The sequence below is a fragment of the Chelonoidis abingdonii genome, chromosome 7, assembly GCF_003597395.2.
Source record: "Chelonoidis abingdonii isolate Lonesome George chromosome 7, CheloAbing_2.0, whole genome shotgun sequence".
NCBI lineage: Eukaryota > Metazoa > Chordata > Testudines > Testudinidae > Chelonoidis > Chelonoidis abingdonii.
The window spans coordinates 38,801,960-38,864,183 of NC_133775.1; the positions used below are offsets into that span (position 1 = coordinate 38,801,960).

General features: G+C 40.5%; 1 protein-coding gene across 1 annotated transcript; it reads left to right on the forward strand.

Moving 5' to 3' along the window:
- Positions 1 to 30,546: 30,546 nt before the first annotated feature.
- On the forward strand, positions 30,547 to 57,991 carry LOC116839220 (uncharacterized). The gene is made up of 14 exons (XM_075068270.1): positions 30,547 to 30,621; positions 31,829 to 31,900; positions 36,890 to 36,919; positions 48,293 to 48,334; positions 49,038 to 49,070; positions 51,436 to 51,474; positions 51,673 to 51,717; positions 53,505 to 53,546; positions 54,029 to 54,070; positions 54,678 to 54,719; positions 55,314 to 55,355; positions 55,561 to 55,596; positions 56,979 to 57,008; positions 57,755 to 57,991. Exons 1-14 carry the CDS (start codon positions 30,547 to 30,549, stop codon positions 57,851 to 57,853), a joined length of 669 nt encoding a protein of 222 aa, XP_074924371.1. The 3' UTR covers positions 57,854 to 57,991.
- The last annotated feature ends 4,233 nt before the right edge of the window (positions 57,992 to 62,224 follow it).

Genomic DNA, 62,224 nt, shown 5'->3' on the forward strand with positions numbered 1-62,224 from the left:
TTGCAATAGCTTGCAGCAGGGCTGTTCTCAGGACATCGCTATGTTCCATGTGGCAGAACCTACTTCGGCTCTGGAAATACTGCAGGAGAAGGCGCGAGGTGTTTGAGCTGCTCACAGCAAGAGTGCACAACTGAGCAGGCTCCATGCTTCTGGGGTTATGAAGTTCACGTGGCTGTTTTAAGGCACAAAAACCACTGGGTTGTTTGCCACTGATATGAGGGAGGGAGGACAGTGCATCATGGGATGCTGACACAATGTTCCCATTCTCCCCTGCAACGATGTTTTGTCCATGAGGCATTGCACAAAGTTCCCAAAACACACTGCAGCAAGTTGCACTTTGGGCTAGCGACCCATGATGTACTGCTTTGTGCATCCATGCAGGTGCTGCTAGTGAGGACACACTCCTTCAAAACAATAAGCATGGTGTGGCCCCGCACAATCAACTTAATTAATTCAGAGGCTCAAGGTCGAATTAGATAAAGTCGACTTAATTTTGTAGTGTAGACAAGCCCTTAGTCTAATTGGTACTCACTGCTCCTTTTTTTAGAACGCTGTCAGCAGGTGGCAAATATCTTTATGATTTCTGTCTTTTTTCCCCTGAGTTTGGATACAGAGTCAATTTTACTATGTTACTGGTATTGTGGTAGGGCCTTGGAGGCTCAGTAATGGACTAGGCCTCACTGTGCTGTCCAGTTATAACCAGTTCACATATATTTGAATCTTAATGAATGTTTGCTTGACTAAGTTGAGAACTTGGCCAGACTTTCTATGGGTATAGTTAGGGCCCTACCAAATTCATGGCCATGAAAAATGCATCACAGATCATGAAATTTGGTCTCCCTCTGTTAAATCTGGTCTTTTGTGTGTTTTTACCCTATACTATACCAATTTCATGGAGGAGACCAGAGTCTTGACCCAAAAGGGAGTTGCAGGGGTCACAAGGTTATTGGGGGGGGTGGGTTGTGGTATTGCCACCCTCACTTCTGCACTGCCTTCAGAACAGAGCAGCAGCTGTTGGCCGGGCACCCAGCTCTGTAGGCAGCACCCCACCAGCAGCAGTGCAGAAGTAAGGGTGGCACTTCTATGCTTCTGCCTTCAGATCTGGGTGGCTGGAGAGTGGTGGTTGCTGACTAAGGGCCCAGCTCTACAGGCAGCAGCATAGAAGTAAGGGTGCCAATACCATACCATGCCACCCTTACTTGTGCACTGCTGCTGGTGGCAGCGCTGCCTTCAGAGCTGGGCTCCTGGCCAGCAGCCGCTGCTCTTCAGATGCCCAGTTCTGAAGGCAGCACCGCTGCAATGCAGAAGTAAGGTAGAAACACCACAATAACCTTGCGATCCCCTCACAATTCCTTTTTGGGTCAGGACTCCTACAATTACAACACTGTGAAATTTCAGATTTAAATAGCTGAAATCATGAAAATTGCTATGTTTAAAATCCTCTGACCGTGAAATTGACCAAAATAGACATGAATTTATTAGGGCCTTAGGTATAGTGTTTCAAGAACACACTTTTGAATTAACATGGTTTCTTAACAGCAGTGTAGACAGAAGAGCGCTGTCTGGAAATATAAGCTAAAATTAAATTCTATTGTATGCAGTTCATTGGCTATAAATAATCCCTAAAAATGTAATAATCAGTTATAAATAAACAAGTTCAATTACAAAAGTTCAATTACATTTTAGTTCATTGAGCACTGAAAGGGACTAAATCAAATTTACCAGCTATTGGCTTGATCCTCAATGACATCAGTTGTTATAGTCTATTTTGTTACTTAATAGTTTCTCATGCATATTTCTCATGCACAAGTCATCACAATAGGGGTGGAATGCCCCATGGCTCTTCCATGAAATATGCCATCTCGGTTCTCCTGTAAAATGACCAAATTACAGAAATGTTCAGGTGGCAGATAAGAGATAAGCAGTCACTGTGTAAAATAATACTTGAAGGTAAGATACATCAGCAATAGCCATGGACTCTTCACCCTGATCTGACATTCCCAAAAGAACTTCAGCCAAAAGAGTGAGCTTTCATAAGACATGAAATGTGATGACCATGCCAGTAAATCAGTATTCCTGGTACTGTAAGGTTATTGGAGAAGACAAAGCCTCCTAATAAGGCAGCTTCCCTGTGGATAAACAAATGTATGAGTACTAAAAGAATTGTCCTTCCAGAAAACTAGTAAATTCTGCCATCTCTGCAGGTAGCTAAATCTCATGTGAGCACCTATGATATAATCTGTGTAAAGTATGTATAACCAGATTTATTTAATCCCATTAGATGCTTCTACATAACAATGATTCCAGGGGTGACCCAATAATAATTATTCTAAACCATTCAGAACTTCTCAAATACGTAAATGATTTGGCAAAGACACCCAACCATCTTTTCTACTGTTGTCCTCACCGGGATGATGGATATTTGGGATAGAGAGGGTTATCATGCAGCTGTATAGCTGATTAGAACACACATTCAGTTCTTTGATACACATAAGTAGCATTTGGTAATTTTTCAATAGAGAATACATGCATTGTATGTTGTCATACGGTGCTACCTTTTGATTAGTTCCACCCTTTTTTCCCAGCACACCTCCATACCCTTTCTCCCCAGGCCTTTTCTCAAAACTATAGTTCCTGCCCTTGTATAACTGCCAAGCTCTTTGAGATGAACTCTCTATTGGAAACAGCAGAATATGACTTGGATGTGAAGTAGAAAACAAAGCCATGTAAAGTGCTCGCACTGTGAGAAGCCCTTAGAAACAATGAGTTGCAATCACATAAGAGATTGCAAAATAGTCTGATAACCTATAGAGATATAATAGGTATTATTAATGCCTGGCACACACAACTTTTCATTTCACAGGCCAGGTAAATAAGATTCTTCTAAGCAAAGCCACTCCTCTACTATTTCATTGGAGTGTAGGAGTGGGCTCCTTTTTAGAAATATTACACCATATTTGGAAGCTGACACCCTCCTAATGATATGATTAGTCACTTAGTAATCCCAACTGTTGTTATTACTAGTTTCTAAGCTCCATTTTTAGGAATCTGGTCTTTGATGGTCCCAGAGACAAGAACAGCTTCAATCCTCAATTCAGTTTGTTTTCTCTCATATTCTGTTTATTTTTTATTTTTACTTTCTTTTAATTTTATCAATTTTTAGAAATAGTCTCATTATGGAATAACATTTCAAGCAAGTTTTTCTGCCTTCTGAACTTCACTTATTCTTAAAAATTTTCTTTCTAGACTTTCTGAACTCATTTCACTGAGGTTTTATCACCAGCTACTTTCTTGTGTCTTTTAATCTCACTATTAAAAAATCCAGGTTAGGCCATTTTAGAGCTTGTATGTTGTGTTTTCCCTCCTGACTCAACTAGGGGGAATTTAATTTTCTAAAATTAATTTGCTTTCTGTATGTTTGGCAGACAACTGCTTCAAAGAGTCCCCTTTGTATGTGTGTGGCTTTGGGGTGCTTTTGGATTAGGGTTCAGAGAAAAAAAAACTGTAAATGGCTGAGGAAGTTACTCAGAGCCCCACAGTAGAGTCAAGTGTGTGTCTCAAGCTTGCTACTTTGCTCAGTGGCTTGGGAATGCTGCAGAACAGCTCTCTTCTGACCTCTGAGAAAACTTGAGGGTAGCTGAAAGAAGCCCAGGACTCCATGGCTAGAAGAATTGTTGATTCAGTGTGGGGTTATTAAGAGCAAAATGGGGGAAGGAGTGAATATCCTTGGGGAGCTGTGAGATCTACTCCTAAAAATAATTATAGGTTAAGCCTGATGAAACAGTTCAAAAACAGGATGTGCTGAAGCACACAGCCTTCCCTCTGCAGTCTCCCACATGTACCTGGTGTTTGGCAAAGCTTTATCTACACCTGCATCAGGATAAACAGCTGCAGGTACTTGGTATGAGAACACCACAAATGCTACACATTCCTTTGTAGAGTCCGGTGGTGGTGGTTGTTTTTCTAAATATTGGCTATCGAGAGTTATCGTGTGAGTGTGGTGTTTCTCTCTCGTATCTCCATTCTCCTCTCCCCTGTAAGCCTGCCAGTTGTGTACCCACAACCCTGGTAGTCGCACTCATGCAGCTGATAGAATAATCAGATAACAGGAGTTTATTGCCCCATGTTGCTTTTCTTTTAACAATTATTTTGTCTCTATTAGTATTTGGGCACGAAATAAGTAACAATCTCTTTGTAGGATTATTGTTACTTTACTAATACTGATTGCTTTCTTTAGGAGCATGAGGATTAATCCTCTTCCCATGTCACAATATTAAATTTACTCAGAGTTGCACCCAGTTCCAAATTTGTCACTACAGTGAAAAATCCAACTCAGCAACTTTCCATATTGCACAGAGCATCTGGATTCCCTGCTGTTGGTCCCATGTTATCCAACATTCCTGCTGTACAGAGGATTGGTGAAAACTGAAAAGGTTCTAATTAAAATGAGAAATAACCCAGAAGTTAGCCCATTCTTTGAACTGAGAGTGAACTTTGTCCCTGCAGTTCCTGTGTTAGTGGTTACAGGGGAAGAAATAATGATTTACTATTGTTAGGAAAGAGACAAGTTCTTTCACTTTCCTCCTTGAATTAAAGCTGTTTACTTTGGGGAAGTTAAGTCCAGGTGGTTATTTCCAGGAGTAGCATGGCCAGTCTGCAGCAATTTAATGGCTCATATTCTGGGCGCAAGCCTGATGAATAAAGCCAGGGTGGCAAGCACTCTTGGTCAGCCTCAACTCTGTTGATAGTGAGTTCCACAGCTGAGAATCTCATTCCTTTTCTAACCACCAAAACAGCAGGACTAGTTGCGGTGTTGCCAAACACAACATTCGAAGTCATGAGATTTTTTTTTTTTTTTTAAGTGTTGAGTTCTTTGTCTTTGCCTTCTGGTTTCTGAGTCTTCAGGGTGTGCTCAGATCACATTTTCCAACTTGTCTCTGCAAGCATGAGGGCTAGAAACATACTGTTTTTAAAAATGAAAGCGGAGACTCTAATATAACTGCTTGACTCTAGGATCTGGGGCTTAAAGAAAAGCACAAGAAATGGTGAGATTCCTGATTAAATCTTGAGAGTTGGCAACAGAGGTTTCCATTAAACAAGAGAACAGAGAAACTTGTGATGTGCACCAGCCAGGGCCATGATAAAATGGGAAACACCCAGATTCCCTACAGGTTCAAGTCATCACCACATAGGTCTATGTCACACCTAGTTCCTCATGCTGCATGCCAGCAACAATCCCCTGCAGTTGCAGGTTTAACCGCACTTCTAGTCTGGGCTTGTCAAACAACATACCATTAAAGAAGCTATTCTCGCTGTCTTTCAAGCAGGCCCATAACAGGACCAGAGAGAACTCTCTCTATATATTTTGCAGAGTGGAAGGACATAGGTTTTTCTGTGTGTGTGTGTTGAGAGAGTGGGGTTGTGCACATTTAGCGCAGCATCCTGACCATTCAGGTGGAGTAGAGTAGCCAGGAATACCATATTTGATAGGGAACTTGAGGCCCCGACAACATAAAACCAACTGCCTCCCCCTAGATCCTCTAAGTGATCTTTAGAATCTGAGTCATGATAACAATGGTTACTGGGCATGGGTACACACCAGGAAAGAATTGGGGGGAAATGAAAGGGTAAGCCACAACCTTATACCTCAGACATACAGAGCACAATTGCTAAAAATTGCCCTGAACATCCCTCTTGCTGGGCACATAGGGTAAAAAGAACTTGAGCCCACCTCATTAAGAATTTCTTCTGGCCATTTATGTGTGACAAGATATTACCACATGTCATGCAAGACAGAGGAGTGGGGAAGACATGTGACACAGGAAAGCTGCCCTGATACCCAGGCCTGTTAAAACCATTCCCTTTCAAGGGATAGGAGTTGCTTTCATGGGACCACTAATCATGCTGCCACAACAGGGCAAAGCTTTTGCCTCTCAATGGTAGATTATTGGATCATGAAGGTGTATCACTGAGTCTCATCAAGTCCAATAAGTTCACAGATACTTTGACTTATTGATTTTCTCAAGGAGAAATCTTCTGCCAACAGAGATTTTAATTTCAGAATGAATAGGGGACTTTGGGAGAAACATGGAGTGAAGCTCTAATATCATCACTCTATCAACTCCAGACCAATTGGCTGATTTTCAAGGGGTTGAAATGATTGATAATATTTGAAATGATTAATATTAATATGGGAAACCACCAAACAGTAACTTAACCATAAATTTCTTTGTTAAGTCCAATGGCCAAATGGTAATTATACAATTGCTCTAAACATGCCTAAAAAGCCTAAATGATAAGCAATTTGCTACATCCAAACAGTAATAAAACATGTATAAGTATTTCATCAAAGAAGTGATGTCATTGCCAGTTACTGACCAGCTAAAAATCAATTTGAGACAGTTTACCCTTATTTCCAGTCTTAATCCAGATAAGATTTACAAACTTCTCTCTTCCCAAGGCCTTTCCTTCCTTCCTCCTTGCTGTCCAACAGTTTTCATTGCACCTGAGGTCATGTAGGCTTTTACACTGGTGTGTGGGTTGGGAAAGGGCCGTGTTCAGGGCTGGTGCAACCCATTAGGCGCCCTAGGTGGTCGCCTAGGGTGCTAGCATTTGGGAGGCAGCATTTTGGGTCCTTTGGTGGCTAGAGCAGAAGCCGGTAATCTTGCAGCCATGATTGAGACGAGCCGCTCAAGCAGTTCTCTCTTCAAGCTCTGTCCTTCTCCCTTAGCCACCATTGCTGTCTAGGAACTCCCTAGCACAGGGTAGGCAGCCTATGGCACTGGTGCCGCCTTTGGCACACGAGCCAATTTTCAGTGGCACTCACACTGCCCAGGTCCTGGCCACCAGTCCGAGGGCCTCTGCATTTTAATTTAATTTTAAACGAAGCTTCTTAAACATTTTTAAATCCTTATTTACTTTACATACAACAAGAGTTTAGTTATATATTATAGACTTCTAGAAAGAGACCTTCTAAAAACATTAAAATGTATGACTGGCACACGAAACCTTAAATTAGAGTGAATAAATGAAGATTTGGCACACCACGTCTGAAAGGTTGCCGAACCCTGTTCTACATTGTAAGCCTTCTGGGACAAGGACTGTTTTTATATTTGTATCTTGTACAGTGCTGAGTACAGGCTGTCACCTGACGAATAATAATAATAGCTGGCATAACTCAGCTAGGATCACTGAGCCATCAAAAAGCCCCTGGCTTCACTTGCCCTAATTCTAAAACCAAATGGATACACCTGTTTTGTAGGGGTTACCATAAAAGGAATAGTCATTGTGGCAGATGCCTTTCCAATACCCAGAATAGATTATTTAAAGGAGAAGCTGGGGCTGGTCTAGAATGTGACCATAATTGACTTAACAAAGATAGGGGGACAGGCTAGAGTCTGCTATTGTAAAATTAAATTAGACCACATGGGTTTCTGTTGTTGTCTGTCAGCATGAAGAATGTGCTAGCTACATTGTGGAGTCTGATTAATGGAGTGCTGACAGGTCTGGGCAAATTTGCAGTGGCCTATAACAACACAGCCATGTACAGTCAGAGACCGGACGCTTTCTTACAACACACGAGGACAGTGCTTATCAGCAGGACTTAATGCTCAAGATAGAAAAACGTGAGCTTGACATGGCTGAGATAGCACATATAGGACACACTGTGGGGAGTAGATAATCTAAACTGGAACCAGGAAGGTAGAGACTCTTAAAAACTGGGCAATATCCACCACTAAATGCCAGATGAAGGTTTGCGCAGGGAGAGCAGCTACCATTGCAGTTTTGTGAGTAATGCTGTCTTTATTACTGCTCCTCAAACATGAGGAAGAAGAAAATGCTCTACAAGTCTGGATGGAAGGACAAATATAGCAGGCATTTAAAATCCTCAAAGAAGAGCTTGCAGATTTCCAGTGTTCATGCTCTCAAGTTTGATCTAGAGAAGTGTTCAGCCAGGTGGATGAAGAAGGGCAGAACATCCTATCTTCTAGCAGTCAACTCGTTCTCAGCCTGACTCCCCAGGTTGATTGCTGTTCTATCAGCCCAATTTGCATCCTTGTGGAATTATAAAGGAGATAGTAGCTACCTGAGTGTGCATCTTGTGACATTCTCAGAATCTACGAGGTCACTGTTTGTCTCAGAATTACTGTGTACTTCCTAAGCCAAACAAGCTATTAAGTCTGGTTAAGAAGGTGGAGACTGTGAAGCACATAACAGCTGAGTTGGGAATGGTAGTAGAGGTGGTAGGGAAAATGTAGAACTCCCAAGTAGCACAGTGCACTGAGGCCCAAGTGCGAGCAAGGAGCTATAGATAGAGTGCAGCTCCTAATCCAGTGTTTCCAAACTAGCAATACCCTTTAGGGACCCCAGATTAGCCTTGGTGGAGTGCGGAACAGAGAAAATCAGCCATTTTTCTTAATGCCTTCTCCTTTGCAGCAGTGGGTAAAGCAGCAAGTGATTACCTGAAAGTCACTTGCCTTCCATCTCTGCTCCCACAGAAGCTCCTAATGCAGCCAGCCACAGAGGCAGCTCACACATACTCGATTGCAGGCTTATATAGCACAGCAGCCCTCAGTTTGAAGCTTCTCCTCTCTGTTCCTGTAGCACTCAGCTAAACCACCAGAGCATATGTGATCTAGCTCAATGCCACCACCAACAGATGCTCCAAATCCCAGTGGTGTGTGTAACTTTCCGCTATGCATGAAATGGAGGGTGAGTCACAAAACAAACCTATGTTATCCAGGTCACAATTCTTTGCTTACCATTGTCCCCCGTCTCCTTCAGGTGCCCCAGCTATTCTAGTCTATTTCATATAACTTCTAATTTATTTTAAGTGAGAAATAAGTGCCTGTATCAATGGTCAATACCTAATTGGGTTGTGTAATGGGCAAATAGTTAATAATTGAACTGTTGGTATTCTTTCATTATAAGTCATATGTGGAAATGACCTTGCAGGGCAGTGTTCATATACTTAGCTGCAAGGGGACTGGAGTTTCATAAGCTGGTAATTTATACTTTGAAATTATATTGTCTTTTTTAATTACCTTGTGTGAATGGAGAAGTAAAGTGTTGTGTCCTGTGAGTCAGTGTTACGATTGTTTGGTGAATGCCTTGTATGCATTTGTATACATCTAGATTTATCTAAATACCAGCAAAGTAGGAATTTGATATTTTGGGACAGATCCTCAGTTGGTGTACATTGGCAGAATCTGAGGGAGCAGAAATAGATCACTGTGCTGTCTCTTGCTGTGTATATCATCCTAGAGGGTTCAGAGAAACAATGTGGGAGAGACCTGGGCACTTTATACAAATGAGGCAGAAGTTATTTTGATAGAAACAGAAAATATTAAGCTCTGTCCTGAAAGTAAAGTACCAACTCCTTTGATGAAGATGCTAGGGATATATATATATACTGAAAGAGGGTTTGCCTACTCATATTTTTGGATTGTTGATGCTGGGTTTTGCATGTGTTATGCTTAAAATTGTTACTCCTTGGTAGTTCTATGGGTAGAAGAAGAATTATTTGTAGGGAGACAGGAAATTCTTTTTTAATTTGGGAGTCTCAGCTGAGCAGAATAACCCTGAAAAGTGTTTCATATTTCAAATTCCTATATATAGACTGAGGGCAACATTCAGATGAGACACTAAGGGCACAGGATGCAAATAGAAAATTACACCAATTTAAGGTTATGTCTGCACTATAGAGCCTATGCCATCATAGCCCCCAAGTGCAGGCACAGCATACACTGATGGAAGGAGTTTTTCTACTGGTGTAGGAATGCAACCTCCCCAAACAATGTTAGCTAAGTCAACAGAAGCATTCTTCTATGGACGTAGTGGTGTCTACACTGGGGATTTTGTCACCATAGTTATGTTGGTCAGGGATTTTTCACACCCCTGACCGACACAGCTATGTCAGTATAAGCTTTAAGTGTACACGAAGCCTAACTAAATTGAATTTTAAGTAAAAAAGAAAAAGAAAAAAACAGTACAATCTCTTTGTATGGACACTTAAACCAACTAGAGGTAGGTAGCATTGTCTCTGTGCGGCCATAGCAGTTTATGTGTAGACAAGTCCTAACAGAAAAACTCTTGTTGGTGTATGCTGCCTCTACGCTGGGGGATATGCTGGCATAGCTATGCCAGAACAGGCTCCATCGTGTAGACAGAGCCACATACTCATTTAGGCTTACTCAATTTTAGTAAATTTCTGGTCTATTTACACTCTTGCAAACACATTTACTACAGTGGGATTGCCTAGGAAATAGGTCAGAACAGAATTTGGCCCTTAAAATCCCACCCACTTACCAACAAAAAAGTCATATCCCCTTCCCTACCTGACACCTCTTTTCTGCATGAGGACATGCAGGAACATTAATCCAAATTAACTAAAGGTGGGAATTTAAACTGGATTAATTAAACTGCATTAGACCCCTGTGTGGACACTTACACTCAGAACTGAAGTGGCCTTAAGTTGGTTTATTTTGTTTTGTTTCCATATAAGGGTTTATGCGGTTTAATTAGTCCACTTGAAAAATTAATTTGGTTTAACTTTCCTGAGTGCTCCCAAGTAGACCAGTTTAATTGGGTGTAAAGAAGTCCAAATGGGTCCAAGCTGGTGTAACCACACACCAAGAGGCCAGAAGAGAGCAAAAGAAGCAACTCCTGGACCTAAAGCCTGGTCTATGTGTGAACAGTTACCACACAAGGTGACCTAGAGTCTGAACACAGTTTAACACTCAGTGTGGGCCAGGACAAATCATGTATATCATCATGTCAGCTAATTGTGGTCAGACTCTGAGATTTGCTGACATGATTTGTCCTGATATAAAGTGTGCCCCTGTATTATGTAATATGATTATTGACAACTGTATTGAAATGTGCCAACAGTTCATAGCAGGGACCAGACCTTACACGCTTTTCTCTCTTCCTTTCTGGCCCCTTAGTATGTGCTTACATCACTTTAGATTCATTTTAGAGCAGGCTTCACAAGTAGGTTTTAAGTTAAAGTAGGCTGTATACTATTTAAATGTACACCTTCATCCTGCTGCTTGGCCTATAGGTTATACCATCTTGAGCTCCTTTCCACTTACACTCTCATCAGTAAAAGGCTGCAAGGAGGACTAAGGGTATGTCTACACTTGCTAGATCGGCACCACTGCAATCAATGCAGTGAGTGTTGATTTAGCAGGTCTGGTGAAGTTATGCTAAATCAATGGGAGAGCACTCACCCATCTGTTTGTGTACTCCACCTCCCTGAGAAAGCATAAGGGATGTTTGCATACGTTAGATTCATTTACTGCGGTAGAGTAGACTAGCCCTAAGATGCTACGTGTACAGAAGTCTGCATTATTGCACAGGCATCTAACTTGTGTATAACCTTTTATATCACCTCTGAAACTGAGACAGTGAATCCAAAACCAAAACCAAATTCAAACCTAGTTTTGGTTTTACAAAAACATGCCCCGCCCAATGGTGTTCTGCAAAACATACCCAATGCTGACAATTTCAGATTCCCGAGTGATTGTGCTAGGGAGAAATTTGCTTTACTCTCACATAGACAGAGGCAAAGAGGGAGGAGTCACTCACGGACAGTGCCTTCATCCTAAAGAAGGCAGTGAGATACCTTTTTGCTGTTTATACTCTGATTATACATTGGGTGACTTGAGTCATCTTTAGGTAGCCAACTAGTTTACAGACTCCTGGTCAGCCTCAAATGGGGGGTGGGGTGGGAGTAAAACAGAATTGGATACTTTTTTCTCTGTATATCCAGGATCATAAAGGTGTCTAGTAGAATACATAGACAGCAACCCATAGTGGAAAAGCATGGCACTATATTCCTTAACTGAAGGTGCAGCTACAGTTCCCTTCTGAGACTACAGAAGAAACCCTTTATACATGAGCATCACTTCTGTTTTGTCTGGATTTAATTTCAGACAGCTCCTTGCATCCAGGTCCAAATCTCCATTAGGCACAGAGAAAGCACCAAAACAACAGAATCCATTATTCAGTAAAACTAAATTAGCATTAGGTTCAACATCTGCAGGGTCTCATGTAATTATAGGCCTACATAAATTGCTCCTTAGTTGCCTTTCTTTCTGAAATGGCCACATAATTATGCTCCAGAATTTAATATTTAATGTAACAAAATGTTTCTAGTCCTTATGGTGGCAAATAAAAAATGTGAATGATGTCTGCCTGAGTCTGCAGACAGCCTGAAACAAAAACTCTGAGGATAGGAAGTGCCCCTTTTATCTCAGTGGAGTCTTAATTCTGAAGCCTTATGATCTTAGTTTAAATGTTATCATTTCCTATTTCACTGCTGATCATTTTAGAAAAAGCAATAAGCTAATGTGCTTCGCCACCATGGTTGGCATGATGACAGAGCATGAGAGTACAGTGGGACAGGTACTTGCTGTCAAATGTTGCTAGGTGCAGAAAGAAGAGAACCTTTCACTGCTTTTTGTTTCTGTCATGGAGCAAAGCAATCAGAAAGCAAGCTTCCCCAGATACGTGGGAATTCTTCTGGCATAAGAGAAATCTTGAGTGGCAGAGAACTAGCTACACTCCTTCTGATCCCTGGCACAGGAGGTATTCTGGGGAAAGATACACAGTCAGGGCACCTGTCCACTCTGGTTTCCTTTGGCTGTTGGTTGGAATGGCCCCTTGGGGCTGTAGGCAGCCAGAAGTAGATTAGCGCAACATTTGGGTCCTTTTTGTTTTGTTTTGTTTTGTTTTTTTACTCCAGGGACTGGAGCATTCCCAGCCAGTACCCAGATCCAGGGCCATAAAGCTCCCCTGTGTCTCCACAGGTCCTGTACTGAGCACAGCTGCGACAGACCAGAGGCTCTGGCTCAATGCTTTCATAACAAAGCATCTATTTTACTAGTTCTCTGTCTGTGACTTAATTATAGGAAAAATACAATGACACACCCTCTAGAGGTGCAGCTAGCAATTCACAGAGCCTCTCTCCTCTCACATCCTGGGTCATCTTCCCATTTTCTCAGGTCCTCCAGTGCCAAACACTAATTTTTAAAATCAATAGCAATAATTACCCTAATATTGGTGCTTTAGTGGACTCTCTAGATATGGCTTGAGGGATGTTGTGAGGAAACCTCTCATGTGATTGCTTCCTGTAGTGTGTCTGGCCAGTGGCTTAAAAGAAGACTAACGTTACCTGAGCTGTCAGCCTAACCTCTTCCTGAAGCATTACATTCCGTTTTAAAGAAAAAAGAGAAACTTCTCCCTTTTTCATTGAACAGGGAGTGAGAGTTAGATGCAGGTGTGGAAGAAGAGATGATGCCACACTCTCTTGCGAATTAAAGCAATGGAAGTCCAAATAAAGTAAAACAAAGATTGGGACCAGAGAAGGCGGTGCTCATGAAAGCCAAAATTATCAAATTTGTGGGTCTGTAGGCACAGATATTCATACAGAGGGATCTGAAAAGTGCCCAGATTTGATGCTGAGATGCTGAACAATTGCAGCTCCAAGTAATTTCATCGATCTCGGTGACTAAATTTGGGCATTCAAGTTTGACAATTTTGGGCGAAATCTCTAGGTTTGATGCTATACAGGGGCATGGGATTGACAAAGTTCCTTCAAGACCAACATTTTCTGAAAGAGTCATAAAAAAGGGCAACAGGGAAGTAACATCAATCTGTACTATGCTACGCACAATGAATCCGACTGTCCACAGGGAGGAGCATGTGTTGTGGGGGGCACAGCACCCTGTGATAATGCTTGAAAATTCCACTATGGACTCCAATCCTTTTTGCATGGGAGCTTCCAGAGGAGAGAAAAAGTCCTCTAGGGAGGTGCTAGGAGTTAAATCATCAGCCCAGAGACAGGAAGTGCCAATCTGAGGGTATGTCTATACTTGACACCAGGTCGGCTCTAGGTTTTTTGCCAATTCAAGCAAAAAAAAAAAATTTGGAACCTCCCCCCCACCCCGCCTTTTTTTGGCTTTGACACATGTTTGCACTTTGCAATGTTTCTTTTTTTTTGTTTTTTGTTTTGGCTCCCCCGGGATTCCACTCAGCCCCCAGCCCAAGCAAACAGGACCCCGCTTGTTCCCTTTCTGTCTCTCTTCAAGCTTTGCTCTGTGCTGGGAGGAAGGGGGTAAGGGTGGGGGTACTCTGGAAGTGGGAGGAAAAGTGATGTGCCTGGGTCGGGGGCTGGGATTCTGGACTGGGGTGTGCCTGGGAAGAAGGGCAGGACCCTGGCCTGGGACAGCCTGGTCCCTGGCAGGCTGGGCTGGCAGAGCGGCAGCCGGAGGTGGCTCTCCGGGTGCGCTGCAGGGGGCGGGGACAGTGCTGGGAGGCCCCTTTATAGGTGGTGGTGGGGCACAGTGTGGGGCCATAGAGGACACAGCCGCAGACCCGCTGGGCGGCGATCCCTACTATTACTACAGGGAGGCGAACGAGAGCGGACCAGGCATGCAGAGTGAGTGGCCAATGGACTGGGAGGTGTCCTCGCTGCTGCTTGTGCTCTACATGCTGGTCTTCATGCTGGGGCTGTCGGGCAGCAGGCTGATGATCTTTATCTTATGGGGGGGCCCGTGGGCCAAGTGCCGCACCGCTCCGCCGACACCTACATTGGCAGTCTGGCACTGGCCGACCTGGCCTTTGTGGTGACCCTGCTGCTGTGGGCCGCCTACACGGTGCTGCACTTCCACTGGCCCTTTGACTCGGCGCTGTACAAGCTCAGCAGCTACCTGGTGCTGCTCAGCATGTTCGCCTCCGCCTTCTGCCTGGGCTGCCTCAGCTTTGAGCACTACCTGGCCATCATGCGCTCACTGCCACATTCCCGGACCGCACCTCCGCGCTGCTCTCACTAGCGACGCTCTGTCTGCTGGCCCTGCTACTGCGTGACACGCAGCCCAGCCCGGCCAACAACCAGAATGTTGCCCCTGGAAATGTATCACCCCAAGCACATGCTTGCTTTACTGGTGCCTACAGCTGGTCCTGGTTCAGACTCTAGGTCATCTTGGGTGATAACTGTTCATACAAATGAAGGAGATATGGCAGCAGCGCAGGGGAAGGCAGCAAGGTGCAAGGAATGGAGCATTAGAGCATCTCTGTGTAGAGGGTCTCTGAGCCAGAACCCAGAGCGGAGGGTGGGCCTGGGTTCCTTTACCAGACATTGTGGGAATGGCAGTGAAGCAGAAGACTGCCAGAGGCTGCTGGAGGGCAGGAACCGTGATACTCCCCTCTGGAAGGGGAAACCACAACAGTGACCTGGCCAGAGGGCTGAGTCACAAAGAGGCAGCAGCAGCTCATGGAGCAAGATAGGGGCTGCAGACTGGCAGAGAGAGACAGAGTGATGGTGTGCAGCCATGGGGTGGGGTGTTCAGCTGGCGAGCTATTTCCCAGAGTGACCAGGAGGAGGTGCCATCCTAGCAGTGAGAAGAGCACAGCAAAAAGAAGGGAAGCGTGACTAAATAACACAATTTATTTAAAGCACAAACAAACCTTCATTCCTGGCTCAGTGACTAACCTGATTGACCAAGCTTCCCGGCATGCTGCAGACAGAGCTGTGATAGTGATGCCACAGTGACTCTTCAAAAACCTTCACAGCAAACACAATAATCAGGCAATTACTGTGCACTCATACCTCCCCTTCTATCTGAGGAGCTCAAGTACTTCCAACCAGTAATTAACCCTTTCACCATTCTATGAGTTAGGTATGGATCATCATCCCTATTTTACAGATGAGGAAACTGAAACACAGAGAGATTAAGTAACTTATCCCAATTCACCCCAGAAGTGGGTGGTAGAACAGGGAATAGAAGCCCAGTCCCTGGCTTCTAGTCCTTCATCTTAACCATAATATCATTTTTTCTCCCCATAACCATAATCACTACTGGTGGCTGATCACCAACATCAATGCCACATACTGAAAGTTACCGAGTGGAATTTTCAAAAGTACTAAGCATTAGCCAAATTCTGCTTCTGCTGAAGTCAGCTAATTCCTATTGACTTCAGTGAGATCAAAGTTAAGCCGGTTGAACCCTGTTTAAAAATTCCACCTAAAATTTCCATCTCTGAATGAAAAAGAGCCTGTTTGGGTCTTTCTGTTTCATCTTTAGCTAGTAGCCTTCTTGCAGCCTCGCCCATGTCCTCACAGGAATACCCCTGCAGTATTTTCCTTGTCTTTCTGCACTGCATATTCCTCAGCTTTGAACTGCCTACAATGGAAGAAATCAAAGAGGAACATTTGGTGATCTAGGCACCCCTCTATAATGAGATATCTTCTTTGGCAGCTGGAGCAAATATTTCTCTTGTCTTCTTTAGATATATCTCTTTTTCTTGCTGTAGAGATAAATAGCAGAAACTGTACTAAGAGAGAACATGAGATTGGAGGATGAAAAATGTCTCTTGTTTTACATCGTCACAACACAGCTGCATCCTCTGGACCAAATTCAGAGATGATGTGTTAGACCTCCATACACCAACCCCATATGCCCCCTTCTGCTCAGAATCTCTTAGAGATACTTATATCCACTCTACTGATCTCTAAAGGTGTGTAAATTGGCATAATTTGCAGGCTGAGGAGTCAAAAGAAAAGTGCATGCTAAGGTAGGTTGAGAGCTATTATTAAGTTAAACCTTCCACCAATTTCTTTCAGCTACATAGGATGCAGTTACACCAATTAAACTCCCTTAAATATTGATACATTAGATGAAAATAAGTCTACTTGAATGCAAGGGGATCTAAGTTAATAGAAGGGGACCTAATTTACACATCACCTCTGAATTAGGACATCTGTCTTTACTGTCATGCAGGTGTCAACTATTATTAACACAATATATCCATCATCAACACCTTCAAGTAATAACGTACTGCTTCCCACATTCTCATGTTACACATCTGGTCAGTTTAGTAAAGAATAGGTTTTAAATGCCTTTAAAGTCTTCTTTCTTAGTAGTCATGTATAAGACATGAGCATAACCAATTCTTCATTTCCATGACAATCTCTGGCTATATTCAGAGTATGCCTGCTTCCACTGTGAGCAGCATCTGTGTCAGCTACCCTTTTAACCAACACACCAGTTGAACCGGGGATTTCCAGAACTAAAAGCATAAACTGCTGCAGATTGAGCTAAAGCCCCCTAATTGGGGGCCGAAATGACTCAGATCTAGCAGGCTACACATATACACTTTACATCAACATCATTTACACAATTGTGACTGTGTCCCCTTGGCCACAACACTGATTTTTCAAATGGCCTTTCTCATCCATACACTGTGGTTACAGTATCCTGGACACGATATAAAATACTTGCAAACACAAACATGTAGTGATTCTAATAGGTGTTTTGTATAAGAAAAACCCTTTAGATTGCCTATGAATGCAAAATTAATGATACCATATGTCAGTATTATGGCTTTCCTGTCTCATGGGTATAATCTTATAATCACATCCCAGTTCTGTAGCATACCCTCAGCATGGTGAATGGATGTTTAAATTGTGAACCCATGGCTGGGTGTAAAATAATCTACTATGGTGAGGCACAGTAAATCACCTGAAAATGGTAGTTAATTAGATGTGACTTTGCCTTACAAGACATACTACATGTGTTAGCAGTTACACCCAAATACCTACCTTAAAAGTACGCAGAGAAACTACGTCAGGTCTTGAGCTGCATTATATTGCACAATGCATAAGACAAAAATGAAACAAGTATCATCACCCTTACACATGCAACTCATGTCCCTTGACATCTTAGGCAGCATGTAAATGTACAGCTGCAATAAACCACATAAGGGTGTGGTTTGGAGGGATACTGATGCATATCTCAGATGCACCCATAGCTTTCTCATGACACTGTTAGCATAAATTATTCCTGTTAGTGTATGGCTCCTTCATTTTCAGTTTAATATTTTTTAATGTTTTAAAATGAATCTTCAGAGGAATGTGTGTAGTGTGCCTTTCTACTGTGGAAAGTAGATTACAGTAGAAATGAGGAGGAGGTCAGACTAGATGATAATATTGGTCCCTTCTGACCTATGAGTCTATGAGTCTACGAGTGCTTTGTCCATTTCTACTAATTCACACTCGTGTGAGAGTCCGATTGGCATCACCTAAGTAAGAACTTTACGATGTGGCCCGTTATTATTTATATAGGGCTACAGGTGTGCATAGCACTTTAGAGAGGGAAAAGAAGAGAAGAAATGTGGATTCAATCCGTCAGACTTGCACACATTATTATGATGCATTGGCCAAAGGACTTCACCTGTGCTTGGAGCTCTCTGAAAAAACACTAGGCTCCTTGAATCGGTTAAGCAACGTTAGCTGTGAAACCTTGTGTCATCTGACTGGTTATCAAAGAATACTGCAGACAGTTCATCTCCCACCGCTGTCCTACTACCAAGGTCCTTTGTATTCCACAGCACATAGGACCTAAATTTTGCTGCAAAGTCCCTAGATTATGTGGCGCTTCTATGCTGTGGACTGAAAACTGAACAGCAGCTTCATGTGGATACTAAACACTGATGTTTTTAAATGATAACCACAGCTTTCACCCTGTGTTTATTTTAAATAGAATTTATCTTATGCTTTCCAATGTTTTCAGTTTTCAGTACACCAAAGATTATTTTTAATGGACAATACATCACTACATGATAGCTTCACAGAAGTTGTCAGAAGAATACTGGAGGTTTTGGCAGTTGGGTGGGGGCTTTTGGCACGGGGGTGGGAGTTTGGGAATGTATGGTAAGCACATTGGCTGGATATTTATGCTAACATGATCAGCAGTAACATAATTACATTCTGAGAGTTAAATTGTCATCTTTAATTAATAACCCAATGAGAATGAAGAATTTCATCCCTCTCTTAGAACTTTTGTTTCAGACTCTCTGCAGACTTAGGAGGACAACACTATAGCAATTTACATTCTGTTTCTGTTTTCAGGGTTGTCTGTACAAAGATCAGAAACAAAAAAGCCCAAACCAAAAGTCTAGATTCTACAGTGGGGTGGAACACATGAATCCCTGTCTATGACTCAGCTCAAACACAAGTTCCTCTGAAATAAACCAGAAGAAGAGAGAGGAGGCAATATTCCTTATAGGATCAAGATACTAGGTTTACAGTCACTGCCTCATGACCTAATGGCCTACGTCTCTCCTAGCTGCCTTTGTACAATGTCTTACCAATATTATAGCAAACACAAACATGTAATTAGCCTTATCAGTATTGTTTTAAAACTGATGGTGCACTGTAGTGACACTGCTAGCATTACACCTTCCCACAAAACCTTTTTAAAAATATCAGATGGCACAAGCCAGCTTCATTTGTCTCTTTGGGAGAGGGAGGGTGCGGGGGGAACTTACTAGCATCCCCTCGAATTGAATGTTCCATGCTGCAATACTGGGGTGAAACAGTGAAAAGCTGAAGACAGGAGTCAAGGAGCTAAAGTGAAATAGAATAGAATATATACTACTTTCACTTGTATGTGTATTTTCCCACAGATTTTTAGCCAATAAATGTTGCTTTAAGCCATCACCCCTCAAAAGTTTTATGTATCCCAATAGCAGTCATGGCTTTAAGGTCAGAGAAGGCATGACTCATTTGTGATCAGTATGTGTTGTTATTGCCCCATCTGGATGGGAGAATTCCATCTGTTGTGTTCTGATTTTCAGGTGGAGATGCCAGTGTCACTGATTGGCTGCTTGCCTTTCCCCACCCTGTTTGTGATTGGTGGATCCTTCCCCTTCTGCCTTGATTTCTGTCTCCTTCTTTGTTCAGGTTCTTGCACTTCACAGCTGCAGCTGTTCTACACTGGGTCCAGGGGTTGCTCACTGATCAGGACTCAACCAATAAGGTACATTGCTGGGATTTTGGAGGGAAGATGTAATCTGATCAGATGCTGTTTGTTCCCAAAGGCTGAAGAGCAGTGGGGGGGCCACCTGTGGCCCAGGGGCTGCAGGAGGCCTACCACTGCTTTAGAGTGTATGTGTGGCTAATAAACAGGATTTAGTACTAGCAAGGGAAGGAGAAGGATGTTTGAAAAGAATGAGTCTGGGAAGAGGGTGTCTGTTGGGTTTAGGGATGCAGGATTCACCCCTAAACTGCAAGCATGGAAGGCCTCATCCAGGCTATATTTCAAAGGGAAATGTTTAGATTTAATTAAAGTGACATTGTTCATTATATTTTAAGGCTTTGTTTTTAAACAATTTTAGTCTTGATTTAACGGTTTGCCCAAGATTCTGTGGGACAATGGGAATCAAGTCACTCAATTGTCAGTATCTGAACACCCCACCCCCAGCTTTAGGACAGGGGTAGGGTCAATACTGAAATAATTAAATACATCTACAGGGACTTATGTTGGTGTGAAGTTATGCTAAATTAAATGTGGCTGGAGGTTTTGAAGGTCGGGGATTAGAGGCTACAGTGATGAGGGCCGTGTAAGTATTTAGACGAGAATGTATCCAGGATGGGGATTGCAAAGAAAAGAATTAGAATTTTGCCATTAGATATGTGCCAAATAGATCACGGCAATCAGTGGGGGCTGACTACATGTATCTGAGGGCACAGTTAATGTTTTGTATATTTAAAAAAAAACTCTTAGAGACATGAAAATAACATTTTTCCCTAAAATTTACCTCTTTGCATTTGACAAATATTAATTTTTAAGTTTGTATCAGAAGAATATTTTCATGGAAAAAAATTATAGCTTTATGCCAGCAAGAAATTATAATTACACTGGAATCTCTATATTAAAACAAAATTTCCATGGGAGTTTTTTTTCTGTTGGGATCTTTCTGCACTTATCTCTAGTCCAGACTCGAAATTTAATAAGGTGTTAAGATAGCCACCATTTTTGCTCATTTTTAACCTAGTTCCCCAAGATTCCATGTCACAGATATATCTCCTGACCAGAATGAATGGACTTCCTTTTACAAGTTCTTTGCATTGCTTTTCATCTGAAGGATCAGAGGGCTGATACACACAGAAGTCCCTATCACCCATGGTTCAGCATGCTGCCTTTGGTCCTCAGTGTCCTTACTATCCAGAAATTGAGAAAATAAGAAACTTAAGGCCAGTTTTCTTGCATGACAGACCAGAGTACATCTAACTACAGAATAGCTCCAGAAAACAAGTATTTTAGGGTGAATTTTCTAGTCTCAGCTAATTTAAATGCCATAGATGCTATGCTTAAAAATAAAGCAACTAATAGATATCAAAACACTTCTACCTATGATATGAGTCAAACAGAAGAATCTCAACAACACAAAGACTAGTTCTTATTAAATCACAGCTTATCGCAGCAGTTAATACGGTAGCACCACATGCTATACTTAAATTTTAATTAGAAGTGGGCTAAGTCAAAATTTTCACAGGGAAGTTAGTAACCGCACCCACCTGAACATTTCTGAACATAATACTTACAAGATTTCCATTTAAATAGCATTTTCCATGACAGTTTTGGGGAGAGAGTCTCTTCTTTAAAAGACATGGTTATTTGTTTAGACATCTTATTGATTGTGGCATTTCACAGACCCTCATCGGCTTCTCCTCATGAGGTGGATTATGATGCAGACCTCACAACTGTCCATTTTGTTATCTGCTGACATGATGCCTTGTTGGCAAGGCGTTTAATTTCAGTTCAAAGTTAACCCGGTATATTCTTGGTCCCTTGCATCAGCTTTTTGGATTTTTCTTACATCTGATTCTGCCTTCCCCTTTTTACAAGGTAGTTTACTCTTTTTTCCACGTATGTACAAAATCAAATATTCTTCTATTCTAAATGTGGATGCAGAAATATGGCTCAATGGAAAAAGGACAGACATCCCTAGTAGATAGTGTTAGAAATCCTTTAAGAAATCTTGAGCCCGTTTCTCCTTTTTGATTTATTCTATAGCCTAACATGTCACCACAAGACAACCCACCAACAGGCAAACATGAAAAACAGGGAGGGCTTTTAAATAATATTTGGGATTTCAGAAAGTATCCACACAATTATAACTGGGACAGAGTAGAATATTCACGAGGTTTAATGACCGAATCAAATTATGTGGTGGCATGGCTCAATATTCAGATTGCTTAGACAGTTGGGCAATCAAATCTAATTTTACAGGCCTTAGCAAACTTTTAGAAAATGTTCTCTCTGTTCTTCAAGAGATTGCACTGTTTGTGCCACCATTGGGGTGAATTACAAGAATACTTCCTTCTCCCCCAACTTTTTGTCTCATTAAAGTTCTCTGCAGCATGGATGTATTTTCACTCCTGCTCCTCATCATTATTATTTTGTGAAGTGGTACATCTGAGTGGCATTTAGTCTCAACTTCTCTGAGATATATACAGTAACAAAAAATCAAACTAAGAGTTTAACAGGGGATTTAACAATAAATTTCCTGGCAACCATTTGGCAGTGGAAGGGATGGGAAGAGACCCCACCAGTCATGATTTTTCTTAACAAGAAGCATGCTGAGGGACAGGCTTTTAAACTGGATATGGCTTGACTATAGAGAGGCCTGAATCAAAACATGGGATCCACAGACCTGGGGGTTTAGTAAAGGCCTCTTTCTAGTTTTGAGAGGCCATCATGAAACCAAAGAACTGGGGCCTTCAATTAAAGGAAGCTCATTGTTTAAGAGAAATATTGATTAGGATCATTTACTGCACCTAAAAGGTTTGTTCTGTTTTCTGGTCTGGGGAACAGGAGCAAGTATGACAGCTGTTGATAGGGGCTGGTCTACAGTGAAAAGTTACATCAGCATAGCTACTTCTCTCAGGTGTGTGAAAAATCCACACCCCTGGAGAAGTAGTTAGGCCAGCCTAACCCCCAGTGCAGACAGCACTTAAGTTGACAAAAGAGAGGCTGACCGATGCTAGAAAATTAGATCAACCCAGCTACATTGCTCAGGGGTGTCAAAAATCCACACCCTAAGTGACCTAGTTAAACCGATCTAAGACCTGTGTAGAATTCTTCTGTTGACTTAGCTACGGCGTCTCTGGGAGGTGGACAATTACAGCGATGGGAGAAGTCTCCTGGTGCTCTTGTAAATGTCTATGCTGAAGCGCTACGGTGGTGCAGCTGCACCACTGTTCCATTTTAAGTGTAGATATAGCCATAGCAACTTCTCTATGCTTTCTGTTTTTCCACAGATGGACAGATATCCCTTCTTCGTGTTTGTGTTGTGTGGGGTATTTTTGCCAAGAATCCTTTGTTTTCCACATGAAAACCCTACAATAGATTGTGATACTATGCTACCACACCATGGAGGTGAACCACAAAATTCCACTCCACCATATGTTATTGCTCTATCTTTTGATAAATATGATCCAGGAAACGAAATCGAAGGTAAACTATATAACTCATTTTAAAAACTCTGTCTCCGTGTAAAGGTGCAGGCAGTCCTTGAGCACCCTCTTGCAGCATGGTGTGGCCCTACAGGTGTGCCCTTCCTTAATTTCTCTAAGTGGAGCAGCAGTAGATTTCAGTTTAACATTACCGGGGCAAGGAGGAGCTGCCAAAGATTAACAAAATGCCCTCACATTTTAATCAGGTTTCAGGCCAGGAATCTTTACAACAAACAGTTCATCAGACCCCAGGTTCAGGGCATCCAAATTTTATAGTCCTCCACACCCAAGTCTCTGAATCAGGTTAAACTTGTCTCCAAGTGCCTGAGTGAGAAACCACCACCCCCGCCCGCCCACCCGCTTGCCTGCTCGCTCCCCTGTTCTGCTTCCAGTCCTATTCCTGTTTATATGGCTCAGTCCTCAAGATGGGCATGGCCTCCTTAATGATCCCCAGGCTGCAGGTTGTGGGCTTTTGCCAGTCAATTAAAGGGCTAGTACCCTTTTCCCCATGCACTCTTTCACTCTCCTTCTCCTACTGAATTCAGACTGCACCAAAATTCCACCTGGTTTCCTTCTGCAGCATCTCCAAAATATATCCCTTTCTTCTATCCCCACTCATCCATACCCAGATCATATCTTGCCTATTGTTTTTCCCTTGCCTATTGGGCAAATATGATTTCATCCCATTACACAATGTCTGTGATGAAACTAAAGTCAACTACGCTATTATTTATTTGATTTCGTTTCATTTGTTGAACACTGGTTGTATGCTGAGCGCTGTACAGAAGAAAGGGGAACTACCCTCAACTTGCTACAATACTACAGGAGAGTAAAATTTGCCTACACAACTCACCATGTTAGAACTCCAAAGGTGGCTTTGTATGTTGTGCCTTTCAGAGGCTCAGCACAGAATTAGCAGCCCAGGCTTTACATCACCTTTGCACCTGCCCAGTCCTGGGCTGGGGCAGCACCTGGTGTAATTTAGACATCCCTGTTTAGGTGGCAGCAGCCTTTCTGCTGCCATGTGGACAACAGCACTGCTCAGATTCTCACAATTACCAGCCTGAAGCATTCAACACACGAGTTAGACCCTGAAATTTCATGAGATTGGATGAAAAGTCATGAGATTTCTAAAAATAATACATTTTGGGTGCTTTTTATTTGCCTTCTGGTTTCTGAGTCTCTAGGTCATGCTCACTTCATGTTTTCAAGCTTTTTCTGAGCAACTGAGAGGCTAGAAGCTTTCACTTAGGAAAAAAAACAAAAAAAACACACTAAGATTCTCCTGCAATCTTGAGTCCACCAGCTGGGGCTTTAAGGAATACACCAAAACTTTTGAGACTTGTGATTTTTTTTTTCTGAGAGTTGGAAACAATGTCCACAGTTCTGCATGCTACAGCCCCAACCCGACACATTCTTCCTGCCACCATTCCTGGCCTCAGCATACCTTCTATGCCGAGGTTTGAAAGGGGGTCCTCAGAAGGAGCACAGTTCTGGCTCTTTCAAGGGGACAGAGCAGGGGTTGGAGTCTCTCTGAAACCACAAGAAGCTCGGGGCCCAGCTGAGCACATCTCAGGCCTGCTCCCCAGTGCTGATCTATGGGGCCCTCTCAGCTTGGTGGCAAGGCTCCTAAAGCAACTTCATGACTATTGACTAACTCCAGCAACAAGCCGACAACAAGCTCCCACTAAGATGAGCAGGCGGTATGAAGGGGAGTTAGTCAGGTCAGTTTCCGCTTTGAAATCCAGGCAGCTCAAAATAGAGAACAGAGCAGTTGCTGTCCTACTGTGCCCCTAAAATATCTTTGGAATCCAGTCCCATGGAGTTGAGCTGGAGGGGCTTTCATGGGGGACAGGATACCAGGGGCAACATGTAGAAGAAGGAGAACGTGTGGCTCCTTGTGACTGGAAACATCAGGCAGAATCCATGCAGCTCTAAAAAGAGGTTTTGTTAATAGCTCCTCCAAAGATGGCAGGGCCGTTAGACTACTCAAGAGTGCCTGTGAGTTCTAAAACAATTCTCAGCAACAAAATGATAGTGGATTTTAAAGGAACATTTAGGTGTGGGAGAACATTCCCATCACAGTATAACATTAAGAAACAGTAAAACAAGCAACGGGCCTTAGCAGCTACTAAGATCTTCCTTTCCTCTCCCTCTGGCCTTGCCCTTCTTAAATCCTGCCACTGGCTCCCTATTTTCCATTGCTTCAGGTCTTAAGGTTCCTACACTTGCCTTCAAGACCCTACATAATTCTGCCTCTCCCTGCTCATCTGCTCTTATCTCTTTTTTTACATTGTCCCCAGCTCCACCAGCGACATACTCTTTATCTACTTCTTTTACAGCCACTTCTGTGCCTTAGTCCACACTGCCCCCCAGTGTATGGAATGCCTTCACCTGACTTGGCCTCTAGGCCACTACTCTTGACACCTACAAGAAAGTAGTTGACTAATTATGGGCAGGTTGAGGATTAATTGGAGATAGTCTACTATATTTTTTTAATGTTTGCCCAAGTACAGTATTATCAAGATGTAGCCAATCACTATCTTAACCTTGACTTGTATGTTGTCCTCTGGGTCCTCTATCTTTCTTCTGGCTATCTTTGTCTGTAAGACAAGTTCTTTGGGAAAGGGACCAGGCTTTCTATTATATTTGGGAAAACACCTAGTACTTTGTTGGCATTACCCAAATACATTTATAATAATAAAAACTTGTCTGTGTCCCTTTAAAGCATAGTTTCACTTTGCAAAGTGACTCTTCAAAAATAACATTGTGCGGTTCCCTGTTTATTGTCTCTCGATTCTTTCAATAACAAACATAATAGTTTATGAGTAAATCAGTGTGTTTCCTAACTTGCAGCTCTGCATACTCAGCAGCCTGGTAGCTGAGAGTCAAGTTGGGTTTTTTCCTACCTTGTATATCACTGAAAATAAAGATTCTGCAGCTGGAACTTAGCTAACAAAACACTAGCCCCTACTTCTGGAACTCAGACAGAAGAGAAACCATCTCTCTCTCTCAATACCTCCTAGCCCCCTGCAGTGTTGGCTCTGCAGGCTTAACAAGTAAAAATAGAAAATCTTTGTCACTAAAGCCAGTAGGTAGGACTCTGAATACACACAAGGAGCAGGTTGAATGAATAAGAAGATTTTGGTTTTACAGTTCACTGTGTAGAGAATCTGTATTGCATTTTAAAGTTCTTTGTAAATTATATGGAGTGTTAAGTTACTTCACAAATGTATTTAGTAATATGTCACACAGATGCCTATGCTACCTTTCCTTTGTTTCTTTTCCTCCTTGTCAGTCTCAGTATTGCTAATAAAAACTGCAGTTAGACATAACATTTTATATATATATAAGGCATTACTGTAGATGCAGGATGCTTTGATGCACCGGAAATGTGATGTAAAGTATTATTTAAGACAGCGCCAGAGCATGTGAAACTTACATTTCTTTAAATGACGGTTTTCTCAGTGACTCTAGAGGGAACTGCAGACCATGGTTTTCAAGGATTTCATCTACAGGCTCGAGAACTTGAAGGAGATACTCCTGTTGGTTCCTTTAAAATTACAGATCCAAGCACGCAAGCCCTTGCATGTCATAATGTTTCGGTATGTGCTCACTCATTCAGATTAGTTACTTAGCTTGGTTAACTTTTACATACTTCTGTTGATACTGATCAAAAGAAACATACATTTTTCATTCTGCAGTACATGTGAAATTATATCAGAACTCCAGGATTCCGGCTCACAGAAAGAAAAGGACTCTTGTTCAGACAAATCATGAGAACTGTTCACCTGTTTATGGCCTATGATTTCCAAGCCTGTTCACTATATGATGTGTCGGATTTTACAGTGACTAGAATTCAATGTCTAGAAGACACATTTGGATGCAGATCAATATCTTTGGATTTTTTATGCACAATATTGCAGAGGGTCAACTGCAAAATCAGAGTAAAATGGTCGTGGTGCATGGCCCAATTCTTAGTACCAAACTAATGTTCCAGCATGGCACTAGAGGGCTCTGCTGTGCTGTTAGATGTGCTGTCTTTTGGATGAGGTATAGATCCAAAGTCTTGACCTCTTGTGGTAGTGAAAGATCATTTGTCATGGCTTTTTTTTTTTTTTTTAAACAAAAATCATGCAACAATCATGGTAAATTTAGTGAAAAAAAAACCATGGGCTTAAGGGGAAATAGTGTGTAAAGTCATGAGTATGGACAGAGAAGGGGGATTGATTCTGTGCACAACCCTGTCAGGTCATCACACCACTTACTCAAGTTTGGTCTGGCCACCCTCCATCATGACAGAGGGGCATCTGCACCAAATCTGAGTGGCGCTGTGACCCCATGTACCATGTCAGAACTCCTTGAGCGGGAAGTTAGGTCCAATCCTGTGGGACAGGAGCTGCTGCTATGGGGTCAGTGCCAGTAGGTTCACTCTCCAAACTCTCTTCTTCTCCCCACACCCTGGAATCTCCTCTGCATGGGTGCTTTACTAAAATCATGGATAGAAAGAAAAGTCATGGACAGAGAAATCACTATATCTGTGACTTTTCAACCACCGTGACAAATCTGCAGCCCTACCCATGGTGTTGTAGCCAAATTCCTTTACTAATATATTCAAGCACATATAAATAAAAAATGCTTTTGCTTTTCATATTTATTTTTTTAATTACAGAATTCAGCGGTAAGCCACACAAATTCAGAGGTGAAGCACAAAGTTACAACAACTTGGATTGCACCTTTGGACACGAAGAATATTCAATTTAGGTATATATTTGATTTTTTTGCTTTGATATTTTATTTTCATGGGACAATTCAATATGGTTTCCTTGGATGTACACTTTCATTCTGGCATAACTATTCTATGGGCTCCATATATTTTCCCTGGTATTGTTTTGTTTCATTGTTTGCATTATCTTCCCATTGTATTTGTATAATAAAACCACTACCATTTTTATGTAAACTTTGTTAAAAGTAACTACTGTATATGTGGCCCAGTCCTACAAACCTGTACTCACACAAATAGTTCTAAGAAGGTCCATAGCATTACTAGTGGACCCTGGCTCAGAAAGCAATTTTTACCCTTTAGGTCCCCATTCCTTATGCACGTGAAAAACTACATGCATGTGAGTAGTCCCATCATGAGAGAGGCCTTTTATTGATTTCAGTGGGCTTTGGCTCAGGCCCTAATATGACACTGATAAAAATGTTTGCTTTTTTAATAAAATAATTTCTTTCATACTGAGTATGGAAAAAATAATGATTAGAGGTGGGAATCCCTGAAGGCTAATTTTAAACATCACTTTATTTATTTAATTCTGGCATTTTCTTAACCTGTTCTCAGCAAATATTTTGTTCGTGCCCTTTTGTGGAAATGACACAAGACACACATTGATTGAGTGAAGAAAGCTGCTAAAGTCAAATGTATGCCATGTTTTATGTAACTTTAATTAGCCTGGCATATTGCAAAGTATTGATTAACACTTGGCAAACATATTGTTAGCCCCAGATGTTTTTGTTGTTAATCAAAATCCATTTGGAACAGCTGAGATATTAAATTTCTGAAATCTGAAGTTTACAGTAGAAAGGCCAAATCTGTAACTCCCTTAAGTCCTTACATGTACAAAGAGGAGCAAAAAGACACAGAAATGGAGTAACTCTTCCACAGTATGATCATCTCCTCTCACTGGTCCAATCAAAGCCATGCTTCAGCCATAGGCTGAGACTATATGAAAGCTGAGAAAGTCTGCCAAGGCCTCTCCAACACTGGTGGATATTTGAGCAGATATCCACACAGGATTCTATGCTTCTCCAAGCAACTTTCATTCCTCTTCCGTGCCTTCTAACCTTCTATTTTGTTGATCCTTAGCATGATGTTGGACATTAATATAAGAATTAGAAAACACAAAAATTTCTAAAATTTAATTATATACTCTTGAAACTTTTTTCTTACACCTTTTCTTGAAGGCTGCAACACGAATTCATACTGAAAATCATACATTTTTAAATAACGCTAACAAGCCTGAGTTTTCTTAGCTGAAAGAAATCTTGTGACTATATTTCATAATATACTGAAATATAATTTTCTAGAGAAAGTAAATTGTACTGATCTTATTTTTCCTCTAGAGCAACATTTGTTCAAGATTCAAAGAACTTCTGGGTTGGAGTTCTCAGCAAAACTGTCACTCCTAGACATTCTCAGTCAGCCAATGTCACAGAAAGAAGGAATAAGAAGAAGGTATGTTCTGAGTTTATCTTTGTCTGAGTAGTATAAATAAATGTGGAAGTCAAAATATACTCCCATGACAGTGGGCCCCATCTGAGGTGTTTCAAATTGAGCATCCATAAAGTCAGGCAAAATCAGTCGCTGCTTTGGAAAATTTGACCCTACCTACTTAATCCTCACAATACTTGAGTTACAGTAAGTATTATTATCCCATCTGACAGTAAGGAAACTGAGTCATTCTAGCCAATGAATACCATATAAGGAACAGGATCGAGGTTAAATTACAGAGCCAGGTGACCCAAGAGGCATAAGCCACATCATAAGCTCTGTCCTCCATGGCTACTCTGGGCCATAAGGCTTGGGTGACTACACTGGATGTTCTTAGAAATGAAAGTTTAAGTATCCAGTTAATTTTCATTTTCAAAGAACTCCACTTACTAAACTTTCCCACAGTGTAGGGAGGTGAAGTGAAGGAAGAATAAACCAGGGGAGCAGATCTTCCACTGATGTAAATCATCATTGTTCCATTGAGTTCAATGAAGCAATGCTGGTTTGCACCAGCTGCTGATCTAACCAAGAGCGAACATCTTTCTCTGGCCCTTTGTCTCACCAAGTAAATGGGAGTTTCTATCCCAGGAAATATAACACTCAAACAGGCTCTTTTACAAAGTAATAACTGGCTTCTGTTCTCTTTATAGGCTTCACGGATTGTGATTGAGATGGAATGTACCAAGGTAAGAACTATTTCTCTACATTTTCCCAGTGTCTTTTATTTTTTAATTGTATTGTGTTATTATTTGTTTTGTGGGAGCATTTAAAGAAGAATATCACCATGTGCATAAATGTTTTTCTCCTGAATGTTTGGTGTGACTCTCACAGAAAATCTTAAGACAGACTGACTTTTAAAGGACTGCAATTAATTTGAGGCTTTGATTATCTCAACTTTAGAATTCCCATCCTTCATACTCCTCATCCAGTAAGTTCTGTTCCATTCATTCTATTGATGCTATAGTAGGACATGGACAATGCTATTCAAACACTTTCACAAAAAGTTGACACTGTCTGTGGTTTCTCCTCAAATCTGAGTGCATCAGTATTCAGTTTGTTTTTATTTTCAGAGATACCCTATCAGTTCTCATATCAGACCAATTAGGTTGATAGAATGAAAACAAACTCCTCTGGTCCTTCACTCAAACCAAGCATGAAGGAGTGTTTATTTTCCTGAAACAATATGGTATTTATACAAGCTCCTTAAGAAGAAGTAACTGGATTCTGCTTTTCTTACAGAAAGGAGGAACTTACTCAACTAGTGCTGGATGTATTCAGGTAAACATTCCTTCTCCAGAGAGCACTGATTCACTACTTGCCATCCACAAATGACAAGAATTGCTTACTTAGAGTTTCTCTCTCTTAAATTTGAACTGGTTGCAGCAAAGAGAAATGATCACTCCCCATTCATCAGAATTTCTAAGAATGTTTCTACTTGTGATAGGCAAAGTTATCACAGAAACTGACCTATATCATGTAGTATCTCTAACTCAGTTTATTCTTTCCATTTGACAATTTGCCTTTGGGTGTATAAAATCTGCCAAAACTTCTAGATATCTGTCATTCCTGCTATATCCTCCAGATGTTTCTCTCTAAGGTCAGATAAGCTCAAGATTTTCTGCTGTCAGCTTGTTTCCTTTATCTTCACTTTCCAGCCATAATGATTCCTTCAGGTTTTGTAGTTCCACCAATATCACTTACCTCACATATTCTGAAATCTTCCTTTCAGTATACAATAATTTCTATATGAAACTGAATAAAATATTAGTTTTGTTTAAGAAACAATAGGTGACAGTTCAGTGAAGATCTTTTGTTTTGCCTTTCTTGCTTCCAGCAACTATGCTGTACATTTCATACGCTCCAATGGTTGTATAGTCATATTACTAAATGGCTGCGTACAATCACTTTTCATCTGAACATTACTTAGTTGGGACTGCCTAAAAGAATTACCAGTTCAGACTGACTCCTAGTGCTGGGCATTAAATATGAGGCTGAAACCTCATATTTAGTAAGTAAATGGAATAATGCCAATATAAACCCACTGAAGATCTGGCCCAATAAGTATATTTAGGTTTGTTTGTGTTTCTCTGTAGTAAACTTTTTAATGGTGTAGGCTGGTGGAATGAAAGGACCAAAAAATGTCCCCTGTGGTATTTCATTCCACAAGGTAGTTCTTTTCTTTTCCTGAAGCAGCAGTTTATATAGAACTAGTCCTTTGCAAAATTAATAATTTATTTCTGATTTGTTCACAGGGTGGATCCTCTGGTTCCTCTCAGACTAGCTATTCCTCTGGTTCCTCTCAGACTAGCTATTCTATTGGTCAGGTAAGTACCCTAGCTCCCCTCTACTTATAATTTTTCCCCAGGGTAGATCTTAGTACACTTGAGTATCCAAAATTATAGAGAGAGAGACTGACTGATGTTATTCAATACTGTGGTAAAATATGACTCTGTCAATAAGATCAGGGATTCCAAACAGTTACTGATCCTCAAATGCATGGTAATAGTCAGTCATACAGGATCTAAGTCCTTGCAGGTTAACTTGTTACTTCACTCAAAACTCACCATCCATATCCTCACAACAAACATGGCCACCTCTACTTTATTAACCAAGCATTACGCTGATACTGTCAACAAAACAATAAATAGATCCTTGTTTCCTTATTTGTAGTGTTAATGCTATCTGGAATTATTAAAAAATGAAATTATTCCACGTAGCTAACTTGTTGTTTCACCCCTTTAATAGTCACCTTTTTTTTTTCATTCCACTTGAACAATAAAAATAGAATGTGCAGTTTCTCTTTTGTTTCTAACCATTTTCATTTTTTCCTTTTAGTTCATTTACAAAATGTTACAAAACTTTCTGACCTAACGTCCTTGACATTCACTTAATTCAATAATATTTGCAACACCATCTCTAGTGCACAGCACATGACCCCTTCAACGTGGGAGTACTTTTGTTACAAGGAAATTAGACGAAGGTTTCTAACCATTAGAGGAGTGAAGTTCTGGAACAGCCTTCCAAGGAGAGTTAAATGGGGTGGTAAAAAGGGACATACTGGCTTTATAGGCACTAAGCTTGAGAAGTTTTATGGAAGGGTGGTATGATGGGATAAGCTTTATTTTTCGGCAATTCTGATCTTTGATTATATAGCAGGTAAGTTGCCCATCCATGGTCGTGTGATGGGATGATTCGAGCTGGTGGGATCTGAAGTTAACTGTACAGGTAATTCTTTCTGAGGCTGGTGGGTCCTTGCCACATGCTCAGGTTTAGTGATCGTCCATATTTGGGGCGTCGCGAAGATGTTTACACCAGGGGCAATTGGCATGAGGCCCCTGGAGGTTTTGTTTTGTTTTATTTTTTTTTTTTTCCGCTCCTAAATTCCCCCCCCGATTCTCCCAATTTCGGTGCACTTAACTGCGCATGGAATTGAGACATGGGGGGGGCATGGGTCCTTGCTGGTGGGATTCTCACCAAGCATTTGAGGTCTTCAAACCACAATTTGAAGACTTCAATAACTCAGACATAGGTTAGGACTTTGTTATAGAAGTGGATGGGTGAGATTCTGTGGCCTGCTTTATGCAGGAGGTCAGACTAGATGATCATATTGGTCCCTTCTGACCTTAAAGTCTATGAGTCTATGAGTCTATTTCCAATTTATTTATAATTTATCCACGTTTCACACGACAGCAACAGCTATTCCCAAGTCAGCCCTCTTTCTCTAGTTTGTAGAGGGTATCCCCACAATGCCACTTTTAGTAACTTCCCAGGTGGAGAATTGGTTCCCCACTTCTGTTATGAGGGGTTTGATGAAGGGCTACATGCCTAAGGATAAAATTGTATGGAAACTAAGGATGGCTGAGGTTATCCTACTGAAATGGAATTGTTCCAGGCAATCACATCATATGTGTATGCCACAGTTACTGACTCAAACGGTATAATAACATCCACCCATACGTATCCCCGGTCTCCACATACGGCTGAATGGCAATACAGACTTTTTTGCTGAAAATTGCAGCTTTCTTTCCTCGTGTTTCATAAAGCATGGAAATAACTAGCATCTTCTTTCTTTCAGGTTGGAGTCATTTCTCCAGGAGGCAACCGGGGTGGATGTGTCCCAGTAAGCACTTTTCTCATCTTCGCTGAATTTTGTCCCAGTGTGACTATTTTAACTACATCCTTAGCTATCAGTTACATTAGTGTTAATGTAGGAGCTTTTGTTTTTTACTAAAAGTAATGTAGAAAAACCAAGAGATGATTTTGACAATGTACTCAGGTAGAACAGACTCAGCTAATCGGAAAGCAAGGATGCTGCCCAGTTCGTAGACTCATAACATTCATAGACTATGCCTGTCTGTGCATTCTGATTTTGCTGCTGGCCTCAGAATTCAGCAGCTGTAACTCCACAATAAATATTTAACTTTTATTTCTATTCAGTTTAAGCTTTCTGTTTTACATGCACCAGGAAAATACTACAATTTTGGGCTGTGTAATGGGGTCTATAAACCCCATACTGAGCGTAAACAGAAGGGAGAGGAGAGTCTCTCCTGTTTACAAGCAAGCAATCGGAGAGGCAGGCATGCCCAGCTACAAGGAAACAAGGCCTGCTATAGAGGGAGAGAGTACAGAGAAAGAAGAGGAGGCAGAAAGGCCTGGGACAGCAAAGGGGCAACCTGCACCAGGCTCCCTCCACAAACACAGCCAAGAGACTGAAACAGACTGCTAGGTCCAAGAACTGCCCTGACTGAGAGCAAATTAAGGAGGGCCAGTCAGAAGAAGCAGAAGTCCCTCAAAAAAACCATACCAGGAGACAGTGGCAGGCTGCAAACATAATGTGGGTGCTTTTTAAAAGCAAATTTAAATTATTTTTCTATTAAATCTATTTGCAACATCTGTCAAACATTTCGTTAATATCAGCATATATTAATTAATTTAGGGCCAGAATGTGCCTAGCCCTTTTGTGGAGGTACAGTGCAGAACTTGAGGGAGGCATCAGGATCTTTTGCATCTGCCAGACTTAAGGACCAGCCAAAGTTGAGGTTCTGTGTACTTGTGCTTACTTTCCTCTAGTAATTACAACAATAACAAAATAAGTGCTTTCTGTTTCCTTTACAGGGCACTGATGGCATATACAACAGATATGGCTGTAGAGATGTAAGTATTTGTTTGCCTCTGTATTTGATGTTTTCTCCCAAACTGCTACTCAATAACTCAACAGTTTGTTGCAGACTATATTAGCTCCATTACAGTCGTGTTGCAGAGTTGGATTACTCTGGATAAAGATGAGGCAGGAGCTAGAAGATGTCTGAGGTTAGTTAGCATTATCCTGAAACAAAATAGTCTCAGCTAACCAAGCACAAACATGTTGTAGGGTTACTGACTCAAAAGGATATGCTAATTGTCAATAACCATTACATTGATTTGTTAGTGGTCTGATATGTCAACATCCGTATCTCTAAAACAAGAAAGGCAACCATAACTGTTAGTTTCTATCCCCAGTTCCATATTCTGCATAATTACTCCCTACCTGCATCTGAGATGATGCTCTTTGTATTATTCTTAGTCAAATACTGTCCGCTTTTAGGATTCCTCTTTTTTAAATATTGTCATCCACCCCATATTGTATAGTATATCACACTCACTGGTCAATTTAGTCCTTCTTTTCTTGGTGGAGTTCCCTTTGCATGGCTGAAAAACATGTCCCATAATATCAGTTGATTCTTTTAGCAACACTTTTTTTGATTTTTGTATTAATCTACAGAATTTATGTACTATCAGCTTCCCTTTTTTCTTATAATTATATTGAAATGACATTTTCTATTTCTATTTTGAATACCATAGAAACAAGCAAAATATTTTCACCAGAAAGGTGGCACTTTCTCTGATGTCTACTGAAAACTAAGGCCCTGATCTAGCAAAGCACTGTTTACAATGGGACTACTGCCATGCTGTGCTTAAAGTTAGGCTTGTATTTAAATGCTATGCTGGATTCTGACCTAAACATATGAGTGTCAACTTTAATTTCAAAAGAACACCATCCATTAAACTTACATATGATGTAATGTAGTTGAATGTTGGAAGTGTCTGATCTCTGAATTTACATCAAGGTTTCTAAGTAGTTTATCTGAAGTCAGAGGAGTTACTCTGAATTTATTCAGATGTAACTGAAATCAGAATTTAGCTTAATATTTGCACCTTCCCCTAGTCCTCCACGCCACCAAACAAAGAATTCCATATAGGTTTTATTTCCAAAAATGGTATTTTATTGGAACACACCGTTTTACAAAGAAATAACTAGTCCGTGATTTATTTACAGGGTGCTGTCCCAGTTAACACCGGCATTTCCTATGGCCAGGTAGGAACACATTCTCTACTGTATTTAGAGTTTAAACTTGCTGTGCAACTCAGTAATTAAACATGTAGGGTCAAATGTTGCCCTACTGTGGGAAAATCCATGGGAGGACCTTGGAGAAGGATGTCTTGAAATTATTAGGTAATATTACTAGCCCAAATGATTTCAGCGGATGAATGCTGTATTTATGGGGCATTACATAGCTCCACCTTGTTAGTTTCCTTCTTCCTGGTTAAACTGACCCTGAGTTAGTCATTTTTTTTCTGCAAGTGGACAGCAGATATTTTCTATCTTTGATTACTATTGGAAACAAACAAAATATTTTCACCGGAAAGTTTTTATCTGGTGGATACTCAAAACAAAAAGCAAAGCTTGCACATAGGAGTTTCCTCTGCTTCTGCCATATGGGAAGTGTATGTGTGGGTCAGTGTTGTGGGAGGTTCCTGGAAATTGTTTTAAACTTCATAAAAACATTTCTGTTCATATGGAGAATTCTATTACTTCCAGCTGGCTCTGTTCCTACAGTCTTCTATGTTCTCCTGATGTTTCTACCTCTGATTAAGGGAATCAAGGTCTAACTTTCTACTGTCAATGTATGACTTATCTTCCATTTCAAATCATTGAACTCTATCTAACATTCCACCTAGATCTGTTACTTCAACTATTTGAAACTTTCTTTTCAACAGAAATTTGTTGTGTATGAACCTGGCAGAAATAAGTGGGTATTGTGCTAGAAACAATGGCGACAATTGGGTTACTCTTTTCCCTCTTGTGCTCCCATTAATCTGTTGCCTATGTTATTAATTAAATGCCTCACACAAGAATACTTTCTTTCGAATGTTTCATTTTTTGGCAATCCAAAAAGATCTTAGAGCTATTACTGTCTCCTGTCTGATAGATACTGAATTGAATTTGGCAAACTCTTTTCTAAGTAAATAATTTGTTTCTGTATTCTTCATAGTCTGTCTCCTCAGACAGTGGCATTCAAAAGGTAAGCACTCATTCTCTGTTGAATTTAAAGGGCCATGTTCTCTGCAGGTGTAAATCGGTGTAGCACCTTTAACTTGAATGAAACTATACTAGTTTACACTAGCTGAGATGCTGGCCCAAAGCTGTTTCCCGTATTATCTCTCAGTAACTGAATACTTGGCTTACTAGCTGTCACATGCATTAGGCTCATTAGTTATATTATGGTGACTGTACTTTGGATAAAGTAGTGTAGTAAAAAAAAAATGCATAGACAGCTTTATAAGACATCCTAGGATGGAAGGCACTATAGTTATTGTTACAAAGGGAATTTTAGGATGAGGTGGATCTAAATTCATCCCTGGTGTAAAGACAGTGGAATTGGTACCAGAGATTAATTTGGCCCATAATATTGAAACTGAATAGTCTCAGACAAATAATTGGAGTACAAGGATGTTGTAGAGGGACTGACTCACTGTTGTATGGAAATGATCGATAAACCCATAGTAGGCAAATCCCTACACACAGATTTGTGACTGCTCAGACCTCTCCATCAAAATCACCATAACTATGGTCACTTCAATTTTCTATTTATTCCAGCATTAAAATAGTACTGTCAGGTTTTTTTAAATTACCTATTTTTAAAATCAAACTACTTAGTCCTCCCTCTCATCAGAATTCCCTTGTATATGTGATTAAAATCACTTCTTGTCACAGTAATTACTCCACTCGTGGATACGGGCTAGTTTCCTTTTTTAATTCAGTCAAAACAAACTTTTCATCAGAAAAATAACATTATGATCAAAACAATATATTACTATTGAGTTTACTTTAATTTTCAAAGGATCTCCATATTAAACCTTCCCACAGAATAGAAGTGAATGAAAGGACACAAAATGGAGTATGCATCCTCTTTTGGCCTTCCATCCAAAGGACCAGTGGATATGTGAGGATATGTCTACACTGCAGAGCAGCAGCAGCCTGCTTCAGCAAGTCTCCAAGTCCGGGTCTATAGATTCAGTTTTGTGGGGCTCATGCTATGACACTAAGAACAGCTATGTAGACCTTGCAACTAGGGCTGGAGTTCAGGTTCTGAAGCCCGTCCTCCACCCTAGGCTTCAGATTCCAAGCTCCAGCCCAAGCCTGAACATCTACACAACTATTTTTAGCACTGTAGCACAAGCTCCTCCAGCCTGAGTCTGTAGGCCCGAGTTGTGAGACTCACTGCTGGGGGCTGCCACTTGCTTCTTAGTGACTCACTGTTGGCCTTGGGCAAGTCACTTAACTCTTGGTGCTTCAGTTCATCCATCTATACAATGGGGATAATACTACTTTTTGTAACATGGTTTCAGATATATAAAACGCTATATTGTGTAGGTGCTATTCATTATCATTCCATCAGACTTCTAAGTGCAGAGAGGTTTCTTTTCATGAAACAATACTGCATTTTAAATAAACCTCCATTATGAGAAAATAACTTGTTTCTGGTTTCATTACAGCCAGTGTCCTATCCCGACAGCAAACCCTACCCACCTGTGGTAAGCATCCTTTCTCCACTACTCTTAGAGTTATGAATCTAAGTGCTTCTGAATAACCACATGGTTAGCACTCAGGTAGATACAGCAGTCTGGTTGTTGGGTGGAAGCTGTTGTTGAGCGGGATTATATTACTGATGCAATTGTGCATAGAGAAAGAGGCTGACTAAATAACTAAAAGTTACATCCAGATCTAAGAGATCACGGCAATGATTTGATGTTATACAGAAATGAAATCTTCTCAGTCAGGCTACAAGAATGTTGTTATTGACTCACAAGAACATGATTACGTTCTGTAATTGTATAGTGGTCTGATTCACTGCTGATCCCAGAACTCACTATCCATTATATCTATCTCAAACAAGGCCACTTCGTCTTCCTGTTTCTATTGCAACTTTCTTCTGTAAACTTACTTCAGTCTTTAGTTTCCAGCTGTTGTAGTTCTACTGTACCCATTCACTTTGAAATCTTTCTTTCAGACTAAAATAATTTCTGCCTAAAAGTGGATGAAATATTCAGGGCTTGTTTCAGAACGAAATGTGGCAAAAAAACCTTTTTTCCATTTGCCTCTAATAACCTTCCTTAGTACTAAATCCTTCAGATTCCTTTATTCTTGGTGTAGGCAGCTGACTGAAAAGCTGCACATATCTCACAAATGATGGTTGTTAAAGGTATGGGGCTATGGACACATCACCGTGCATCAGAATTCTCCCCCCACACCTCCGCACCCACAATAATCTAAGGCTATGGCTACACTGGAGAGGTGCAGCACTGGTGGTGGGTTTACGATGCTGCAACTTACTCACTGTCCACACTTGCAAGGCACATACAGCGCTGCATCTCCCTAGCTGCAGCGCTGGCTGTACTCCTGCTCTGCCAGGGGTATAACGATTGCAGTGCTGGTGATGCAGCACTGCTCCGCCAGTGTGGCCACCAAAAACGCTGTAATTGGCCTCCAGAGTATTCAGAGGTATCCCAGAATGCCTGTTCAACCACTCCCAACAGCGCTGCAAATGCTGCAAATGTGGCCACACTGCAGCGCTGGTAGCTGTCAGTGTGGCCACACTGCAGCGCTTTCCCTACACAGCTGTACAAAGACAGCTGTAACTCCCAGCGCTGTACAGCTAAAAGTGTAGCCATACCCTCAGGTACAAAGAGACTCCAACAGACTCCCAGGCTTTGGATCAGATTCTTTGTATTCTATAGGAAGACATAGACTACTATCATTTTAGTTGCCATTCAAATTAACAGAATTCTTTCACTAGGGGACAAAAAGTGTCATAATATCTACTGTGTACTCAAAACCGAATGGAGAAGTATACACACTGCTTTAATTTTCAGAGAACCATCAGACATGGTAAACCTTTCCATAGTGTAGATGGTGCAATGAAGAGAGACAAAATAGGCTGTGCACTTGCCTTTGGTCTTTCACTTCATCCAGGCAATAGAATACTGCTTCAGAAAAAGAACCCTATCTTAAACCCTTAGACAAAATAATCAGGTTTCTGGTTTCTTTTACAGCGTGAAACTTACCCATCGGTAAGCACTTTTTTTGTTTGTTTTTCTTCTGTATTTATAATGTCATGCTATTATGAGTCCAAGTCCTATGTCTGGTTTCTCCCATATGGAAGGATGTCCATGATTCCTGCAGAACCAGTGGGACCGAGCTGTATGGGAGTGGCATAGAATTCTGGGTGAATTGCTGTTAGGAGGTGGAATGGAGCTTCACCTGAAAATTTTCATTACCCTAGATAAAATGATCAAAGGACAGATACTATGCATCCATATAAGGCCCAGGCAGAGAGGGTGAGGGAGATAAAGGCTCGTCCCCAACCTATCCTGGACCACATAAAGGTGACACAGAGTAACAGTTCGTTCAAGGGCAGCTCTATCCCTATTCACATTGCAACAAGGCTCCAACCTCCCCCACTCCCCCAAGCACCAACAAGCTGAGCACTGTGGCACTGTCGGCCACAAAGGGCTGTAGTAGCAGGCACTCTAAGGCTATGTCTACACTGTGAGCTAGGTGTGAGTCCCAGCTCACGTAGACATACTTGTGCTAGCTCTCATCATGTGGCAACACAGGCTAGCTGTGCCAAGTACAACCCCACCTGAAGCCTGTGAGGTACATACTCAGTATCACTAGCCTGTGCCACTGCCTGTGCTACCATGGCTATGCTTCTATTTTTAGCACAGTAGCTCAATGAGAGCTAGTGTGAAAGTGTCTGCATGAGCTGGGAATCACGCTTCCAGCTCTTAGTGTAGACATATCCTAAGTTATGCTAGGGACCTGCCAGCTTGCTTCCTGAGCATATATGCAAAGCATATATCAGCCGCATCTGAAGATCTACCCCAGAACTAGAAGTACAAAGCATTCTTTTCCTGAAAGTATATTTCATTTAAACAATTTCAATTCAATAGCCCCTGGTTTCTTTACAGATCCTGGTCAATTCTGGATATGGCAGCCGCATTATCCATTCACAAGTAAGCACGCTTTCCTGATTGTGTTTAGAGTTTCATCCCAGCATGTCTCTAAGTGAACTGAATGCTTATTCAGCTCCAGTGGATTAGCTGAATGGGAACCTTCATTGAAAATGGACAAATTATGAACAGAGAGCTAGGGGATGTTTAAGATTATCTGACAGTGGTCTCAGCAAGTCAAAGATGCTATAAATTAGTGACTCAAGACTAATCCATTATTTTTAGTAACAATACAATATGGAAACCTTTGATTCTTTAGTGCTCTCAATATCTACGTGACCTTAAGCATCTAGGCCTGCACATCTTCCAATGCCAGATCACAAGGTAGTGTAACCTGCAAAGCTCCACAGGAGTCCATGAAGATAGATTGATTTGTACCAGCTGAGGATTCTGGTCCTCCATTTTATTCAGTATTAAAAAGATTTTGCAGGTTACAAGTCAAAATTGTAACCTGAAAGTTTACAAGCTCTTTTACATGGTAATGACTAGTTTGATTTCTCTACAGAGTTCTTCCTCATATGAGATGAAAGTCCATACTCAAATGAGGATTTTCCCTTCTGTATTTATAGTTTGTGTCATCATGTCTCTTTGTAACTGAGCAATTAATTAATTAGCAATTAGATTATGCCCATTACTTTTATTAAAGGATTACATCATACTTTTATATCCTATACGGAGATAAATGGCTTCTGGATTATATGTAATCTTACCTACAAGGCAAACAGTCACCTGCCCTCTACTCTTCTTCCCTGTTATAATCAGTAAGGCCATGGGCCAGATTGTCAGTTTCACTGAAATAGCTACACCAGTTTACACAAGCTGAGAATCTGGCCCAATGTGTTTATAACTTTCGTGGCAAAAAACAGTTACTTGAAGGATATTTTAATACATTTGCCAGCCCAGTATGGAGAGAGATCCCTTCATGGGTTTTTTGTATTGTTTCGTTGTTTGTTTGGTTTGGGGTTTTTTTGTCTTATTTGGCTCTATAAATGGTCACTAGAAGGGATTATTTGGTTTTTTAAATGGTTTTAAATAACATTATGTTGTAAAATGAAGATTTGTCTCATAATTGCACATGATTTTTATTTTAAGGTTGTATACCATGGCTTTTTTCCTTTTTTTAAAAAAAATCTATAATTAAATGTTTTCATTTTGCATTAGGCCGTGGCAAATCTGTATTAAGACAAATCGGTGTTTGGTGAACAGGATCATTTGGACCCCTTGGAAATACTATAAAATCAAACAGAACTTATTCTATAAAATGACATTTTCTCTGAATATATAACTGGCACTAGGTAAAGAGTGGTGGAATAACAGGAGGGAAAACTGAACCTCATCTAGTTTTTCATATCATAAGTATAGTATGGTTTCTTTTCTTGAAACAATATACTATATGAACAGTTTCTCATCAAAAGGAAATTGGCTTCTGGGCATTTTGTAGAGTGGACACTGTTTCTATGGCAGCAGCAATATTTCTGTAAGCAACACATTAAGAACTTTGCCATTGACTTGAGCAGGAACAGTAGAATTTTGAAACTGCTTCCCTAATCTTTTATCCATTGTTTAATTCTATTTTAGGTTTCCCAGGGTGGACAGATAGTCAATCCTTGCGATCAAGTGAGTATTCTTCCCTTCCCTACTTCCTCCCGCTGTACTTGTGTTTTTACCTAACTCGCCTCTTACTCCAATTCGCAACAAAACATTTATTTACTACTTCCATTAATTGTTGTGTGGCAGCTTTTGTTGAAAGGTAGCATTACTATGGATAAAGTAATAGAGAAATCTAGAGGATGATGGTGGCTACTTAAATGATAAGTACAGGGTTCTTCCTTTTTTGTGAGGTAATAACAATATCCTGGGTTGAGTAAACTCTGAGGCTGAAAATCAAGGTGTATAGAAGGAAAACAACTCCTTGGCCAGAGGTGGAGTTTACTAGCCATTATATGATTTATTACCAAGTTGAAAGGTTGTTCAATTATTATTATTTATTACACTGACATTTTTAATTTGTTTTTTAAAGTTTCAATTAAATAGAAGAAAAATACAAATAAACCGGGCTGTAAAACTGCTGAGACACAAATTGTTTAAAAATTAATTTCCTACTCTATGTTCATATTTATTTATATTTTCCTTACCCAGGTCAGTAAGGCATTTCTCCACAGTATAACTCTAATATGTGTGTTTACATTGCATTGCAAGACTGAATTGGGGTGCTCGAAAGACCAGAATTTTCTCACTGTTTAAAAAAAAAATGGAGATGGGGGTAGTTGGCCCATTAGGGAGAAGACTGTTATCCAAACATAGGATACATCCCCTGAGGAGTGACTTCAGGGCAGGAAACTTTCTATGTGGAAACCATATATACCAAGGGGGAAATTTTCAAAGGAGCATGGAATAGTTAGACTCCCATCTCTTATTGAAAGTCAGTGGACACCTTACTCTTATTTTTGCCTTTAAAAAATCTGCCCCGAAGTCCTCTAGGCACACAGATTTCAAATTTTTATCCAAAGTAAGGCACCTACAGAAAAGTGGCCTGATTTTTCCAGAGGTGCTGAGCACCCAACTCTCCTATAGACATGAGTGGTAGCTAAAGATGCTCATCACCTCTGAAAGTCATCAGTTTTATTTAGATGTCTATAATATGGATTTGGAGGCCTATCCAAACAGATTTGAAAATATTGGCCTTAGTACTTAGGTGTACACTGCAATTTATATAGGACATTTTGCAGAGCTAGACCAGCATAGGGAGATTTTGGGATTTGTACTGAAATTGTGCCTCCTAGAGCCCTCAGGGCTACAAACTACCCAAAGTGGGCCTGGAGAGAGGAGTACAAGTTGGGACCATACCTTCTTTCCCCTCTCTAAACACCAGGCAGTGTCAAAGCGCTCTGGTTGTGACACATTCCCCCTGGCAATTTCTTCTAGATTGGTATGGCTTGGCAATGCCCTTCATATAGACCAATGTATAATTCACTAATTTGGCCCATAATTATCCAGGGTATTTTTGCTTTTGGTGTCTGGTGGTGATCAGTAGGAGCAAAATAAGGAGTAGGCAACTCTCTGCAGGCTCTCTCCTAACTGTGTAGATAAATGCAAATCGTTTTCTTTTCTTAAATGGTGGTTGTATTCAAACAACCCTGCATCACGGAAGTAACTGTTGGGTTTCTTTACAGAGTTCATCCTCCTACAACATAATTATCTGTAAACTGGTAAGCACAATCTTACCACTGTGTTTAAAGATTTGTCCTGATGTGCCTCTCATGTTAACCAGAGATGCAGGGCTAGATTCTGGATGGTCGTTACACAGTCATGCAGTGGGGGGAGGGGCAGAGAGAGTGTTTTGAAGGATTACCGCAAAAAGAATGACCAGAATTGCTGCCCCTTCACAAAGGGGAGCACTGTACCTTGAAAGAGCAGATAGGAAGGAGCATAAGTTAACCATGACTCTGCCCTCCCCATGGTGGGACAAGTGTATGATGTACCCCTTTATAGGAGTGTAGCAGTTTGCACCTCACCCACTGCACTGGAGAAGTGTGGGAAGCTTTATGAGACAGAATGTATTGTCGCTGCTGCCTGTCAATGGTGAAAAGTAAAATAGGGGCTTATCCAACAGCTGTTAACTCAAGGAAAACTCTCATCAGGTTAATATTCTGGCAAAACACTTCAGATTGCTCTGTAGTTAAATAACCTGTGTATATACATTTGTCTGACTTTCCTAGGAGATGCTATTAGCTCAGATTGACACCTAAAGAATGATCATTGAATGTACACACACTTGGGCACATCAATGTTCATTAGAATTTGCCTCTTCTATGCCTCTGTATAGATTCAAAGCCACTCAGTATATTTTCTCTGGAGGAGATATGATTATCATTCAGTAAATGGTGTTATTTCACCAGATATGACCCTTTCGTAGAAGTATACTCTCAACTTTCCATACTGTAGCCTAATGGAACAGAGACAAAGCTTGTACCATTCTCTGTATATTCCTTCCGCCATCCAGATAAGTACAGATGGGTATCTTTTCCTGAGACAGTTATGGCATTTAATCAAGCCTTTTCACAACAAAATTACTGATTAATTACTGATGGTTTCTTTACAGAGTCAATCTTCTCTCTCACAGAACAGCAATACCAAAGGCCAAGTATGTACTTTTATATCCATTCTGTGGGGGGGGGGGTGTTTTTTTGTTTTGTTTTGTTTTGCTTTTAAGCATGGCAAACTTCTAAGCAGCCAAAATCTTAAAAGACAGATTTAGTATATTGGTACCATTGGTGGTGTGAGAGCTGTAAAGAAGGAGGGGGGGGGAATTTATATAACTACAGCAATCAAATTTACTTCTATGAATAGTCTAGCAAACCATGCGCCTTTGTGGTGAGCCAATACAAATGGTCCAAAGTCATTGGGTTGACTGCAATTATTTGTGTTGCTCTTAAACAAGAGCAGAAGGATGCTGAGTAATTACTGACAGTTAACAGATGTATCCATGCAGTGGATAAATCCCTTTATGGTTATTTGTTCCTCTCAGAACTCCATATATACAGATCAATAACAGCTAGAACCTCCACGGTTTCTTGTTTCTGTCTAACATTAATGTTAATTTAATCTTAACTTACATATGTATTCAAGTTGCTGAGGTTCATACAATTAATTTAAAAACCAAGGAACCATTTTTCACTTCTCTGCTTATTCAGACTGTCCTCTTTTAACTCCTGTCCTAACTTTGTTTATTATTGAATAATTCTGAAACAGTTTCCACTTCCTCTGTTTCTTTCTCTTTCAACTTTTTAGCCTCTCCCAGTTTTTCCCAAATTATTTTCAGACAAGCACATTTTAAAAAAAACACACCTATTTGCATTAGGGTCACTGTTGCTTAGGGAAGCTATCATATAGTTTCCAACCCTTTTGCAATTCTAGTCATGTCCTCTGTGTTATTCAAATGCCAAGAATCATTTCATAGTTAGATTCTTTCTTAAATGTTGTACGGATGCAATCATGTGGTTTATCCTTTCACAAAAAAATAACTGGCTTCTTTAGAGAAATCAGTCCCCCTCACAAAGCCAGGTAAAGCATATTTATTTTTCTCTCATTTTTTTCCCCTGAATGTTGCTTGCAGTAGTTGAGCACTCATAAGAAAACTTACTAGCTCAGACCAAAATCTAAAGGATGGTCATTCCATTGATGGGATCATGGATCTCTCATACCTCATTAAAGGCTCAGGTGCACTTAACTACACAGACTCCATATAGTCACATGAATACAATTTAAATGAACCACACTCTTCCATCTGAAAATCAAAACGGTTTCTGTGTGCTCAAAACACAACATAACATCACTTTAACTTCTGCAGGTCCCATATTAAATCAGTGGAGTGGAGTCAAAGGTCACTAATACAATGTTCTCCACCTGTTCCTTTCCTTTCACAAGTAGGAAAATACCAACAGACATCCCTTGCACAAATAGTATAGTATTCAAATATGCTTCTTCTTTTTTTTCTTTTCTTTTTTTTTGCAAATGAAATAAATGGCTTCTGCTTCCTTCGCAGGATCAGTCCACTTTCTCACAGAGCAGCCAAGTAATCTCACAGGGCAGCAAAGTAAGCAATCTTTTCTCCTCGCTCTTAATTATCTTCTGAGTAATCAATCGCTTCCCTACTGTTTGGATTATGTCCTTTCAGTTTTGGTAGAATTTGTTGTTGCGGGGTTAAATTACTCTAGGTTAATATAGAGAGAGGGCTGATGGTAGGGGATACAGAAATGCAGAAATGCTGTTTGCAACTGGTCCAAACTAGAACCGTCACAACATAGGCAGATCACTGCACTCTTCTTCACTAGTGCCCTGAAATTATGTCAAAATCTATGGGCAAAATTCTCTGCTGAGGTAAATAGGCACCATGCTATTGAAATCAATAACGCTATGACAATTTATATCATCAAAGAATTTGATGTTATTTGTCTCTGTCAAACATGACTTTCTTGGCTTCTTGTTTCTTCCTGTTGAACGGCATTGAAAGATCTAGTAATGCATTTTCACCAGAAGAGCAGTGATAGCTGAGCTTTGGAGCAAATGGTGCAGAGCAGGGGGGGAAAACAAAGTCTGGTCCTGTGAATAACCTACCTGGCCCCTGGAGTCTGCACCAGGGCATATGAAGCTGGTCCCTGAAGTGTATATGTGGACTGGAGGGGAGTTAACTGTAGAGTGCTCTAAAACTGTTGCAAGCTAACTTCTCCATGTTGGCCCTGCTGGCACACTCTAGATCAGTGGTTCTCAATCTATTTACCATTGTGGGCCACTTTGCAGCTCTCTGTGTGTTGTGGGCTGCATCCACATTCCATATATGTATATAGGTAGTATGTATATATATTATCGTCCTGAGGATGTCACATGGGCTGCAGCTGCGGCCCAAGGACCATTGGTTGAGAATCACTGCTCTAAAGGGTACCTAGAGCATATTAGCATAGTCCTGGTTGAAAGGATACTATATCCATTCAGTACTAGGTACGTTTTAGGCCCTCAGCAGGGTTTAACGTGGGTCAGTAAGATATGAACACTCTAGTGACACTCTATAGTCACTGCAGGTTGTGGCTTGGGAAGTGAATCCAGTACCCTAAACCCCACTGAAAATCAGTGTTGGCTTCACCTTTGGTTAGACCTTAACTACACATGTGCCTGAGGAGTGGTGGTGTTGGAGAACCCCTTGTTACTAAATACAAATGACAAACACTGCAAATTTGTAGCGGGCTGCTATAGATTTGCTGTGTTTGCGATTCGTATTTAGTCACATGCGTGTGCTCTTTCTCACATACATTCTATATGTGTGGACTTGCATACTTTGTTGGGGCAGTGTCCCCAGTGCCCTCTATACAAAAGCTGCCATTGCAGAAGAGTAACATCTGTTTTCAGTGTTTTCACAACCAAGGGCCAGGGGTAGAATTTTCAGTCATCTGAGTGACTTAGGACCCTGACTCACATTTTCAAGAATTATTTAGACACTTAAAAGCCTAAATCCCGTTTGACTTTCAATGAGACTTAAGCTCCTAAAGTGACCTGAGTCTCTTTTGAAAATAGGAGTTAGTTTCCTAAGTCACTCAAGTGCTTCTGAAAATTTTATCCCAGGTCCAAACCCCACTGCAGTCAATGAGACTTTCCATGGATTTAAGTGGACATTGGATCAGGCCCTAAATGTATAAGTACCTTCTCCACTTTCATTTTGAAAGGTAAATCTTTCCATAGTGTAGGATGGCAAGATAAAGGGAGGTAAGTTGGAGAACTCACTATCCTCTGGTGCTTCTCTCCTTCAAAACAGAATCCTGTATATTTATCTGCTTGAAGCATCATTTCTACAATGAAAATAAATTGTTGGGATTTTTTTTTCCCAGCAGGGTGGATTGTCTGTCTCCGGTATCAGTACAGGTTGTGGAGAGGTAAGTCCCTTTCCTCCTCTATATGTGGAGATTTGTCTCAATTTGTTATTAGTATTAAAACATTTTGTTATAAATTGGATTGTGCCCATTAACTGAAGTAGGAGCTTTTTATTTCCATTGTTGTGCCTGAAATTATACAGTGCAGAGAACCGGAGAGATGGAACCTTGGCTATTGTACTGAACAGGAATGGCCTCAGTTAGACACTAGTATATAAATAATAGGTACAGTTAATGACCCATCCATTTTGAGACTAATCATTAACCATATAGTTCATAAGTACCTGAATTCGGATTCTCTACTCCTCTAAAATCACAAACAAGTACAGATGTGTGACTATTTCTCACCTAAATGTTGCTTCATTTAACACAACTACAATCACAAATACTCTCTCAGGCTGAGTCCTCAAGAATGAGAGTTGAATTAGTAGTTTCCTGGTCAAAGACAACCGTTCATTAGAATTTCATTTCCCCGTGTGCACACCTGAAATGAGCTCAGGTTCAGTAACACTGTATTGAATAGTGAGAACCTGGCTACGTGACAAGAAAAAGAGAGTCAAATATGAGATCAAAGTAGTGATAGTGAAACTAGGTAAAAGAATATAGTGGAGTTAATAGTGAAAAAGACGGGTTGAGACTAGAAGCTTCAGGAGGAAAGATAAGTTGTTTGCAAGGAAATGAATGATTTGGGTGTCTTTTTACACAGGGTACTTCATACAACAGCAATCCCTGCCACCAGGTGAGTAAACTTTCTCCATTGTTTTTAAGGTTAGCCTTAAACTGGTTCTAGTAATGAAATGTGTCATAAATTTAATTTCTTGTTCTCAAACGGTGGAACACTGCTGCAAACAATTTCTCCGAAAAGTATGTACAAACCTCATTAGATTTAGTTTTTAAAAAAAGCGCACACACCCCTACATAACTTTAGAGAATTTGACTTGTCACTAAAGTGCCTAAATGATTTAGGGCAAAATTTGAAGAACACCTAACTTACTTGGCAGTTTCTTTTTCACTTAATTAAATTGTAGATCCAGATCAGGGCCGGCTCCAGGTACCAGCAGAGGAAGCATGTGCCTGGGGTGGAACATGCTAAGGGGCGGCATTCCATCAATTTTTGGGCAGCACAGTCCGAGCTTGTGTGTGGTGGTGTTTTTTTTGTAGTTGTTTTTGGTTTTTTTGTTTGTTTGGGCTTCTTTGCTTGGGGCAGCAAAAATAATAGAGCTGGCCCTGAAACAGATCATCCCCCTGTCCCACCTGTAAGAGGAGGTGTGGGGAAGGAAGTAGGTGGAGGATCCTTTCACAGTGATTTCCCAACACCAATGTTGCCCCTTTGAGGCAGTGAGTTTGGCCCCCTCTACTGGACCCAAACTTAGCTAAGTCTCTGGTCCCTGGCTCCTGGCATCATGACTACACTAAAGCCATACCCACTAGTATTTTTATATTTTGGAACTCATGTTAAGCACAAGAAGAGAGGGACCCTCACTGTGCTGGGTGCTGGTGAAGAAGCAGCTCCTCAGCACCAGAGAACTGAAAGACAAGTGACCAGAGAATAGAACATTAGCAAAGACAGAATTCCAGGGCCCCGTATTGGGCGTGGGTTGTGCCCTGAGTGGGGCAAGCACTAGTCCACAGTTCCCCTTGTGGCTCATGTCTGTGGTCAGCATTAGGGGAACCCAGGCTCTCTCGCTCCTCCAGATTCCAACCTGGGGCCCTGGGACTGTCAGTTCAGGCATGCAGCCTGGGCAAGAGTATCACCATCCCTGTTCCCTGGATCACTTCCTACCACATTCAGTCTCCTTGGAGGCCCAGTGTGGGCCCAGCTGTTAATTCACAACATGCCTTCAACTGAGAGGTGTCCAGGAGCTCAACTCCTTCTCCCGTGGGCAGGCGTTCTGCTTTCTCTCTGGAGCTGGCCTGCAGCTCCCTATTGAGGTTTGTTCCAGGTAGCATAGGACTTCTGTCCCCCAGCAGGAACTATCTGTGCAGGTCTACTTCCTTGCACTCGCCACTCCGAGTGACCTGTGCTGCACCCTTTTAAGCTCCACTTACCACATGGAAATTTATTCCAGCATGCCTCTTGGTACTGGAACACTTCACTATAATTTGCACTGTATCCATTAGCTGTTGGGTGGGAATTTTTGTTGAAGGATGAAGTTATATAGAAAATTAGAGGTTGAATTATATTATTTGCTACTAGAGAGACAAGGTGGCTGATGTAATATGTTTTACTGGACAAATTTCTGTTGGTGGAAGAAACTTGAGCTTCACAGAGCTCTTCTTTAGAGAAGGTAAACAGTGTCACAGCTAAATACAAGGTGGAACAGACTGTTAAGGATAAGATGAAGTGGGCAGTTAACACCTCTGCAGTCCTAGAACAATGGAGAGTTAGGTTACAAATTGTTGTAATGAGCTATAAAGTCAGTTTCTCTGCCAGTAACCAAAGTATAATGTAAGAACATAAAATCCTGGGCTCAATGAAGTCAATGGCAAAACTTCCATTGACCTCAGTGGGGCCAGGATTTCACCCATTCTTTGTTATACATTTTGTATTTCCCTATAGTTAGAAAAGCCATCTTGCTGTCTGACCCAGGTATGAGCCATTGTCTCCTTGAAATGCCAAAACTGACATTACTGTTGTAGATCAGAGTTCCTCCTCATGGATGAATGTTGACCGTCTTGGAACCTTCACTTTAGACCATTCATTAAAATTAACTTCCTTGAAGCTTCCGAGTTCCCATGTGACAAACTCATGGCCATTCACTATATTAATGCAATAGAAGGGAATGGAGTGCTCCATTTTTTTAATACCATTCTCTTAAACGGACTTTTTACTGAAAAATGATACTTTCTGTGGAGACTGTTCAAAATTGGGCATCTGAGTGCAGTGTGGGGCATTTAAAAAAGGATGTTTATTGCTCCCCGGTATTTACCTTGTTACTTTTTTCAGTTTACATTTAAGTCACATAATCATCGTCTGCAGTATTCACCATTCCTTAATCCATCCTTCCCCTAAATAAATATCAATAGGGTTCTTTTCCTTAATAAAATCATAGTGAACCCATCCCCTTTACTAAGAAATAATTTATTTTTGGTTTACTTTAAAGACTGGATCATCGTCCTCACAGAGCAATGGCAGTAGCCAGGTAAATGGCTCTTCATTTTGCTTCTTAAGGTCTTATTTTACTCCTTATCACAAACCTTAGACTTTAGGGACTCTTTATACTACCAAAGCTTTCTATTTGTGTGACCTTAATTTCCAAACTACAGGCTCCAAGAACTAGTCCATTGTATTTAAGCAATCCATTTTATGAGGAAATAACTGATTTCAGGTGTCTTTACAGGGTTCACAAAGTAATTCAGGCAGCAGTAACCGTAATTGTGATCAGGTGAGTACTTTTTTCTCCAGTGTCTAAGTTTTTGTCCCAACTTGCATCTTAGTACATGAGCACTAATTTACTCATCATTCTGCATACGTTCTCCTAATTTTCACCTTTCATTCAGCTGTGAAAACTACTAGCCAGGGTCACTTCTGTCTCTAGACACAACCACTTTTTTCCTCAGGCACTAGCACAGTGCTGCAGTGTTTTCATTGAAAACACCAAAGGGAATGTCTCTAAATCCCAAATAAAAACTCATGAAAATATTTGAAATAATATTGGAATTTCTAAACTATTATATATGTGACAACACTTGTATTATGTGATCTTTAACATTTATTTAACCATGGTCAAATGAAACCCTCATTAAAAAGCTTTTAGTGAAGTTACGCCAATTTATGCCAGTAAAGAATTTTGGCTCAAAATGTACCAGTGTCCATTTTACTGTCATTTTCAATGAGACCTCCCTGCAACTCTAGGAAGCCTTTCAGTAGCCTGAGATGAGTGAATAACAGGAGACAAAATTGTGCCTGGTCCTCTGTGTTGCACATTGTTCAAAGAATGTACAATGGTAACAGATCAGAATGGTAGGATTCCAGATTAATTTGGAATCTATTTTACAGCAATATAAACGACTAGCCAAGATACAAGGCAATAAAGAACCAGGCCCATGGTACGCAATCTCCTATCTTTTCGTTGCACAAGAGGAGGCAAATTTATGTAACTTTATTCTGTTTAAATAAGTTCTTTAACACATAAACAATTGATGTCTTTCCAGGTTGACTCCTTGTCATAAGGTGCTGGCCCCTTCATGGGAAGCGTGGCCACAGAATCCTCTCAAAAAGTTAATTTCAATGGGAAGGAGCCTACCTAGGCATATAATTGAATAATAAGAAGCTGAGTTGGATAAACGGCTATCAGGGCCAAGCTGTAGGGAGATGCTCACAGAGAGACACTACCTTATGGGACAGGAACTCTCTGAGACTGTAGGCTCCAAGCAGTAGGGCTATGTAGCCCTACAGCCAAGGAGTGAGACTTTATTTCAAGTTTATTTTTATCTAGTAAAATAAAATCCCAGCAAGGGAATTTTGCCTTACACAGTTTTGAACTTGTGGAGTTCTTAACATGTCCTGGGGAAAGGGAAACTGAGGCACGGATTGCCCGCAGCACCATACTAGGTCAGGAGTGGGTGCTATGGGGCAGGCCACCTGGTGTCACCTCTCTATATATGAGGTTAGTGGTCAGGTAAGCTCTTTCTTTCTCCACAGCATTGAAGGTCTTGTGCTGAGGTGGTTCCTACTAACTGAATGCTTTAACATAAAAAATCTGGGCCAATAGTGTGGTATATGGGTTTTTTACCATTCATTTGATCATTTATATAAAGATTGAAGCTATTTGAAATTATATTGATCAGCTTTTAATGCTGCTGCATAGTTGTTCAAAATATAGACTACTTCAATTTTTAGTACTCATATAGTACTCAAACCCAGGTACTCTGACTGAATACTTCCCTGAGAACTCACCCTCCAAATGCACACAGCACATGAGCACCTTGAGCTCTTGTGTCACCCAGAATTAGCATTCATTTAAATTTACATATATGCCATTTTTTAAAAAAAATAGTTCTCCTCTGGCTGCATTTACCCTATCAGGGCTCTGCTCCTGGGCTTTCACCTAGTGGAAGCCAGGGTAAATCTAGGCAGAATCTGTCCCAGGGAATTTTGTCTTTGTATAGGTGAATGGACCATCTCGTTACTTCTACAAGACAATAACTGTCTTCTGTTTTTTTTCCACAGAGTTCATCCAACTGTGCAGGCAACAAGGTTATTGTTTCCCGGGTAAGCACACTTTCTTCCTCGTATTTAGGGTATTTGCTCTAGTATGCCTCTAAGAAAATGAACACGTGATTTATAATATTTGAAGAGTAATTTTACTGTACAGAGAGTTAGGTTTAGGAGAAGGCCTGATCTTGTAAGGTCTTGCTGTAGGCTTCAGGACACCCTCGGTTTCCATGCATCTTGCAGAATTGGACATACTGAAATTAGTGGACATTTAAACTGCAGTAGAATTATTTCATCCAAGCAGTGCTCAGGAGCGCTGTACAGTTGTTGCGCTCGACAAACATGGGAGGTGTGGACCTGGGAATTATGTACAAATAAGCCTTTATATTATAATTATGTATTGTACCGTTTAATTTATAGGCCAAAAGGTCTCCGGATATCGGAACAAATAAAAATATAGCCCAAAATGAGGCATTGTGCCTGAGTGTACATGTCAAAATTTTCTTGCATTACTAGCTCATTTCATTGTCTTTCCACAGGATACATCTCGTGCTCTAAGTAGAAGCAGTTACAATGGACAGGTAAAGCAACACCTGTTTTGTTTTGTTTTTCCCCCAGAATTTTGTCTGAGTAAAGCTGTTGTAATGCTAGCAGTTTTAAGGGTAGACATATGCTAAGGCTATGTCTACACTACCACATATGCTGGCAAAACTTATGTTGTTCAGAGCTGTGAATATTCCACACCCTAGCTGTCACCTAAATCAGTGACTAAAGACAGGGATACAAGGTCACTGGACCGTATTCACCAGTTTCCATAAGATGTCTCCTGGCAAGTAGTAGTTTTTCAGGATAAAAGACCCAAGGTGATATATGCCAAGAGAGTAGTATTCAGAGTCTCTTTTATGTGATGAACCCTCAGAACAGAATAAATATTGTTAATGACCTGAAGAGCTCTGAGGCAGATCCATCCAGTGGAGACAGAGCACATCCTGCTGCAAGTGCATTCTAGATAGAATGTTGTGTGCATATGCGTGGAGAACCCAATACGCACTATTGGCAAACGAGTGCAAAACTGGCCTCTAGCCCGTATAGTATGACATTTTGGGGGAAATCTTCCAGTAAAATTATGGTAGTATAATTGTTCTCACAGAGAACAATATAGTTCTCACATTTTTGTTTTCTTTACAGAATGAGTCCTCTAGCACAAACAGCAGTAGTGCCAATGTCCAGGTAATAACACATTCTCTACTGAATTTAAAATCTCCTTCCAAAGAGCTTCCTAGTGAATGAACATTCAGGTTTCAGAAATTACTTCCACTTGTGGTGTACAGTGAACATGGTTACATAGAGATTGAAGTTATTTGATTAACTGATTTGGAATGTCACCTTCCGATCAGATCTAAACTCCTACATGAGTTATCTCATCTTCCTTAGAATCTCCATCCTTCATACTTCCACAGCTGATAAAAGCCTCTCTAATCATTATACTTACTCCATCGCAGGACATGAGCTGTCTTTCATTTTGGCTACTTTCATCAGAAAAACAATCATTTCTCCTCCTGTTGTGATGTAAACGGATCAACATCCCCTGAATTTAAATGTTCAAAGAACCTTCACGTAAAGACTGCATAGTGTAAATTGCTGGAGTGAAGTAATATGAAAGAGACTGTACATTTTCTGCTTACTCTACACTTCACTAAGCAGTTAAGCACAGACAGGGGTCTTCTCTCTCTCTCTTTTTTTTTTTTTTAATACCCTGAATGAAGTATGGCACTTAATCAAGTCTCTTCACAAGAAATTGACTCAGTTCTGGTTTCTTTAAAGGGTGGAGCATTTATCTCATTCAACAACACTTCCAATGGCCAGGTAAGACTACTTTAGGTTTCTCACTCTACTTTAGTGTGTTGTTCTAAGGTAGGGTTGTGGAATGAAAGGAAACACAATATTTTCACTCTCCTGTTTTTTGTTTTCATTCCATTAAGCAGGAAAGTACAAATATCTGTTCCTCAAACTGAACTGTAGTTAAAGACACTCCTTTACACTAAAATAACCGGTTTGTACCTTTTTACAGGGTTTACCTTCAGGAGGAAAGCAGTCTGGTGGAGATGTAAGTCTTGTTTTCCCCATAGTATTTACCACTTTCTTTCAGTAAAGTGAAAACATAGACCTAATCCAAACAATATCTATCAGTTCTGATGTGAGAAATATGTTCAAGAATTACTTTACTCTGGATAAAAAATACATTAGAATACTGGATGTTCGTGCTCTGCAATGGAGTAGTAGCACAAATGCTGCACATCACAGTGGGGACCCATTACAGTTTTAATCTATTCTGCCACTCAATAAATCAACACATGTGTAGTGTAATATAGTTCTGTCTCAAACTAGTCATGCATAATCACCAGAGGGTCTCGTTTATAATGCAGGCACACTCCAGGTCTGCATGTTCAGTCTGTAGGCACCATCTTTTCATGTAAATAATAGAATTGTGGTTAGAACTTTATATTCTTGGTATCAGTCTAAGTGCCTTCAGTGCAGAGGCTGCAGCAAACTCATGAGACGATACTCTGAGGCATGGTTGTTTGTTTGAATGGCACCTTTAGTTGTGACATGGGATATTTCAATGAAGACTTCCTTCAGTTTCAAACCATAATGACACTATAGTAATCCCATATAAGGAATCACATCTGACAGAAAATTTAGAGTCATTCAACAACAACTTCCCGTTTTCATTAACCAGAATGAAATAGTTTGGTCTCCTTGCAGAAAAAAAATAGTGGCTGCCATTTTGAAAATACTTGGATTTGTAATCTTACTGTAGCAGACTTTTGTCCTGTATTAAGACTACATAGCTCACAGTAGTTGGCTCATGTAATGGTGGAATTCACACCAGTGCAGAGGGCCATCACAAATAAATTTTAGGTTGCTTTTCCTCACAGACCTGTAATCACAGAAGTTTTTTTTAAATACATTATACTTTTTTTTATATTTTTGTTTGCTAGACTGAAGATCCCTCAGTTATGAAATTTCTGTTCTTCGTGTAGATACTTAGATTGTAATCAAGTCATCCCTAACCTTATCTTCTTTTGATAAACTCAACAGATATTGAGCTCCTCAAGTCTTTCACTATAAGGCATGTTTTCTATAATCTTTTACCCAGTCTCATGCATCTTCTTTGAACCCTCCCAAAGTTTTTCAACATCCTTGTTGAATTATGAACACCAGGCCTGTGTGTAATGTAAGGCAGCTGAATGAAAGGAAACAAAATAAATGTTCTTTCATTCCATTTAGCAAGGATTTTTAGATAAAGTAGGTGAGCCTGATCTACTGCTCCATTTTGTCCCATTTTATGTCCATGCAACTTTGTCTTTGAGATTACAGCAGTTTCAATCCACTTTCTCAGAATAGAGAGTCAAACCCTCATACCATAAATTAAAAACCATTTTACATGTGGGGAGAAATAACTGTTTCCCTTGTTTTTTTAAACAGGGCTCACATTCCTCAGAAGACGGCTCCATAGTAAGCACTCTTTCCTTATAGCTTTTACTGTTTTCTTCCAATAGGCAGCTTACATTGAAAATATGGATATAATTTTGATTAGGTCTGTTTGTGATATGAGAGATCCATCAGAGTTCCTTTAGTCCATACAAATATCTGAGAATATTGGACATTATAGTGAAGTATAATAGTCTCATCAAATTCAAGTAGAAGTATACAAAATACTGAATTTCCACTGCATTGCTTCAATTCAGCCTACCACTTAGAAACTGAATGCGTGGTTATTATTTAGATTAGGTCTAATAATTGGAGTATTTTATTATTCAGAATCTTCTGCCTTTAAAGGACCACCCGTATTTCCTTTTCAGTACCAGGTAACTGAACACAGCACCCCATTGAAACCCTGCATAACTCTACAGAAATCACTGGCATGCACCTCCTTAAATCAAGTCTGAATTTGGTGCACAGATTCTGAGTTCTGCAGACAAGCCAAAAGGGCTGTCACACATACTCCTCCCATACAGTATTTGTTGTTTAGCCCACCACACAAATAACTTTATGTAACATACTGGCTAACCAGTACTTCTACCCAAACCACACAATCAACATTTATTAATGAACACAGATAAGTAGTACGGTTCTCTGGAATTTACCATGCTTTGAGAATCACAATGAATAAAATTGTTCTTTGCTTCAGATTTATCCAATTGTTCCTCAGTGCCTGGCTGTTTCTGAGAATAAATAACATGTCTTTCTGTTCTTTGTAGAGCTCTGCTGGGAAACCGTCCAGCCCTAGCCTTTTGCTGCTATTCAGTGTTTTGAGTGCCTTTGCCACCTCTTCAGTTGTGCCCAAGTGGTTTATATGAACATCTGAATACGTGACTGGAGACCACAAAATGTATTCTGTAATAAGATTAATTTTCTGTATAAAATTCTAATCAAAGTTGAATATATAATTTGTCAGTTTGTTGTAATGTCATTATGTTAATATGCCACGCTTTTGATTAGTTAATATGCCACGCTTTTGATTAGTTCTACCTTCTTTAGTTTACAGTATATGCTGGTTTATTTTTCAGTATTTTAGGCATCATTTGAAAAGGAGATATTGTGCCCTAACTATATGAATTTTTATTTCTAACTGACATGATGAATACCTGATTTGATCTAGTTGTGAATCCAACCACTCTGAAGATATCTGGAACCACATGGCTATTAACCGAGGGAAAAAAATAATAGCGGATTTTCGTGTGTGCAAGATGAAGGCTCCCACTCATCATTGCATAAAATAAAGCCAGTCCTGTAATTTTTTATAAAAAATCCTCAATGGATCAGAAATGCCGTGTTGGAATATTACTCTTAATCTATTATAGTAGTTAAACTACAGCGAAGTGTAAATCTTGCAATGCAGAAATTTCTTATTGCAGTGAAACTTTTGGATATTCCACTTCTTCCATAAAAAGCCACTGAAGGCAAGACATTCTGATACTTAGAATAGAACATGATGTGTCTAGACCAGTGATTTTCAACCTTTTTTCATTTGCAGACCTCTTAAAAAATTTCAAATTGGCAGCGTAGACTCTTTGTAAATCTTAGACATAGTCTGTGGACCATGGGTCGAAAACCACAGGCACACTCCACCTAAACCTTTAGTAGGGAGTGTAGCCCAGAAGAGGCTTTGGAAAGCTAATAACCTTGGAACTGATGAAAAACACCAACTCTGGGAATGTTTGAGAATTACTCTGGCTACTGAAACTGCTAATATCTCTGTATCAGCTCTCTTTCAGCAAGTATTTTGCCTAAACTACGAGACCTGATTTATTGTCAAATTTAATTTCAAGAATGATATTGAGATCCACAAAATAGTATCGCTGTGCAACAGATATAGTCCCAGAGAAACATCATCTTTGACTGGCAAGGATTTCAAGGAAACAGAGTGTCACATATAGCATCTTTTAGCAGTGTTTTCCCTTGGAGATCTATTCAGAAGTGTTGCTTTTGAAAGGCTGGATATGTAATCTGAGAAGATGCAGAATACTCCCAGAAAATGTGAATACTAGTAGTTTTAAAATGTAACCTGTTCATACTCACTTTCAAGCAAGAAATTTCTAGCAGCAGCTAAATGGTATTTAATAAATTACATCTTTATTGTAGAGTATTGTCTCTAAAAGATGTGTACAACTGTCATTGTTCTAATAGCATGGTATGTTTTAAGACAGGTCAAATGTTAACCAAGTGCACCTAAAACACTTTTACAGAAAATCAATCCAAGACCTATAGAAGTTGTGTGTAGTCTTAAAGCACTTAAAAGTACATTCACACTGTAAACCTCCTGGGGTAAGTACATGGATGAAATCCTGTCCCCGTTGAAATTGATGGAAATTTTGCCATTGACTTCAATACGGCCAGGATTTCATTCATTGCTGTTTTTCCCCTGTGTTCTGTACAGAGCACACTGTCAGCACTCCATAAATTCTTAATATTCTCAACTCAAATCCTGAAGTCATTACTCATGCAAAATGAGTTTTGCTTGAATAAGAACTCCCAGATTTGACCAATAGTGCATATCTTTAAAAGAGATTAATATATACAATAAAATAGTTATCTAAAATAGAATATGCTATGTAGTGTTCGTTTGCATAACTTCATTGAAGCAGTGCAATATCTATCATTGGGTCCATACAATGTCTTGCCATTTATCACTTTTCTGAGGTATAAAAAAATTAGTTTTTAAATGGTTTTTGGTATAATATGTGTGTGCAGTTTTATGTGAGTTTCATAACACACCATAACTAAGCGTGGGCGAGTGAAAATGCAAGGATTGTAGGTGTAAATAATGTGGACCTGAGAATTATGAGTTTGGGTGAAGTGATGTTTGAGAGAAAAATACCACCATTTTCTGTTATTGGGGAAAAAAAAAACTTGTAAAGTATTCACTGTACGTCTTTGTCTCTAAATCAATAGCAGGAACAAAGGTAACATGGGATAGTTGGCATGAATCTTTACAGGGAATTAATAAGAGAAAAAGAGAGGCTTTATATATAATATTGTTTTCCTTATTCTAATAAAACTTGTTCAGCTGTTAGAAATTTTCTGTAATTATTTTCCATTGGCACGACACCCACCAAGAGATATGATCTGAACAGTTTCTATAGTTAGGTGGGAGTTTGGGGCTGCCACTTCTAGATGGGAAAGAAATTGAGTCAAAACTATTCTTTGGGTAAGATGAGCATCAAGGATGCAACTCTAACAACCAGAATACACGTCTCATAAAGAAAGCTGTGGAAATCAGTGGGACTTCAACTTTGCTCCAAGCACTTGCCAGGATTATTGTTTTTGATAGCGCTTTACAGAATTATAGACAAACCACATATATATGATCATATCATTAAATCCTCTTGTGAATAGAGTAACCATAACCCCATTCAGCAAAATTGCACAACACTTTTAGATTGGGAAGTGAAGACTATTGGATTCAACTTAAGTGAGGGGAAGTAGGTGGGTAAAAAGTAATTACCCAAACTGGAACTTGGGCCTTGGCTACACTTAAGAGTTGCAGCACTGGTGGTGGCTTTATAGCGCTGTAACTCACACCCTGTCCACACTGGCAAGGCACATACAGCACTGTATCTCCCTGGCTACAGCGCTGCCTGTACTCCACCTCTACAAGAGAATAAAGAGTATAGCGCTGCTGCTGCAGTGCTAGGGTGCCAGTGTAAACAGGGAATAATCTTACTACGCTGTAACTGACCTCCGGAAGCTTCCCATAATCCTTTAAAGATAACTCTCTTTGTTTTGTTGTGAACTTGGGGCTCCCAAAGCTGCTTATCAAAAAAATAAACACAGCTCCCATTTGCTGTGACAAAGCAGAGGCAGGGAGCTCCCTTTGGAATGCCCACAGCTAGGGTATGTTTGAAAAGAGGGGGAAGGAGCGAGCTTATGAAGAGAAGCAGCGCAACGGGCGGGAGTGGGGGGTCTGTTTCGGAGCGGCTGTTTATCTGGTCTGTGAGGAAAAAAGCAAAGAGGGCTATTTGCTTTCGATCAATGAGAGAGGGGTGGGGGAGAGGGTCGGAACTTGCAAGGCAGCTGCTGACAGAGTGTCGGCTCCAAAAATCAACTCACTCTCTCCTCCACGCTCTCTGTCACACTCCAACCCACCCCCTCCTTTTGAAAAGCATGTTGCATCCACTTGAACACTGGGATAGCTGCCCATAATGCATCACTCCCAATGCTGCTGCAGATGCTGCAAATGTGGCCACGACAGTGCGCTGGCAGCTGGCAGTGTGGACAGACTGCAGCGCTTTCCCTACTCAGCTGTACGAAGACAGGTTTAACTCCCAGTGCTGTACAGGTGTAAGTGTAGCCATACCCCTTGGCCATGACACCAGGGCTTAGCTCTCTATTCTTGCAAAACAAAACAAAACAAAACGAAAAAAGCCATGTGCTGTTTAACAAGTGGTCACATCCTTTGGTTTTGTGTCATCTGAAAAATGGCATTTTCTGTCGCTTAACACCATAGCAGGACATTTGCTCAGTACTACGTACCTGTTTGACAATAGTACATATTAGAGAAAGTTTGCAAATCTTTCCCACTGTTTGACACTGAGAGCTTCACGGTTGACTGGTTGTTTGCTGCTGCGTCCTAGTGTCATCTAGTGTTCGCTGTTAGAGAGATGGATTATTAAAATGTGAGTATCCGCTGGCCCACAGTAGGAATGCCAACACTGTTAATGCTGGTAGAACTGAGTCAGTACTAGCAACAGTGAGAAAGCTTTCTAAAACCTCCTTTAATGTGCACGCAACTAGAAGAAAAGTCTTAGCTTGAAATCTTAGGAAATCAGTCAGACTTTGATTGCATGAAATTTAACTCATGGCTGATGTTTTAGATGTATTTCTTTCAGCCACTGTTTTATGATTTCTTCCCATTAAATCTACAATTTGTTTCCTCCTCCCCTCTGCCTGCCCCTCCCCCCTGAACAATTTAAAGGGTGGAACCAGGTTTGCCAAACTTGGTATGTTTGTGAGGCCAGACAAGTTTTTCCTGTTCAGCATGGAATTTCAGTTCAGTAGTTCAATTTAAAAAATAAATAAATCACTTTTAGTTACACATTTTTGCGTATTACACAAGAGCCTGTTGCTAACTGTGCCTTCAATGCTAAACCTTATTTCCTTTCATTATGATGCTGTTGCAGGGAGAGCAACGGTTTGGGGTTCGTTTGCCCGGTGTGCGTATCCCCAAA

Coding starts and splice junctions, on each gene's coding strand:
- LOC116839220 (XM_075068270.1), top strand. CDS start 30,547: ATGGACAATGCTATTCAAACACTTTCACAAAAAGTTGACACTGTCTGT. Junction 54,720..55,313: donor GCAGTAGTGCCAATGTCCAG/GTAATAACACAT, acceptor GTTTCTTTAAAG/GGTGGAGCATTTATCTCATT. Junction 55,356..55,560: donor ACAACACTTCCAATGGCCAG/GTAAGACTACTT, acceptor ACCTTTTTACAG/GGTTTACCTTCAGGAGGAAA.